Source organism: Silene latifolia, chromosome 9, assembly GCF_048544455.1.
Source record: "Silene latifolia isolate original U9 population chromosome 9, ASM4854445v1, whole genome shotgun sequence".
NCBI lineage: Eukaryota > Viridiplantae > Streptophyta > Magnoliopsida > Caryophyllales > Caryophyllaceae > Silene > Silene latifolia.
This window is the reverse complement of record NC_133534.1, coordinates 44660417-44732505: the sequence shown is the minus strand read 5'-3', so window position 1 is coordinate 44732505 and position 72089 is coordinate 44660417. Positions and strand designations below refer to the sequence as shown.

The window sequence follows — 72089 nt, the reverse complement described above, 5'->3', positions numbered from 1 at the left end:
AAACATGTTTGTATGATCTCCACCATGAATCCCCTATAAACCCATGACACCCTAGTGCCTTAATCAATTGTTTACAAACCCTATTTGTGTACTTTCTTTGTTTTGCTTTTATTTCTTTACATTTCATTGCTAAGTAGTTGAGTTTGCAAACCTCAATCTCAACTCAAATCGTGACACCTTAAGACACAACTCTCTACAACCGATAAATCAATACAATACCCGTCCCTTGGGATCCGACCTTTACTTGTCACTCTACTAAGAGTAGTTAGTTAAGATTATAAATATTTTTTTGATTGGTTAGTTTAGACGACAAAGTTTTAAACCGAATAAAAAATGGCGCCGTTGCCGGGAACGGTGTTCAATTGAATTGTTATCATTTTTTTTAGTTGTGTCTTTCTTAGCCTTGGGGAAGTCAAATTCCTCAAGGTAGTTTTAATTGTTTTCTAGTTGTTTGCTTTTTGCATGTCTAAGAGATCACAAGGTAGACTTTTGCCTATTGATCCCGAGATTGAAAGAACCTTGACCAATATTAGAAGAACCGTTAGAGGGACTTCAACAAGTTTGGGTATTGGAGAACTTGTGGACATTGGTGTTGTCCAATCTTATAGTGTTGAGTTTATCAACCCTTTTGCAAGAGAAGGAGAGGAGAACCCAATCCAAAACCAACCACAAAATCAACCCACAATGCCTAAATTTTCATCTTATTCCATACCAACTGAGGAGAACGTACCAAATGGTACTCCAACACCGCCTCACTTAACCGGTAACTTCATTGCCAAATCCGCATTCATACAATTAGTTGAGAGAAGTCAATTTGGAGGGATGCCTAGTGAAGATCCTCATCTATACATGGAGACTTTTTGTGACTATTGTGATGCAATCTCCCAAACGGGGGTACCTCAAGACCAAATTCGATGGGTGTTGTTTCCTTTTTTCTTGATCGGAGCTTCAAAGCAATGGTTAAAGAACCTAGACAAGGCTACCCTTAGAATTGATTCATGGAAGAAGTTAGCACTTGCCTTCTACAAGAAGTTCTATCCTCCGGAGAAGACTAACATGTTGAGAGCCCAAATCACCAGGTTCAAGCAAAGAGATGAAAAGTCTCTATATGAGGCTTGGGAGAGATTCAAAGATACATGTCTCTCTTCTCCTCATCATGGACTAAGTGAATGGTTCCTTGTTCAACAATTTTGGAATGGCTTATATGAAGACTCAAGGAATGTGCTCAACATTGGTTCTAATGAAAGATTCACCGAGGTTGATGACAACCAAACTTGGGCTAAGATCGAAGAGATGGCGGTTCACAACTCTCAATATAGTAGGCCAAGAAAAGCTACTAGGGGAGGGAGACATGAAGTTGACTTCGTCAAACAATTGAGTGTCCAACTAAGTGCCCATATTGACACAATAAACTTGAAATTTGAGAAAGCCACGACCAAGCTTAATGAAGCTTCTCAATCACCCAAGCAACATGTCAATGCCATGGTGGAAACATCCTCAATCCCAAATGGAGTATGTGAGAATTGTGGAACCTTGGGACATGATCAACAAGAATGTAGGGGAACAAGTAAGCAAGTGAATGCTTTCCAAGCATACAAGAATGACACCCCTTACTCCAACTATTACAATAAAAATACCAAATTCCACCCAAACCTCTCATACAAATGACTAAATGTCCAAAACCCTCATCCCTCAACCCACATACACCCCATCTCCAATGAGAAACCCTACTCAAAGACCATACTTCAACCAAAACCAACCCTCTTACAATCAATCCAATGACCAAGGTTTTGATATTCAAAAAGCAGTCCTCCAAATGCAAAAGAGTCAACAAGATTTCTTTGCTCAAATGCAAAGAGATAGCCAAGCCAAAGACACTACCATCAACAATATCCTTGTTCACACCAAGATGTTGGAGACTCAATTGTCTCAATTGGCTTCTTCAAGTTCCCAAAGACAAAAAGGATAATTACCTCCTCAAGGTAATCCTCCTACAAGACATGAGACCATTAATGCCATCCACTTGAGGAGTGGTTCAAGATATGAGGGAACAAAGATGCCAATTGAAGAGAATATTATTAAGGAGAATGTAAAGCAAAGTGATGTGATTGAACCATTGAGGAGAAATCCTAAAGTGGTAGAGCCAACTACCAATGACCCATCAAAGAAGAGAAATGAAGAGAAGGCCAAAGAAGTTGAGAAAGAGCCTATTGTGACCATTCCCAAGTCGCTAAGCTAAGCTCAAGATTGATGAGCAACTTGGAAAGTGACAGGGCAGTCGTATACCTATCAAAAATAACCAACTGGCTCTAACTAATATAGCTAGGGAAGTCGGGTCGAATCCACAGGGAGATGGGAAAAAGTCAGCTTTGTCTAAGTCCGTCAAGGTAACCAAATTGGGGGGTTTTTAATTGTTTGATTCTAAACTAATGAGAGTAAGGAAGAGAATAAAGTAGAGAAAAAGGAACTAAGCAGATGGAGGAAAACAGCTAAGACAGACGGTTCACCATAATCATTCGGTCAAGTAATCTAGGTCTCAGGTCAATGCAAGTACGGTCTGAGGAGCAGTGAATATCTCCTTTCGGTCTCAATTCGCCCTAAAGCATAAATAGCTTAGCTTTCGCCCTAACTATAATGCCCTATTGTTCGCTACTAGTCTCGCCTTTTCCAACCTTTCGGTCCAGGTCAAGGTTCACTATGATATAAATGCCTAATTGCGTCGACTCAATTAAACAGATACAGATAATTGCAGCAGTTAACAACAAAGATTATACCAGCATTAACCCAATAAATCGATTACTATCCCTTCATAATTATGGATCCCCTTTAGTCTTAGCAGAAGGAAATTAGCTACTCATCATCATTGGATTAACAACAATAACATATAGATAATAAAGAGAATTAAACATGATAACAATACTAACGAAGATTGAATTAGAGTAGAGATGAATTAATAAGGAAAGAATAGCAACGCAATAACAATAATTATGATTAAAGGATGAAGGAAGAATAATAATACCAATCGTAATTCAAATCTGAGTAGCAAAAGTGTAAAGGAAGAACAAATCCAAGAACAGTAGTCAAAGGTAGAGTAAAAAGTGAATGAGAGAGAGAGATTACGCAGTCTATCGTTCTCTCTTAACAACGAAAAATCCTCTTCTAACCTAACCTATGGACTAATTACAAAAGCCCATACGAAAACTAGGCGGAAAAAGGTCTATAGAAGGATAAACCACTCGATCGAGTGGAACTAAACCACTCGATCGAGCAATTATGCATAAAACCTCTCGATCGAGTGGAAATAAACCACTCGATCGAGCACTCCTTGCAAAGTCTTATCTTGTGTATACTTGAACTGCTCGATCGAGCAACTTGGAGTATATAAAGCATTCGATCGAGTAGAAAATCTACTCGATCGAGCTATCTTGGCACGTAAGACCTTAAAGCACCTTCCGAAACCAGCTCACGCGTCTCCAAAATGTTAGATTCCAAGCTCCGGCTCCTTATTCTCCATAAATGCATGCAATTGGGACGAATTAGGCTCGATTTAGTTCCTCTTTGGTTTATTCCTGCAAATTACATAAAACGAACCAAAGTAGAATATTCGGGGGTATTTGTAGCTAGATGCTACATAAATAGTACAGAAATGCGTGTAAAAATGAGGTAAAAACCTTATATAAAATACACGCATCAAATCTCCCCAAACCAAACATTTGCTTGTCCCCAAGCAAAATATGAATGCAACTAAGAATAAACAGTGGAACGGGACCAACGCATCAGCTACAAGTCACCCACCAAAACTAGTTTAATGCAACAACTGACAAAGTGGCAAAAGAGAAGTGCAAACGAGTTAAATCAATGTTTCAAACTTACTGAACCGTCGACCTTGCAAGACTCAAAAGATATCGGACTCTCACGGGTCGCTCATCACTCAAAATTAGGCACAAGGTGAGTATATATGTGAAAGATAGAAAGAAGTAAAGACACTCACCTAACTCGACCTATAAGAGCATGCATGCAGTTAACATGAATAGAGTCTCTACAACCGTACATATGCATTCCAACCATACTAATGACCAAGACACATGCCGAGGACTTACATTTGGGTAAGTGAGGTAATGGGTAAAAAGGGGCTAAGATGAATTTGGATACGTGGGGTTAATAGTCAGGCTAGCAACAACGAATCCAAATATAAACTGCATCCAAACTTCATACTCGATATAGCAAGATAAACGGTGCAAAAACCATGCACTAAACTCACGAAACGCCAAAAACTCGTCAACTCCCCATAAGATATAAGTAAAACATGGGAGTGAAAATCCTTATACAATTTCTCATTTTTCTTCGCACATGATTTTTCTTTCTTTTTCTTATTTCCATCTTTTCCTATTTCGATTTTTTTCGTTCTCTTTTTTTTTTTTTTTTTTTTTTCCTTTTTCACTTCATTTTTCATTTTTTTTTTCATTCAACATTTTTCTGTCATTCCCTTCAATTCTTCCACCATCTCCTGAAATCAGATAAAATAACCATATTGCAATAAAACATTCCAACAACTACTCGTCACTAGCTCGGCTAAGGTAGGAAGTATTATAGAAAGTAGCTGATAGGACAAAAAGGCAATTTGGCTATGTGGGGCTCATGGGTAGAATGAAATAAAGGGAACTGCCTCTCCTAACATGTGTCACCATCCACAAACCGAATGCATACAGGTATTAAGAAGACTAGACTCATGCTTATGCAAATTGATGTTACATGCCTTAAAGAGAGTACTACTCACATCCTAAATGAAACTGGTCATAAATGACACCACTTTATACGGCTCTAAATCCTTAGAAATTATAATGTAGCTTGCCGATATATGAATCAAGTCTATTCGTTCAGATAAGAGAGAAACAAAAACTCGTAGATCATGCACATAATCATGCCAAATAAATGTCAAGAATATGCAAGGCTCAAGTAAGGATTCAATGTAGCGTCAAAGTTCAAACGTTCCGACTCAAATTAAACATGAAATTTTTTGAAAATTATGATTTTTGAATTTTATGATTTTTTGGATTAATTAAAACAACAATGCATGCGAGAATAAATAAACGTGCAAGCAAAAATGCAAGAAAACATGCAGACACAGATATGGATGCATACCTCCCCAAACCAAACCGTACAATGCTCTCATTGTACCAAAAACAGGGAAAGGAATGCAAACTGAAGAGAAAAGGAGGAGTGGAGTCGGAAAACTTACAAAACGTCATAAAGAGGGACCTCCCCAAACCGACCATGAACATGGGAGGTCAAAGAAAGTCAAGCAGTGGCTCCTTAGACGTAAAATAGCAGCTGGAAGACATAACTACTCGATCGAGTAGCTTAGAATTGCTCGATCGAGCAAACTGGTAACATGGAGGATTCGATCGAGTAGAAAACCACTCGATCGAGTAAGCGTGATTTTGCATCTGGTCGATCGAGTAAATATATCACTCGATCGAGTGAATGTTACCCAAAAAGTACTTGATCGAGTAAGAAAACTTCTCGATCGAGTAACTGGACCTGCAAAATACGCGTTAAAAGCAAGGAAAGCATATAGAGTTCGTAAAACAGCGTCTAAAGTTCAACATAAAGCTAAAGAAAAGTAAAATGTTCAACAAAAGTACAATAAAACAGTCCGGGCTGCCTCCCGGAGAGCGCTGGTTTAAGAGGTCCCACACGACCTTTCTGACATCAATTAATCGGCGCGCGTCTAGCTCGTCAAAGTCACAGACTTCAACACGATTATCCCTTCATTTGCCTCGTGATAGTGCTTCACATATTGCCCATTCACTTTGAACCTACTACCTTCGGAATCTTCGAGCTCCACGGATCCAAATTTGGTAACAGCTGTCACCGTATAAGGACCACTCCACCTGGACTTGACTTGCCAGAAACAATCTCAATCGGGCATTAAACAAAAAGACCTTTTGCCCAACATGAAACTCCCGAGGTAGAATTCTCTTGTCATGCCATCTCTTCGTCTTTTCTTTTTATATGCGCGAGCTATCATAGGCATTAAGCCTAAACTCTTCCAACTCATCTAGCTGTAAAAGACGATTCTGACCACACAACTTAGGATCAAAGTTAAGCTCACGAATTTCCCACCAAGCCTTACATTCCAATTCAACAGGTAAGTGACATGATTTCCCATAAACTAACCTATAAGGTGATGCACCAATTGGTGTCTTAAAGGCAGTTCTGTAGGCCCATAATGTGTCCTCTAACTTAAGACTCCAGTCCTTCCGTGATTTAGAAACTACCTTAGACAAGATCTCTTTCAACTCGCGATTAGAGACCTCAACCTGACCACTAGTTTGGGGATGATACCCCAAACCACGCCGGTGTTGGACACCAACTTTAGACAGAATAGAAGTTAGTTTCTTTTCTTTAAAGTGCATTCCCCCATCACTAATGACGACCCTAGGGACACCAAATCGAGGAAATATGACCTTTTTGAACATTTTTATCATGGTCTTGGCATCACAATGAGGTGAGGTAATTGCCTCAACCCATTTCGACACATAATCTACAGCCACTAAGATATACCTGTTACCTTTACTGGATGGGAACGGTCCTTGGAAATCAATGCCCCAGACATCGAAAACCTCAACCTCTAAGATACCATTTTGTGGCATCTCATGTCTCTTTGAAATATTCCCTGATCGTTGGCAAGCATCACAAGCTGAAACAAAAGACTTAGCATCAGCAAACAAAGAAGGCCAAAAAAACCAGATCAAGTACCTTAGCCACGGTGCGCGATGGACCATGGTGACCACCATAGGAAGAGGAGTGACAGACCTTCCAGACTACTTTGGCCTCCCACTGCGGAATACACCGTCTCAGAGACCGTCTGCACATTCCTTAAATAAATAAGGATCATTGCGGAAATCGCGCTAGCGTTATACGAAAAACGCTTCCTCTGGGGATGAGAAAGGTCGGGCGGCGGACTTGCTTGCCACAACGAAGTTAGCTATATTTGCATACCAAGGCTCTTGGTTAACAATAGACGATATAACAACAATTAAAGTCGTCAGGGAAAGAGTCATTAATAGGTAGAGAATCTTCCCCTTCTTGTCGCATCAGTCGCGACAAGTGATCAGCTACAACGTTCTCAGCTCCTTTCTTATCCTTAATCTGCAAATCAAACTCCTGGAGAAGGAGTATCCATCTCAGTAGCCATGGTTTAGCCTCCTTCTTAGCAAGGAGATGCCTCAAAGCTGCATGGTCAGTAAAAACAGTAACTTCTGACCCAACTAAATAAGAACGAAACTTCTCTAAGGCATAAACTACAGCTAGCAGCTCTTTTTCTGTGGTAGTGTACTTCACTTGAGCCTCATCCAGAGTTCGTCTCGCATAGTAGATAGCATTCAAAGCTTTGTCTTTCCTTTGGCCTAGCACCGCTCCTAGTGCATAGTCACTGGCATCACACATTATCTCAAACGGCAAGTCCCAGTCGGGAGGCTATATGATCGGCGCAGAGACCAAAGCCTGCTTTAACCTGTTAAAAGCAGAAAGACATTCATCAGTAAACACAAAAGGGGCGTCCTTAAGTAGCAACTGTGTAAGTGGTTTAACAATTTTTGAGAAGTCCTTGATAAACCGGCGATAAAAGCCGGCGTGGCCAAGGAAACTCCTCACCCCCTTAACATTGACAGGAGGTGGTAATTGCTGAATCACTTCCACCTTTGCTTTATCAACCTCTATTCCCCTATCAGAAACTAAGTGCCCTAAGACAACTCCCTCGTTGACCATGAAGTGACACTTCTCCCAGTTCAGCACAAGATTAACCTCAATACAGCGCTGCAACACTTTCTCAAGGTTAGACAGACAGTTAGAAAAATACTTCCATAGAAAACCTGCAAAACTAATCAAAAACTTTGCAGAAAATGAGATCAGTCTCAAGGAATAAATTCCTTGAGACGAGAGACAAACTTAAATAAAGCAACAAAATTGCGCCACCTCCCCGACAACGGCGCTAAAATTTGACAGGGCAGTCGTATACCTATCAAAAATAACCAACTGGCTCTAACTAATATAGCTAGGGAAGTCGGGTAGAATCCACAGGGAGATGGGAAAAAGTCAGCTTTGTCTAAGTCCGTCAAGGTAACCAAATTGGGGGGTTTTTAATTGTTTGATTCTAAACTAATGAGAGTAAGGAAGAGAATAAAGTAGAGAAAAAGGAACTAAGAGATGGAGGAAAACAGCTAAGACAGACGGTTCACCATAATCATTCGGTCAAGTAATCTAGGTCTCAGGTCAATGCAAGTACGGTCTGAGGAGCAGTGAATATCTCCTTTCGGCCTCAATTCGCCCTAAAGCATAAATAGCTTAGCTTTCGCCCTAACTATAATGCCCTATTGTTCGCTACTAGTCTCGCCTTTTCCAACCTTTCGGTCCAGGTCAAGGTTCACTATGATATAAATGCCTAATTGCGTCGACTCAATTAAATAGATACAGATAATTGCAGCAGTTAACAACAAAGATTATACCAGCATTAACCCAATAAATCGATTACTATCCCTTCATAATTATGGATCCCCTTTAGTCTTAGCAGAAGGAAATTAGCTACTCATCATCATTGGATTAACAACAATAACATATAGATAATAAAGAGAATTAAACATGATAACAATACTAACGAAGATTGAATTAGAGTAGAGATGAATTAATAAGGAAAGAATAGCAACGCAATAACAATAATTATGATTAAAGGATGAAGGAAGAATAATAATACCAATCGTAATTCAAATATGAGTAGCAAAAGTGTAAAGGAAGAACAAATCCAAGAACAGTAGTCAAAGGTAGAGTAAAAAGTGAATGAGAGAGAGAGATTACGCAGTCTATCGTTCTTTCTTAACAACGAAAAATCCTCTCCTAACCTAACCTATGGACTAATTACAAAAGCCCATACAAAAACTAGGCGGAAAAAGGTCTATAGAAGGATAAACCACTCGATCGAGTGGAACTAAACCACTCGATCGAGCAATTATGCATAAAACCTCTCGATCGAGTGGAAATAAACCACTCGATCGAGCACTCCTTGCAAAGTCTTATCTTGTGTATACTTGAACTGCTCGAGCGAGCAACTTGGAGTATATAAAGCATTCGATCGAGTAGAAAATCTACTCGATCGAGCTATCTTGGCACGTAAGACCTTAAAGCACCTTCCGAAACCAGCTCACGCGTCTCCAAAATGTTAGATTCCAAGCTCCGGCTCCTTGTTCTCCATAAATGCATGCAATTGGGACGAATTAGGCTCGATTTAGCCCCTCTTTGGTTTATTCCTGCAAATCACATAAAACGAACCAAAGTAAAATATTCGGGGGTATTTGTAGCTAGATGCTACATAAATAGTACAGAAATGCGTGTAAAAATGAGGTAAAAACCTTATATAAAATACACGCATCAGAAAGTTCATGGAGATTGTGAAGAACTTAGAGATTTTTATAACATTCACGGAGCTAATCAACCATGTTCTGGCCTATGCAAAATACATGAAAGATATCCTTACCAAGAAGAAGTCCATAAGGAAGTTGGAAACCATTGCCTTCACAAAGATAAGTAGTGAAATTCTTCAAGGAAATTCCCCACCTAAGCTCAAGGATCTGAGAAGCTTCTCCATTCCGTGTACCATTGGTGACACCACAATCAACAAGGCACTATGTGATCTAGGTGCGAGTATGAGTGTTATGCCATATTCAGTATGTGAAAGACTAGGAGTGGGAGAGCTCAAGTGCACTAACATGACCTTGCAAATGGCGGACCAGACAACAAAGAAATCACTAGGAGTATGATAAGATGTGCCCGTGAGAGTTGAAAAGTTTTTCATACTAGTGGACTTTGTTATTGTTGACATGGAGGATGATTCCAATATTCCAATAATTCTAGGAAGACCATTCCTACACACCGCCGAAGCGGTGATTGATGTAAAGCACGTGATGCTCACACTTGAAGTGGGTGATGAGACAATTACCTTCAATCTTGATAAGACTATGAGAGCTTCCAACTTGTTTGAGCCATGCTTTATGGTTGATCACTATACTCGAGAAGGTGACAAGAAGAAGATGGAACCTCCATTCAAAGAACAAGTGAAAGATGGAAATCTCAAAGAGAAGGGCAAAGACAAACCGCCTAATTGGAAGAAAGATACTGATGATGTTGAAATGACTCTATTCGGAGAGCATGGAATTGTTCACAATAACAATGAGAGCTTTCAAAGCTCACCCATGACAAGTATAGATAGAGGCCTCATTGGCCATGATAACAAGGAAGGAGAGTTGCTCTTGTCAACTCATGATCCACCCAAGATAGGGAAAGAAGAAAGAGAAGTATGTGGTCTATGGGATGACGAGTTTGAAGGACTTGTTAACCCATACATTGGGAATGCTATGACTCTAGACCAAGGCTATGTAGACCCTTGTCACCTCTTTGACTCAGATTACTAGATTAATAAAGACAACAATGTGCCAAGGTCTATAAAAGATCTTTATCATGACAATGAACAAGCATTCGACTACTTCTTCAAGGCGTTGAGCAACATCAACAACGTCCTTGCTTTACCCCCTTGACACCTCTCAAAAGAAGGAGAGTTTGGTAGAGTCCTCCCTAAACCACCATTTGTAAATATTTTAACCACTTTAACTTACATTTCTTTTAACTTGTACATTACTCAATTTTTGCATTGCATTTTATATGCTTTGTTTGTAGAATGTGTAACATGAGAGCAAGTGGGGGAGGGATTCTAATGTGTTTGGAATGTGTAGTGTTTGATGATCAAGTGTGGGGAAGCAATTGCCTAGGCTAGCCAAACCTTTGTAGTGCAACCTCATAGGAAATGAAGAAGCAAGGATTACGGGAAAGGGATCCCCACGGGCAGACCTGAGCTCGTGGGGGCCAAAGCAAGGAATAAAAGAAATGAAATGAGCTGCAACAAAATCCGCCCGAGCTACCTACAAGACATGCGTCCCAGCTATCGATCCGCTCGAGCCAAGCTCAGGTCGGGCGTCCCCATGGGTTAAGAAAAAATCCTGATTCAAAATCCGCCCGTCCTCATTTGGAGCCGCCCGTCTCAACCTGTTACAAGAGCAAAAACACGGGACCTTTATTCTCTATTCTTCATTTCTTTTTCTTCAAACACAAACACAACAAAATCCCTCACTACAAACATCAACCCGTCATCCAAAAACACTAATTTCTCAACCAAATTCATCCAAATCAGTTGTGAACTTGCTAATAATCAAAACAAATAACTCCTTTGTCAACAAAAACACCTTCTAACATCAAAATCTCCACAAAATCAGTCAAAATTTCTAGGGTTAGGGTGAAATCCGAAAACCCCCAATTTGATTGCAAATTTTATTGAAATTGGAAGAAGAAGGTAGCATTCAAGCATACTCATAGTTTGCTGACATAAATTTAAAGGAGCAATCAACAATGGCAAGGACAAAGGACAACACCAAAGCACTCAAAGCCCCAACTTTATCCAAGAGGCAAAAAGTTCTAGCTTTTAATGCTCTAGTGGTGGTACAACAACCAAGGGTCCAAGCAAGGGAAGTGGTTGAGGCCATGGAAGAAGTTACTACCACTTTAGCGGAGATTGAGCAACTAAAAGATTATTCGGAGGTAACTTTTATTTCTAATAATCATAGAAAAGCTTTTGAATCCCTTTCTAGGAAAAAAATTATCTCCACTAAGTTTGTTTGCCATGATGCCTTAGATAAATTTGGAGTGCTAGACCAAACAAGGGCATTTTTCGGGTCCATGGGGTTAGCTACCCTCTTTGACATGAATGAATTGACATACCCTTATTTGACCTTAGAATTCATTAGTTCTTTGAAGGAGTATAAGATTGAGACCCGGAAATATGTCGAATTCCGTCTTGAGAATAAGAGTAGGAGGATGTTTAAGGGTGAGATCGGAAAGGTTTTTGGAATTGAGGACCTTTATGATTTCGACAAGAAACCCCACAACTTTGATGCCAAGCCACTTTGGAAGGCGATTTCCGTGAGAAAGTTCACTAAATATAGATAATTTAATGCCTTGTATATCCATCATGCGGGTATACGGTATTGGCATAGGTCCATTTCCAACACCTTGATCGCTAGGAAAGAAGCTACACATATGACCGAGCTCGACCTAGCCTACGTAGATTCCAGGATGAATTCCCAAGGGAAGAAAAAGAATAAATACAATATCCTTCAATTATTTATTAAGAGATGGTTAGACCTCAAGGAGGAAGGAAAAGAGATAGCGGGTTTCATTGTGAATGGAGGCTTGCTAACAAGATTGGCAAAGAACTTTAACCCATAATTCAATAAAGACAAAACCTACAAACCGGTTAAAGGTGGAAACCTCCTTGATATGCACACTTTGATCCACAAGTTTCATTGGGTAAAACATGACAATTCGGCCCAAGGATATGAGTGGACGATCAAGGATGTCGATTCTATTATCTTGCCCGGGAAAATTTGTCATCTCAACACCCACCGTTACAACTACTTCCTCCATGTCTCCAAGCAGGCCAAGAGTATCATCAACCAACAACAACAAAGTCCAAATGAAGAAGCCTCCTCCCTAGTGGTACCTCCTTACCCATTTTTCTACAAAGAGTTCACAACAAATGAGCCAAGTATTGTGACGGGCAATGACTATATGGTGCAATTCTTGAAACATATCCATAAGGAAGCTTACAATGATCGGGTGAATGCTTATTACGCCCAATATCCACCACTTTACCACCTTGCTAGGCAAGGACTCCTTGATCCCACGAGTTCTTTGCCGAATTGGGCGGATAGGAAAGTGTTCTTTCCTCAAGCTTCTACAGATGAAGAAGGAGATACTCGAGAGACTAGGGGGATTGAGGAGGTGGTTGATGATGAAGAAGAGGAAGGTAGTATCCATGATGATAATGAAGGGCAAAGTTCAAATGAATAAGAAGAGGATGATGATGATGATGATGATGATGCCTCCGGGTCCATGGAGGGAGTTGATGATGATGAGATGAGTGAAAGTTGATGGTTGACGAAGTATGAAGGAGGACGACAAAAGTCTGGGGGTGATGGCTTATGCTAGCATTTCAACCTATTCCATTGTGAGTCTCCTACCCCTCCTTTTGCTTTGTTTTAATCATGTTTACATAATTTCTTTGACTTGTATAACATTTAGTTTTAGTGCATTTAGAGAGTCATTTTGGACTCTTTGATGGCTAAGAGTTTTGAGTCCTAGTACCACCAAATGACTCACACCTCGGTAACATTGAGGTGACTATCTTTTTGCTCCCGCCATAAAGAATCCAAAATGACAACTTACCTTTCATGCATTGCATTTGCATGCTTGTGAATAAACTTTCCCTCTTTTTACACTAGAAATAGTGTTTGGTTTGGGGAATTTCATTCATAAGCAACTCGAGTTAATTTAAATTAGCTCTCCGAACAATAGAAAGCATGCATCATATAGTTTAGTCTAGTTTGCATCACTTGTATATACTTACCACATGTAAATATTTCACATGTAGTGTGCATTTAGTATAGAATCATGCATCATATCATTGCATTTGCATAATTCCCTATTGTTTTGTCCATTGGGGACAATGTCCATTCTAAGTGTGAGGATGGGGAATTCTAACTCCTTTCTAACACTTATTTCAAAAAATGATAAAAATTCCAAAAATTCCAAAAATCCAAAAACATGTTCTTCCCTTTTGTAGTGTAGAATTGTATATATTGTATATATTTGTTTGTTTGTGTTCACTTCTATCACTTGGGACTGACTATGCCACATTGGAGGCATGAGAAATATGAATACCGCATGGTATGATCTTTCCAAATCTCCCTTTTCCTCTTGTATGTTACTGACAATGTGGCTTCTTTTTGTTTTATGCGGTACAAACCAATGTTATTATAGGAGTTGCATTTAGATTATGTGGCATACTAGTGATATAAGTGTATGCATTAGAGTTATATATATGTTAGTTGCATCATGGCATGTAGTTGCATATTAGGAAAATTTTTGTGAAAATGTCTAATTGGGAAGCTTGGCAAGTGTATATAGGCCCGTGTAGATAATTTTTCTCCTTGAGACTTTGTTTGCTAGAATACCCTCAAGACACCCTAGAATGTGTCATACTAGTATATCTTTTGACCCATGGACTAAGGCCTAGTCAAGAGTACCTTGTCATGTGATAACTCCTTGGATACCGTTTATTCCAAGGTGACCTTTGAAACCATGCAACCGTTCTTTCATTTCTATCATCATGTTTTGCCAACAAAAAGGGAACGGGCACAATAATCTCCAATTTGAGTTCAAAGTACCAAAGTGAAAGTAAAAAAATTTGTAAAAATTTCATCAATGAAAAGAGGAGCAAAAATAGACTCCCATGCTTCAATAAAAGTACCCTTGCTACAAAATAGAGTTACTTTGAAAATGTTCAAAAAGAATGCAAAATTGAAAAGAATTGCCAAGTATCAAATTGCCAAACATCAAAAATGGCAAGAAATGTTCTCAAAAGATAAATGCCACAAGAAATTGGGGAGAAAAACAAATCAAAAGCAAACTACCATTGTGAAACTAAAAGAATATTCATCCCTTTTATCCATTGATCTCATTTTTGTTGCATGGTGGAGAGGGGACGACTCTTCTTCTTGTCTAGGCAAGAGGGGGAATTCCGCGATCCTACAGTATTTCTAACACCATAGGGAGTCTACTCTTGATGAAAGCATTTAGCGATTGTGGACGAAAGTACCCTAGTTTGACACAACTTGGAGGTGATTTGTTGATATCCTTTTAGACTTAGTAACTTAGAGAAATAATATCTACAATGGAATGTGTACCCTTAGATTGCTTCCCCTCTAGATGATTTCCGCCACTTAGATGAGAAAAGTTACTATTATTTTTGTAGATGTATCCCTTACTTGATCTTGTGTGCTTAAATGTTAGGATGCATCGCCATTTTAGCAATCCCCACCTTGCCTTGCAAGAAGGCATCTTACCTAATAGGTGTCTTGTTGTGAGTTAAAAGGGCGAAGTAAAACCAGCTAATTGTCTCACATCGGCTAGTAGTATTAATAAGGGTCATAGTTTTAGTCACCTCTTTACTCGGGACGAGCAAATGTTCGGTTTGGGGATATTTGATGTGACTCATATTTGCACACTTTTAGTCCCCAAACTAATCTCGTTCCTATGCTTTCTTGCATATATTAGGGTCTTTTCTTATCTTTAATTTCCCACTTTGCATATTCTTTGAGGTTTTGTGTCCTTAGTAGAAGAGGAATGCAAGCCTTGCATTTATGGAGCAATTTGGAGCTAAATGGATCGCATCTAACGACCAAGCATCAAAGAGGAGACCGATACTAAAGGCCTAAGTACATAGAACAAGTAGAATGGGCAATGATGAAGACCCCCACGACCCCTCAATGATCCCCACGGATCTTGAGGCAGTCAAAGAAGAGGAAACTATGCTGATCTATGATCCGGGCGTCCCCAGAGGTGCCCGAGCGTCTTGAAGCTCAGACCAGGCGTCTCGAGGCTCAGACCGGGCGTCCCGAGGCTCAACCCGAGCATCCCACAAGCAGGACAAGCGGCTACCTATAGGAAGGTCGTGAGGCTCCTTGAGGACTTGCAAGGAGTTAATCTCCTTCTTAGGGACTTAATCGTCATTTAAGCCCTTAGTTACTCTAATACTTGTACTTAGTATAAATACCTCATTGTGTTAGAGGATTCATCATGAAGTTAATTTACCAATTCCTAATCTATTTAGTAGAGCTTATTAGTTGTAATCACACAATTCAATATTAATCAAATCTTAATCTCTCTTTAATCATTCAAGTGTTCTTAGATTTAGTTGGGTAATTTGAAGACTATTTGGGGTTTATTGAAGAATTGACAACTCTTCATCATTCATCAAGTGTCCTTCTATTATTCTTTGCTTATTGTTTGGATCATCTTTAAGTTGGTATAATCTCTTTTACCCTTTGCTTAATTAATTATTGCTTTACTCATTCACCATGTTTAACCTTGTTAGTATGATTAACACCCTTATTAACATGTTTATGTGGACACGGGCCACCCACGCGTTGTGTATTCGTGGCGGCGACACTTCTCCCATGGAACCTTGGTTAGCCAAAGCATGTCATGGGCCGTTACCGATTTGTGAGGCATTTAAGGTTGAATAAACCTGCATTTGTGGAGTCGCCACCAATTTTTATGGAAAATTGGAACCGTTCGAATACCTCGTGTCATGTCAAGTCACAAAGTAGTGACATGACACTAAGAATTCGTTACCCTTAGCATTCTATGTCTAGAATGACTCTCATGGATGCCAATGAACAAGGATGTTTACAGAGATCTGGAGTAAGGGGTGAGGGTACGTATTAGGAAGTTCTTTTACTGAACACCTAATCCCGCCCGCCTCGATGGCGACCTCTACTAATGATTAGGGAAGTTATTTATATTTGATTTGTTGTCGATTATATGCATGCAATGCAACATTCACAGATTAATCCTAGCATGAGAATTAACTATGTCAGTGAACAAATAATTTAGCAATTAAATATGTCGAAATTGAAATTTAGAATTGATTACATGTGAAAACATGCATAACAACGAATAAATGAATTACAATAATTAAATAACAATTAAATTACAACTCTCATCTGATTTACGTAAAAAATACACTTAAAACGGAATTTCGAGGATGAAAATAGAGGAAAAATAAAAGGTTAGAAATTAAAGTAATAAAATAGGTCAGATTAGGGGCGATACTACGACTATTAGTTAATTAACGTAATTAGAAGCTACGTCCAAGCGAGAAATAAATCAGGGACAGAAACCACCTCAGAACAAGCGCAACATCTGCTGCGTTCTCTGGAAGAGGCGCAGCTCCTCCTGCATCTGTTCTTGAGTTGGGCTCTGTCTGTGAAGTCAGAACCACGGTTTGTTAATGTTCATTGGTAAATTTAAGATCAATTATTGATTGGGAAGTCGAGTAAAAGTGGTTTAGCAGGTTGTATACATCTAGAACCGTCATAAAAGCGACAAAAACAGATTAAAACAATTAAAACAAGTTAGATTTTATTTACGGTGTCAAAATTAATTTATTTACTAAACTTGGATTTAAGACGGTTGGAAAACAAAATAGTACAGGACATGAAAAGTATGTATAAAATACGAATCCCAGAATCTTGATATGGACAAATCGAGTTCCTAAAATCCGAATTTGATTTAGTGACGAAAACCCGCAAATATCGAATTATAAAGGATTTAAGTCTAAATAAAACATTATAACTAAAATGGAATTATTAAAAGGAGTTGATGTACTAAAAGATGAAAGAAAATAAGACGAAAAGGACATAACAACGGAAACTTGAGGAAGAAGAAGAAGAGCAGGAGCAGCAAACAGCTTCTGGAAGAGGCGCAGCTGCTGCTGTGTTTCTTCTCGACGTCAGATCTCCGCTGTTTTGTAAATACGGTTTTGAAAGGTGGTTTTTAAAATCGGTTTTGAATGTACTTTTGACGTAAACCTTACATTAATTGGTACAAAAATAAAGAAAATAAAATAAAAGTGAGATTTACACCCTCAGACTTGTATGTTTGACTAAACGAGATTGACTAAGTTAACGTTAATGATTGCTCGAATCGAATGTATGTAGAAAGTGCCCTCGTTAGAGGATTTTAAATTAGTTGATTGTTTGATGTGTAGTGGTCAAATTGGTCGGTCTATGCAACGTGACTGGTACTCAGAATGATCTGAGCTTACGTGGTCGATTGATCAAGCACGTAGGCGTCAAAAGCTTAGAGCAAGGTCTAGAATGCAAAGAGAGAAGAGAAGGGCGGACACTTGCGCGAAAAATATGGAGACCGGAGGTCTCTATTTATACTAAAATATGTGAAAGAGTTTTGGAATGACACAAACTTTGTGAAGAAATCACGGAAATATTCCTTAAACAGCAAAAAAAGACTGGAGAAGAGGCGCAGCAGCTGCTGCGGTCCTTCCAAGAGGTGTAGCATCTGCTGCGTCATTTCCCCAGAGGTTTCCTCCTCTGGAAGAAAGATTTCCGCGTTTCTGTTATGGAATTGCGGTAGATCTATACTTCCTTATTCCGTAAAATATAATATACGGAAGATATTTTACCAAAAGATATAAAATTTGATTGGGAATAAATATCTAGAATATTCTAGAACATTCCGACTCGACAAAACGATTTCTTAGAATATGAAGCGGTTTTTTACCCGGACTCCAAATAAACTCTAATTACTGTCAAAACGACCGTATCGGTGCGTAGATGATGACCAATGGGTAGACTCGAGTGTTTGAGCTATCACCTGACGATAAACTTACGAACTGTCATAAATCGTTCCATGTACCAAACATGCGGCCCAATCATCACTGGGTGGTTGGCAGAACGTGTAGAAATGCGGTATCTACAGTTTACCATGATCATGAGTGAGTAGTCTTCTAGTTAGGGTTAATGGGGGATTAGGGGAGTTAAACATGGGGGTAGATCCATACTTAATCTAATATGTTTTCATAAGAATGCTTGCTTGTTGTAATTTCAACTTATGCACATGTTAAGCTTGTTGAAATGCGTGATTGACAACCTTGCATGAATCTCTTACCTATTTAACGACTTGTAAGATATAAACTAACTCAAGGCTTGTTAGACCATGCATATAGTTGAATAGGAAGAAACTAAGTTGACTTGTGGTGTTGTACAGTCTTGACCGACTCGGCTCCGGGACCCAAATTTTCCTAGGAATTGTAAGACATAAACTAACTCGATTCCACTACAACAATATTTGCTTGCATCTATGTAAACATGTTTGTATGATCTCCACCATGAATCCCCTATAAATCCATGACACCCTTGTGCCTTAATCAATTGTTTACAAACCCTATTTATTTACTTGATTTATTTTGCTTTTCTTTCTTTACATTTCATTGTTAAGTAATTTAGTTTCCAAACCTCAATCTTAACCCAAATCGTGACATCCTAAGACATAACTCTCTACAACCGATAAATCAATATAATACCCGTCCCTTGGGATCCGACCTTTACTTTCCACTCTACTAAGAGTAGTTAGTTAAGATTATAAATATTGTTTTAATTGGTTAGCTTAGACGACAAAGTTTTAAACCGAATCACTAGGTCTAGTGCTCAGCTGCATTAGGTCTAGTGCTCAGCTACAGAAATCTGGGTTATTACAAACTTCCCCTCTTAAAATGAACTTCGTCCTTGAAGTTCGCATCACTCTCTCTCTTTTGACAGTTATTCCTCAAGCTTCCCTGAAGTCTCATCACCGATTCTCAAGTACTCTCTCAAGGTTCTTACCGTTATCATCACTCCAATTACGGCAATATGTTTCTCATCTCTCTCACCAAGCTCACACAAGCTCGCACGTTTTCCTTTATCGAATACCCTCTCTGCTACTCTTATACATACTGAGCTCAATACTCATAAAGTACTCTCAAAAGACTCATAATCTAATGCTGCAAACCACCACTTCCCGGGTTTACCGACTGCTTCTCTACTCTACAAGTATATAGTCAAATCTCGTATGTTTATAATGCCGTTGATATAACTCTTAATCTATGGGTCTCCCGAAGGACAAAACCCGAAGTCAAACCCGAGGTTTAACGTTCTAACCTCATAACACTACAACGAAAACGCGACATAGTGACGGGCATACCGACGGAAAAAACAAGCCGTCAGAAAACTCGGGATACTGACGGTTATTTGACGGAATTTCCGTTGGTATCAATTCCTGATGGATTTCCCGTCAGTTGTAATTGGCGCGTTGACAAAGTCAATGGCGCTAAAAAACATGTGACGGAATATCCGTCAGTATTTCCAAAAAACTAACGGAATTTCTGTCATTGGCATTCACACGCAACAGTGGGTGACAGCTGTGAGTCATTTGGGATATCTGACGGAAATTCCGTCAGTATTTCCATTTCCTGACGGAAATTCCGTCACTAGCAAGCTACAAACAAAGACGGTTTTCCCGTCAGTGATCCGTTAGTATTTGTGTTTACTGACGGAAATTCCGTCAGGATAGGTATTTTAGTGATGAAATACGCTGACCCTTCCGTCAGGAAATGGAAATACTGACGGAAAAGCCGTTAGTACGGCCTGATTATTTCCCAATTAGTAGATTATACAACCAGTTGTATATGGTTGTATGGTGTAGAATCCGAGCTGTGTACTAAAGTTTTCGAGTTTTGTTAAAAAGAATCTGAGCTATGCTTTAAAGTTTTTGAACTCACACACTTAAACATAAAAAAAAATAAATTTTAGAAAACTCAATAAAATTGCACATAAGCTCGGATTAATGTATATGGTTGTACAGTGCTTATTATACAACTGGTTGTATAGTAGTATTTGTGATTATTTCCGTCAGTATCCTGCGTTTTCGTAGTAGTGTAAGTAACTCCCACTTACGTTGGTGGTACATGTGTGTATGTGTATGTGTCTATATACATATATATATATATATATATATATATATATATATATATATATATATATATATATATATATAGAGAGAGAGAGAGAGAGAGAGAGAGAGAGAGAGAGAGAGAGATGGGATCTCGTGAGTTTTGTTCTTACGGTGAGTTGTGAGTTTGAAAAATCTCAGTCATTGGATGAACAAAAACAAGGGCTGAGATTAGATCTCGTAAGTCGTACTCTGTAATAGGCATCAGACTAAAAAAAATCCCACACCTCTCATCTTCACCCACACAACTAACACCACCCGCCACCACAACTACAACCAGTCGTCGTCACATCCACCATGATGAACTCCGGCGACGTCATCATACCTTCCAGTCACCGACGACGTTGCCAACATCATGAGCTACCATAGGTTTTGTTTCATTGATCTGTAATTTTACGATTTTTGCTATTTTCAATCGATTTTTTTCCAAATCTCTTACTTTTGATTCAATATTTTCCGTTAAAAGAATTTATTTCAATTTGTTGATAATTTTATGATTTTTTGTAGATTGATTTTGAATATTTTAGGTGTAATGACTATTTTCGATTTAGTTGATTATTTTGATTTAATTTAACGTTTAGTTGTCGTTGATTTGCAACCTTGCGATTTCTGTTGTTTTCTATCGTTTTTTTCCAGATCTTTTACTTTTTATTTAAAAAATTTCATTGAAGGAAATTAATTTCGTCTTGTTGAAAATATTTAAGATGATTATATAGTGACTATGGAAATTAAAGGTCCAAGTTATTTACTTAAGATCTATTGCTTGTCATCGGTAAAATTTAATTTCAATTTGTCGATTAATAGCTTAAGTTCAGTATATGTAATCTAAAATCGTGTCTTAGTGTTTATTTAGTTGATTGATGTTCTAAGTACATACTTTCATGATCAAGTGTACAGAATAAAAACTCATCCTATTTTGTTGAGTGGATCCCCAACAATGTGAAATCAAGTGTGTGTGATATCCCGCCAACAGGTCTTAAGATGGCTTCCACATTTGTAGGGAACTCGACATCTATCCAGGAGATGTTCAAGAGGGTGAGCGAACAGTTTACACTTTACAGCAATGTATTAGCGTGATGCCTTTTATGACTCATTTTAAAGCATATATCTTTGAAGAAATGGTGCAAGTCTGCAGGTTTTCAAGGAATTTTAAGAGGGGAGTCGTGTCATAGTTCAAAAGGTAATCATGGAAGCTTAAGAGATGATCTGTCTCAAGGTTCTTCTCTGAATGCTGAAGAGAATAAAAGAGAAGAACCACAAATTAAACGTGGCATTTCTGAAAGAGTTTCTAGTGGCAGCCTAGTTGAAAGTTCAAGTCAAATTTCGTCCAAGGCATCAGCTGAAAAAGATTGGATTATAGGTGATATTGAAAGGGAATTATTAATGAAAGATAGCTCATGCCAAGCAGCTTCATTTTCTGCTGATAATGATCAACAAGACAGGAAAGATGAGAGTGACGTAGCCCTTGAAAGAGAATATATGCAAGGCGTATTGATTAGAGAACGTGTCAGGAAAGTTTCAGGGAAGTCTCTCAAAGTGAAAAGTCATGGAAAATTTAGTTCAAAAGAAGTCAAACCGAGTTCCTGCTTAAAGTTATCCAATAGCAACCAAAATCAAAGTGACACCGGAATAACATCTCAATAACACCATAATAACAATACTACCAGAATAACAGCACAATAACATGCGGTAAAAAATATCGTAAAAAAATCATAGTATAAAAATCAAAGTGACACCGGAATAACATCACAATAACAGCAGAATAACAGTAGAATAACAGCACAATAACACGTGGTAAAAAAAAAGAAAAAAAATCAAAATCGTTAAAAAAATCAAAGTAACAGCAGAATAACATCACAATAACAGCGGAATAACAATAACAGCACAATAACATGTGGTAAAAAAAAGAGAAAAATCAAAGTCGTAAAAAAATCAAAGTAAAAAAAAGCACAATAACAGCATAATAACACGAGGTAAAAAAAATAAGAGTAAAAAACATTCAAGTAAAAACAAATCTGGTACAAAAAGAAAAAGAAAAAAAAGTAACAAAATGAGAAAAATAGAGAAAAACATAAGAGAAAAAAAAAATCAAAGTTGTAAAAAAAAAGCATAATAACACGAGATAAAAAAAATTAAAGTAAAAAAAAAGAATAGCACTAGAAAAAAGAGAAAATAAGTAAATGACAGTGCTTTTATATGACAGGTAAGATTATATCTTGGCCATTCATCTCTAATATAATCCAGTGGTAGGATTTCAAAGCACAAACTCACAACTCACCATAAGAAACCAAACTCACAAGATCCTCTCTCTCTCTCTCTCTCTCTCTCTCTCTCTCTTTCTCTCTCTCTCTCTCTCTCTCTCTCTATATATATATATATATATATATATATATATATATATATATATATATATATATATATATATATATATATATATATATATATATAGGGTCGGGATCCAGTGAGAACCACCCATATAATGAGAACCATGAGAACAACCTTAATCTAATCTAATACAATACGTTGCGCGCGCAAATCAACCACCTGCCCCTAAACATTCTAAAATCCGTCATTTTCCAATTTTCGTTTCCCTCTCATCATTCTTTCTCTCTCCTAGAGTATCACCATCTTCACAACACCATTGATCCTCAACTACTGATCCATTAATCTCTTCAACGATCTGCCTATTCGACGCGTCCTTCATGAATGGAACCTTTTAATTCAAGGTAATATTTCGACATTGCTGATTAATTTGTTTAATTTGAAAATTAGGGTTCGGTAATTTGAGAAATTGTTTAAATTGGTTGAAATCGTGATATTGTTGGCTCAGTTTTATGAATTAGACAGGTTTTACAATCGTCAAATTATTAGCTACGTGCGTCAAATTGTTGCTATGTGCGTCAAATTAGGGTTTATAGTTTGATCTGTTTGTAATTTTTCAATTAATCGATTAAAATTAGGGTTTATAGTTTGATCTGTTTGTAATTTTCAATTAATCGATTAAAATTACGGTTTACAGTTTGATCTGTTTGTAATTTTTCAATTAATCGATTAAAGTTGTTCAATTTGAGCAATTAGGGTTTCGTAATTTGAGAAATTATGGTTCTTTAAAATTAGAAATTGCGTAAATTGGTTGAAATCGTGATATTGTTGGCTCAGTTTTATGAATTAGACAGGTTTTGCAATCGTCAAACTATTAGCTACGTGCATCAAATTATTGATATGTGCATCAAAAATTCTAAATTTAGTTTTAGTAATAATTTCCTGATATGATTTTATTGTCAGTTACTTAATTTTAAGTCGTCGTTATTGCAGCAATGACATTCTTAGTTCAATGGGGTCGCGTAGTTCTTCTAATGTCATTACAAATGACATTACAAATGAAGGACAGATGGTTGAAGTTATTGCATCTCAATCCATATCAGAAATATCTGCCCTTAACATTTATGTTCCTGAAATCGTACAAGGTATAATTCTGTTGAACTGTTGAATGATTAGATACTGTTCTATATAACCGTGCTGTTGTATACTTGAGTTATCCAGTAAATCTAAATCCTAACTCTACTTTAATTTCATCACATTTGCAGATAACGTAGTAGACGAGGCAGAAGTAATAGAGGAGGCAGAGGTAATAGAGGATGCAGAGGAGGAGGAGGAGGAGGAGGAGGAGGAGGCGTCCGGTTCAAGCAACATGAATCGGATTTTTGGTTGTCCTACCCATCTCAAGCCTGTTATTGGTATGGTCTTTGATACACTTGAACTCGGTATTGCCTTTTATGAAGCATATGGAAAAGAATGTGGGTTTGTGACTAGAAAAGGCTCACAAAAAAATAAACAGGGTGTCACTACACATAAAACTTGTTTGTGTAATAAGGCTGGAGAATGTGAAGCGAAAGGCAAAAAACACCGTAGGCAAAGGACTCGGGTAGGTTGCCTTGCTAGGATTAACTTTAAACGAATTGCTAACGGTCAATACCAAATTTATGGTTTTGTTGAAAGGCATAATCATATGCCAGCTACACCATTAACAATGGTACATCTGACGCAAAAACGAGAGAATTGAATATAGCTCATAAAAAATGATAGTTGACAACTCAAAGGTTAACAAAGGTCCATTATGACCTATAGGATGTTTAAGGAGTATGTCGAGGTTATCGAGAATGTGGGTGCTTCATTGGAAGACTTTAAAAACTTTTCAAGGGATATCAAAAAGTTCTTGTAAGAAGGGGATGCTCAAATGCTTATTGAGCATTTTATGAAAATAAAAAGAATGTGTCCATCCTTTTACTTTGACTTTGAGTTAGATGAGAAAGGTAGATTGTCACATGTTTTCTGGGCTGACCTTATTAGTATAAAAAATTATTTGCTATTTGGGGATATGACATCCTTTGACACTGCCTTTAGGAAAAATAAGTATAGAATGATATTCGCCCCTTTCACAGAGGTGGATCATCATAAGAGATGTGTGACCTTTGGGGCTGGGCTTCTTATTAATGAGAGCAAGGAGTCATTTGCTTGGTTATTTACGAAATTCCTAGAAGCTATGGGGGGTCGTTATTCTGTGTGTATAATAACTGACGAAGATTTGGGGATAGAAGGAGGACTTAAGAAAGTCTTTAAAGATAAAGTGCAACATAGATATTGCATGTGGCACATATTGAAGAAGTTGCCAGAGAAGGTAGGGCTTGTTATATGTAGAGAAACTGAGTTTTTGAAAGAGATAAACTCATGTGTTTGGGGCGAAGATGTGGAGCCTGCTGAATTTGAGGAAAGATGGACATCCATTGTGGAAGCTCATGGGTTGTCGGATAATGAGTGGCTTCAAGAAAAGTATGGCATTAGACATTTTTGGATTCCAGCTTACTTTCGTGACTTGTTATTAGGAGGGTTGATGAGAACCACCTCGAGGTCCGAGTCAGAAAATCATTTTTTTAGCAATTTCACTAATCCAAATTTGACCCTTGTTGAATTTTGGATGCGCTTTGAGAGTGCAATGGATACACAACGATGGGCTCAATCAAAACTGATTGCACAATCTAAGTACTCGTTTCCTGACTTGGCTACTCCTCTAGACCTGGAAAAGCATGCAGCAGAAACCTACACTCCGAGAATTTTCGAGGAGTTCAAAGTGGAAATAAAAGCAGCATGCTTTACATGTGCCATTGGGGACAAACAAAAAGATAAGAATCATGCAATTCTCTACATAGATGTAAAGGATCGTGAGAGAAAGAAAGACTATAAGGTGGGTTATAAGACAGCTGAAGTGAAACTAGTATGCAATTGCAAGAAATTTGAACGACATGGAATACTTTGTCGACATATTCTCTGTGTTCTTAAAGATTATGGTTTTGAGAAAATTCCAAGCGAATACCTACTAAATAGGTGGAGCAAACTAGCAACCTGCCAGCCAATGTTCAATTCGATGGGCGGTTGCTTGCGATCACGCAGATCGATCGATGCACAAAAGAACAAACTGATCAATTGTGGTAAGAAATGTTCACTTGTGTCTCACTAGTTGAACAGAGTCCTGTTAATTGTGATGAGTTACTAACCATTTTACGCGAGTTCAAGGAAAGGGTACTTGCAGAAACAACAAGTAGTGTCGCTGATGATGGTGGTAATAGTAGTATTGGAAAGAAAAGGGACAAAAATGCGGAAATTGGAATGCTCTTGGGTACAAGCGTGCCTAGCGAAATTACAATTTTGCCGCCAAGACAATGCAAAAACAAAGGCTCGGGGAAAAGAATGATTTCACAAAGAGAAAGAGCAGGGGAAGTCAATAAGAAACCACTAAGAAGATGCAAGGCTTGTGGGCAGATGGCGAACCACGATAGCAGGAATTGTGACCGACCAAAGGATCATTGACAAATAGTCGAGTAAGTGATGTCTCTTATTAGCGCAAGTTTTCTACTTTTACCCTTTTTGTTTCCCTCTAATTTTTATCTTTGTTGACATTTGCTTTCTTATATGTGAGATTGAAGTTTTTTGCGAGGAATTGGACTGTGCGTGAATTTTTGAGCATCATTTGAGAAGTCAACACTTGTTTTTGAGCATCATTGAAGTTTTTAGGATTATTTTTGAGCATCATTGAAGTTTTTAGGATTATTTTTTAGCATCATTTGAGAAGTCAACAATTGTTTTGTAATAAATGTAACGGGAGGCTTCCGGATTCTTAAATTGTATATTTGAGAAGATGAAATTGTGATTCGGTTTAAGAATAAAAAACATGTGTTTCTCTGAGCAATTATGACATGCACATACAAGCTCATTTTATGCACGTATGAGGTCATTTTATGCACATGTGATAATTGTTTCTCCAAATTTGGTAATAAGAAAGCTGAAACATGTGACCAATTTATGCCAGCAATAAAATGTGATTAGTTGAATCATCATCGTGTATGACAAGTCGTTAAATATCATGCAACTAAAAGGTTATTCCATGCATATAGAAGGCCATTTTATGCACAGATAACCTAAATGGGATAATCCCCATGAGATGGGTTAATTCTCATTACAACACTTGTTTTTAGGATCATTTTAAGTCTCAAGACTTAAATGTGGGTTTTAATTCTCATTTCAAGTCTCGAAACTTAAATGTGAGTGATTATTAAAGAAGTCGGGCGAATCCTATCAAGACTTTAGGCACGGCCCAAAGACGTCACGCTCAAAGTACATTGGTAACTCTAAATAATGCAAGTAATTTTGTTTTGAAAATTTTCATGCATGTAGAAGGTCATTCCATACACATATAACGCCTTCTCATGCATGTAAATATGCAAGTTACTTTGGGATTTTAAAACAACACCCTGACAAATGGGGTAATTCTCATTACAAGTCTCATTAAAAAAGGCCATAATCTAGTGACATAATTGTGCCCCATACAGTTAAAAAGCTGTTCCATTCACATATAACGCCTCCTCAGGCACGCTCAAGTCTCGTTAAACAGACCCGAAAGTCGACAAATTACATGCACGTAGAAAGGTATTGCATACACATACAACGCCTTCTCATACACGTAGGAGGGTCTTCCATACACGCAAAAGTTACTTGGAATACCTACACATCTGCAACCTACAAATTTAGTCCACCTACAAACTAATGCCTGCCCAAATCAAAGAATCAACAAAAGACAATGAGAAGGTTCTCTGCCACTCCCATTTGCTAAGCACACAAACTCTCACCATATTCTTGCAAAAAAACACCTAGGTATAATCCTACAAAAAAAAAGGTAGGGAAATATTGTTACATTTAAAGTCACTTGACATCAATATTGAAAACTGATTGGAAAATAATAGAAACAAAATTAGATAAAGCATTCGGAAGATATTGTTATTACCGTTCTCTTGTTTTCCTCCCATCTGATAAGATCTACAATCATACTCTCACCATATTCATCCAAATTCTGCATATATATTTGACAACAATATTGAAAGTGTTGCAATAAAATATGCCGAATAATATTTGACTAATATAACTTGGTTTAGACATCATTACCTCGTAACAAGTCTGATCGGACCATAATGATTGACAACTCAAGTTTTCTAGAAACTTCAGCAAATAGACTCCGCAAGAATACCTTTTGAAATAAGGAAATTTGTTAAACGCTTTAAAATGGTGTGTATCCCATCGAAAATATTTATCATGAGTAGAGTATAGTTTAAACAAGTAAGGTACCCATTCTTTTGTCGAGGCACATCCACAGTCACAAACGGAAAATTGTTTATTTGCAACAGCTTTTTGTATCCTGGAAAGTCTCTTGCAATAATCCCCAAAGCAGGAAATAACTACAAAAAACCAAAAAAAGATAAACACAATAATATAAAAGCGAAGGAAAACCAACACAAAATTGAGGTAACAAACCCCTAAGGCATACGGATATAATCATACCGTTTCAACTAAAAATTTACATCTTGTGTCGGGGACGCCTAGGCAAGTTTGAGTCAAGTATAAAGTTGGTCTTTTTAACAAAGTCAGACATGCAAGCAAACCAATGTTCACGGTCAACACAGTAAGGGAAGAAAGCCTGCAAAAACGCCCATACGGAAATGAAAAAGTGAGGGGATAATTACCAGTTCGACGGGATAATATACAAACAGGTTAGACAGGATATTTAATAAAGTTCTTTCTTGGGCAAGAACTTAATTAAGTTCTTTCAAAGTAGTAAATTCCGTCGATATAATAAAATTAAAAAGTGACGGGATAATTACCAGTTTAGCTTTGGTTAGACTTTTGGGCAAGTACTGAAGCTTAATGTACTGACTTTGAAAACTGTTTTTAGCGACAACATCCTGAAAGTTGAGAAAATTTGTGAAAAATGTTGGTAATTCCAAGTAGAAACATTAGCGGTTACTAAGGATGAATATGAATACCTTGATTATTGTCGGAAAGTACACAAGATTTGGTCTTTCAAGTGTTAAACGAAGACCAACAAGGTCAATTACCATATCCATGATCCATTTTCCTCCAAACAAAGTCGACATTCCTTCTTGGGTTACTTGCAGCCATGGAGTGTCTACAACAATGTCACTAATAATGCACATATTGTAATTAGATGCACACACAACAACAAAGTGGATAAAAACAACTCAAAAAGATGCTATATGGTCAGTGATAACTTACTCCTTATTTGCCACATTTGTCCTAATAAAATTCATCAAGTGTTCATCTGTATAGGGCAAGTCTCGTGGAACTTCATTCCTGGGGAGAAAAAGGGAAAACACAGAACAATTACATAACCATAGCACACTTTTAATAAACCAGGAGTCATCATATAGTAATGAGAAGCATTGTTGGTAATAGATTTCTGATTACCGAATCACACAGCCATTCTTGTAAGCCTTTGCTTTAGACGTCACTTGATCTTTCACGATGTTGTCTTGCCAAGTCAAAATTTCATTGCAAACCCTCACAATGTAACGCTTCACATCGCCTCGAACAATGATATAAAGTGAAATCAACCGCAGAGCCTACACATCTAATACACATACCTATATATCTAATACACATACCTACATATCTAATACACATACCTACATATCTAATACACATACAAGGCTGATTCATGAAAGAACAAAGCTAATACATGCATGTTGATGGCTTCTGGCGTCTGGAAATATAGAAACACCAACTAAAAATTTGACTTAAATAATGGAGACTTACGTCCTTGAGCAGCTTTAAAGTATACCGACACTTATTCCCATTGTACGTCTCCATATGTCGCATCATGTAAATTCCAGTATCACGCTCGACAGAGAAACTTTTATTCGGAACATACTCTTTGGCTACTACAAAATATGTAGCATGCAGCTTTGGAATCATGGAAGAAAGCTTTGCACTTAACTGTTTCTTCTGTTAGACAGAAGACAATGCCAAGCAAATAAGTTCGCTATATAAGAATTAAATCAGACATTTAACATACTTATTGCCAAACGGTGTGAAAACATACCACATATTGAACACTGACATGAAAATCTACACACCCTGGATCACACGGGTGTATAACTTCATACAAGTTATGATCAATATCAAAACAATGAAGAAGTGGGCTGGGTGCAACAACAGGGAATAAAACCTGTCAAACAATGGTTAGTTGGGTTTGTATATTATTTAATTATGTACTTTTAAAACTTTTAAAATATTGAACAACTTACCAATTTCACGTCTCTATAGTTGATATCCAATGAGGCTATCTCGTTTCAATTAGGTGACCCGTATTAGAGAATAAAAAGGTACAAGTTGATAACTTAGACCAACAAAATTTAAATATCAAACTTACATCGTTGTTTCAAAGAGAAAGAGACGGGAAATTGATCTACGATCTCTTAACCTGTTTCCATTATTCAGATAATCACACCACACATTGATCACGTCGATGTTAACGCTACCACCAAATAGCAAGGTCTTCATATCATATCGTGTAAGAATCTTGCCGCCACGGCCGAAACAGAACCTCGCTACAAAAATAAAACCTTAGTGTTATAGAAAGAAAATATAATACATATACCGAATAAGAAAAAAATAAAAGCAAAATTAATAGACTAATACATACTCTTCATCTAAGTCACGGCAAATGCATAGTCACCCATCGCTTTTCCAGACCGACTCAAGGCATCCATCACGTTCACATTTCGTATGAAGAAAGGTGAACGAAAAACGCCGAGTAACTCAACTTTCCTCTTACACTTCCGAGTCTGGGAGGGGACGGTTGGGGACAGTTCTACAAGCGGAGAAGAAGGCATAATTGGAGATTTATTCAATGACAGGTTGTGACGAGATAACTATTGGTGATGCAGGGGATGGATTGGAAGGTGCAGCTGATGTGCTTGCACGGGGAGGGGAATGAATAGAAGGTGCAGCGGGAGTGCTTCCACGGGGAGGGGATGGGATTGAAGGTGTAGCTGACATTGTTGCACGGGGAGGGGATGGAATGACAGGTGCAGTTGACGTGCTCGCATGGGGAACATCACACATATCACTGACCTCGTGCTTCGCGGAACTCTTGAGATGTATATAACGCATCCTCACCGTGAAAGAGACTGAAAGATGGTCCCTCCATGAGTTCCTTGTCCATCTTTTCCTTCGTAACTTGGTGTTCTTTAAATGCCTCACCAACACGGTTATATGCACTATTCAGAATCCCCTCTAAATCAGCCAAGATGTTGGGATCGTTGTAAAACTCATCAGAGTTCATATAATCCACATACTTCTTCCCCTCCTCCACTTTACTCTCGTCCTTTCTCTCCTCTTCCTCCATTTCATGGTCATCTTTCTCCTTGACCTTCTCAAATTTATCCTCCACTTTACCCTCATCGTTTCTCTCATCTTCCTCCAATTCATGGTCATCTTTCTCCTCGTCCTTTCTTTCCTCTTCTTCCATCTCAGATTCTTCTTTACTTTGCTGCGAAAGTGAAAACCCTTCAAATAACGAATCTGCCAAAGTCGACATTTTGGTAACAGCTTCCATATGAGGAACCACAATCTTTGCTTGCATGACTGCCTTTGAGAATGCACCATAACAACAACAGCAAGAGTAACAACAATCCCGCTAAAAACTTGATACAATCTGTTGTTTTCTTATCAACGAGACCTCCTTCTTCTATATCCTCAACCTTTCCCTTTCCCTTTGTCGTCACTCCAAAGACCCTCAACATTTTCCTTTCCCTGTGTCGTCACTGCATCATCAACCCGTTTGTCAGTTTCAGACACGGGTGGTTTATAAACAAATCTGTCTTCTACACGCCCCTCTCCAAAACCATTTGCGTCATGTTTTTCCATCTTCACCCTCTCTCTGATACGTTCGTCAGACCAATTGGCTAACAAAGGGAAAGATCGAACGACCGTTCTTGTCTTGAAAATGACTCTATCCAAGTAGATAAGACAAAAAATGAGAATTGGTCCCTTAAAGGACGTACCAGGGTCTTTAGTCACGCCTTTTTCCAGAAATGACATTTTCAATCATGTTGACTCGTGCAAACTTGCACCAATTAAATTTAGGTACATCGGAGACAGATCGGACAGGCACTTAATATACGAGTCTTTGGGATAATCACTAGCTACCCCCATCAACGAACAAGAAGTAATATATACAAGAAAATTCCTCTTAAAATCATCTCCGATCCCGCCGCTCAATCATCTTCTCTAGTAAAACCTTCTTGGTAATATCTCGTGGTACTAAATTGGTCCTTAAATCTCCTGGACAGCCTCTAAATAACCCTCTTCTTTACAAGACTTCCCAACTGGATTAATATCTAATGGCCCCATAGGAATTCCCGTGACAAGGTAGACATCCTCATCCGTGATAGTCAAATCCCCATTCATCAACGAACAATCGAATGGATTGAAAGACTCCACAATCCATCTAGCCAAATGGCCATGGATTTCTTCCGACTGAAGTTTTAACAGCTCTCCAAAACCCATGCTCTGAATAGCTTCAATTTGCTTCTCAGACGGGTTCGACTTAATAAAATTAATTATCAAAGAAGGACTCATCCTAGTTACCAGCGTATCATAATCTTTACCACACTTCCTATGTGGACTTCCTTTCCTACTAGCAACGCTGCTAGCATCTTTCTTATCGAATAAATGGACACTCTCCTTTTCTTGGTAGATGGTTCTTCAACATCTTTCGGTAAGACATCCTCATCAACTGGTCTTTTAGTACGAGGACTCACTCGACGCGAACAGTGGTTCTTTTTAGTAGCTTCCTTGTCAGCTGTTTCTAGTTTAGAAGCTTCCTTGTCAACTGTTTCTGTTGTAGTAGCTTCGTTGTCAACTGTTTCTGAGAAGACATCCCCATCATCTGTCAAAATGTTAAACAACATTAATTAGGTGATGTACGTCTGAGTTTTTTAGTGAAGTAATGTTTCAAAGATTTCAAATAAAATGACAAATTTTAGCATTAATGCATCAAATAGCAAAGCAACAAATTTGTTAAATTTTAATGCACATATAGTGCTTTGTCATACATGTAGAAGACTATTTAATGCACATACTATGTTTTTTCATTCATGTACAAGGTTGTTTTAATAAAGACACCGTAGAGGGGTCGAGTGAACACTTGTTTGGGGACGGGATTAAATGTAGAAGGCTAGGTATCCTAAAACGGGACGGGAAAGGGTTGAGGGTTGGATTAGGCGGACCGATACCGCGGATCCACCTAATCCAACGGTCAACCCTTTCCCTTTTTTTTTAATACATGTAGAAAACTATTTAATGCACATACTCTACATTGTCATGCACATACACAATTGTTTAATAAACATATGTTACCGGGTATCCTAAAACGGGACGGGAAAGGGTTGAGGGTTGCATTAGGCGAACCGCTACCGCGGATCCGCCTAATCCAACCCTCAACCCTTTCCCTTCTCACATTATCGGCCGCGAGACCAAAAGACACCCTAGAGGGGATGAGTGAACCCTTTTTTGGGGACGGGATTTAAAGTAGGGGGCCGGGTATCCTAAAACGGGACGGGAAAGGGTTGAGGGTTGGATTAGGCGGACCGCTACCGCGGATCCGCCTAATCCAACCCTCAACCCTTTCCCTTCTCACATTATCGGCCGCGAGACCAAAAGACACCCTAGAGGGGATGAGTGAACCCTTTTTTGGGGTCGGGATTTAAAGTAGGGGGCCGGGTATCCTAAAACGGGACGGGAAAGGGTTGAGGGTTGGATTAGGCGGACCGCTACCGCGGATCCGCCTAATCCAACCCTCAACCCTTTCCCTTCTCACATTATCGGCCGCGAGACAAAAAGACACCCTAGAGGGGATGAGTGAACCCTTTTTTGGGGACGGGATTTAAAGTAAGGGGCCGGGTATCCTAAAACTGGACGGGAAATGGTTGAGGGTTGGATTAGGCGGACCGCTACCGCGGATCCGCCTAATCCAACCCTCAACCCTTTCCCTTCTCACATTATCGGCCGCGAGACAAAAAGACACCCTAGAGGGGATGAGTGAACCCTTTTTTGGGGACGAGATTTAAAGTAGGGGGCCGGGTATCCTAAAACGGAACGAGAAAGGGTTGAGGGTTGGATTAGGCGGACCGCTACCGCGGATCCGCCTAATCCAACCCTCAACCCTTTTCCTTCTCACATTATCGGCCGCGAGACAAAAAGACACCCTAGATGGGATGAGTGAACCCTTTTTTGGGGACGGGATTTAAAGTAGGGGGCCGGGTATCCTAAAACGGGACGGGAAAGGGTTGAGGGTTGGATTAGGCGGACCGCTACCGCGGATCCGCCTAATCCAACCCTCAACCCTTTCCCTTCTCACATTATCGGCCGCGAGACAAAAAGACACCCTAGAGGGGATGAGTGAACCCTTTTTTGGGGACGGGATTTAAAGTAGGGGGCCGGGTATCCTAAAACGGGACGGGAAAGGTTTGAGGGTTGGATTAGCCGGATCCGCTAACCCTCAACCCTTTCCCTTCTCACATTATCGGCCGCGAGACAAAAGGACACCCTAGAGGGGATGAGTGAACCCTTTTTTGGGGACGGGATTTAAAGTAGGGGGCCGGGTATCCTAAAACGGGACGGGAAAGGGTTGAGGGTTGGATTAGGCGGACCGCTACCGCGGATCCGCCTAATCCAACCCTCAACCCTTTCCCTTCTCACATTATCGGCCGCGAGACAAAAAGACACCCTAGAGGGGATGAGTGAACCCTTTTTTGGGGACGGGATTTAAAGTAGGGGTCCGGGTATCCTAAAACGGGACGGGAAAGGGTTGAGGGTTGGATTAGGCGGACCGCTACCGCGGATCCGCCTAATCCAACCCTCAACCCTTTCCCTTATTTTTTATACATGTAGAAGACTATTTAATGCACATACTCTACATTGTCATGCACATACACGGTTGTTTAATAAACATATGTTGTCGGGTATCCTAAAACGGACGGGAAAGGGTTGAGGGTTGGATTAGGCGGACCGTCCCGCCTAATCCAACCTCAACCCTTTCCCTTATTCCTCATTGTAAGGTGAGGTTGCATTTTGTGAGGTCACAAAGTTAATGTTGATTAGTTCATGCATGTGTAGGGTTGTTTAATGTACATATATTTTTCTTCCATGCGTGTGCAACGTTACGTCATGTACTGATAAGGAATTTTGTTTTCATGAATGTGCAAGAGTGAACTAAATTTCTTACTCAAATTGCTTGGTCAACGAGAATTAGTTGTCGCAGCTTTCGATTTTGGTGGAAAATAATCTTTGACTGACCGTCCTCCTTTTAGTAGAACTTTTTTCTTCGATGCAACACTCTTTCGCCCCATATCTATCAATCATTTGAGGGATGTTGTAAAGACAGTTGAAAGACAAACTATTGTACAAATCACATGTTTATAATGAAGGTAGATTGCAGCATTTCACAGTTAATTATGTTGCAAAACAATGGTGAAAAGCATAATACTACTTGATGAATACAGATGAAAACTAAGTAAAATTGGGAAATGAAAGAGCATAAGTTGAAAGTCAAACCAAAAATATAATATATATATATATATATATATATATATATATATATATATATATATATATATATATATATATATATATATATATATATATATATATATATATATATATATATATATATATATATATATATATATATATATGTCAAACCAACATTCATAACAACTTCTACAATCCAAAATGCCAAAACTATTACATAATTATTAGTAAAGCCTGACAAAAAGGAACATTTAAACCTTAACGTTCAATACCCTAAGTGGCCTAAGTACGAATACAGTTCGTTGGCCAGAAAGTTGTACAAACTTATGATAGACCTACGTCAAATCAACGACTTCAACATAAGACAACCTTCGACGAGCTAGTAAAGGTGTTGCTATTGATTTCGCTTCTTCATGTAACAAAGGTGGCATATCCCGTAACATTTCATCAACTTGCTTAATTTGACTGTCATTAAGTGGATTGAGATGTGTGTTCTGAAAAGCATTTCTTCGTTGGTGAACATGCATGATGAATTTGGCTGCCATATTACCCGTCATAAAACACTTGCATCTTTTGGAAATTAGTCTACCACGACTACGCACTATCCTCACGCCATTAATGTCATTAAATCGCAAAGTTTGTAGATAAGCTATCAGCACACCAGGTGAATACGGGAAGAAAAGAAAGAGTTTAGCCCACAATAAGCAGACATTGGCCATGCTTGCCCTATCAGAGCATTTATCAAGGTGATTGAAGATTTGTAACACAAGATTTGGATCAGTTAAGACATCATTTCTTGACTGATTGCGACGATCAGTGAACTCCACTTTGGTAACTTGACCAAGGTAAGGCAGAGACTCAGTTTTCTCTTTGACATAATGTTGGATAAAAAGTTCTTGTTCTACTTCCTCGCGATTGACTACCCAACCTTTGCACCAATTTTCCATTTTTTAATGTTTCTGTATGCAGAATTGAAAAGAAGGAATACTTGTAAATGGAGAAAATATGTAAAAAGTTACTTGACTCAGTGGAATAGTTACTAACGCTAGTAGCTTTACTTAGTATGCATTGTTTGAGCTTGAGATTTAAACAATTTCAGTAGAAAAATCGAGAACAAACATCAACAACATGGGAAATCAGGGTTTGATTATTGCGTAATTACAAACACAGAAACACTGAAACCCTAATTTTGGGTATGGTTTATCAATTGAATTATTAGTCTCTAGTCGTTGTCATTTCCAAGTTTCCCCAATCGAATTCACCAAAACCTTAATTTAACAAACATAATTCATTATTCCGACTGTAACACATTAATGAAGGCGTAAATTCAACTAATATGGTCGACAAATGTAAAAATTACAAACACAGAAACACTGAACCCTAATTTCGCAAAATCAGTTCCTAATTTCATGATTTTAACTAATGTACCTAATTTGACAAACATAATTCATAATTCCGACTATTAAATATTAATGAAAGCTTAAGTTCAACTAATTTAGGCGACATAAAAATTGCAAAGACAGAAACACAGAAACCCTAATTTCGCTAAAAATTAATCATGAATATCGGAAGTTTACCTCCTTGAATTACCAAGATCTGTTGCTGGAAAAAGCGTCGAAGATTTTGATGGACGAGGAAGTTGATCGGAAGATTTGTGATGCTCGAAAATGGAGGAAGGATCTAGAACGATCTTTCGAAGAGAGAGAAAGGGAGATGAGTGAAAAGGGGAAGTTGTAAAATGAAAATGATGGACGGGTTTGGGTGATGGCCGCGTTAATTACAAAGTTTGGTTCAATTATAAGTGCTTCTCATTATCTTGTTGGTTCTCACCGGATCCCAAATCTATATATATATATATATATATATATATATATATATATATATATATACTAGTTGTTGTACGACGCGCTTCGCGCATTGTACCCCAAGGTAGTTATATCAACGTAATTTTATTTATTCCTCAAGTGTAGCAAGGTCATGAAAGTCTTATAAAGCTTCGCATATGTAAGTGGAATTCAGTATGCGGTTAGTTTTTCAAGTAGATGAGAAGCAATATGATATTTTCCAAATACATTTACAACTGTTCAAAATTTGTCAACCATATATAATGGGTTTGAATGAAATCTAGTTCGCTTTTGTTTAATCTCGTTCACTTTTATTTTTTTTGGTTAAATGTAAAATTGTATTAGAAAATCCATGACCAATACAAAATCAAGTTAGGAAAGAGGGCACACTCCCACCCCAATCCGATAACTAGAATAGTATCCCATAAACCCAACCACTTGACAAATGAAAGTTGAAAAACTAATCCACATCATATTGTCTTATGTTAGTCCTCCCGGTGTGTTGCAGCCTGCCTTTCACACTTGCCATGACTTGTTGAACAACTAAATTTGGCTGTTAAACAACATCATTCCTCACCTCCCATGTAAAGTAGTATTGGCCCCATTTTGCTCACTACCTGCACAATATTTGCAACTGAAACCAATTCATTTTGCATTCAAAGGAATAGCCACTAATTTATTTATACAATATGCACTTTAAATACGTTCAAAACAAGATTATTTCACCACCAACTCTAACCTAAAGAGACCGTTACTCGCTAAATTACAACAAAGATGTATAGATAAAGCAAAGTACTCTGTCAGTGGAGTTCATATTTAGTGAGTCTATTTCCAAACCAGTTCCCTAGAACTTGTCTAGTCTTCAAACTCACAGTTGATCAATAGAAAGCAAATCTAAATAGCAAACAATGTCTCCCGATAATGAGCGGTCAAGCATATGCGAAAAAATTATATGCTTAAATGCATCTAATTAACACAAATTGTCTTTCAGATTTATATACAATTAAAAAATGACATTACTTACAACCGACCGACCTACAAGCTCATTTAGCTCACTTAAAACATTTAAACCTACTAATCTTACCTATCCATCCAATTAACAATACCAAGCTATACTTATATAGTTATATTCTCTTTTCTGTCATCAACACATCATGCTACCCTTCCTCTTCCCTCAGTCCACTAAGCTCCTCTCACACCCTCTCCTTCCCTCCCTCCCTCCCTCCCCTTCTTTATCGTCGATCAATGTCATCTTTTTTCTCCTCAGCGGTCACTTGCCCTCCAGTGCCTCCATTGAGCTACCCCTAGTGGCTCCCCTCCATTCCCTCTCCTCCCTCAAAAAACATTAGCAGCATTGGTTCAACATGAATTTGTGGTTTAAAATATCCAATATAACATTAAAGAACGAGAAAACCAACATTACACCCTGCCTCAAGGGCTCCTCCTGCAAACTTTTTATAGCAAAGGCCAAGTTCGAGATCTGAAGCTCCACATAAAATTATTTGAACATCTTTTTAAGTAGTGGACTGGATTATTACTCTGTCATGTGACTTAAAAATCCACTATATAACAGTGTATGTAGTAAAGGCCAGGAACCCATCTCTCCCCCTCTTCCTTCTTTGCCTTCTCTTTTGCCTTCCCTTAATCATAGTACTCCTCCTCCTCCCTCCAATAACACGCTCTATACAAATATGACAAATTTAGATGTCCCAACATACCAAAAACCTATAAAGGTTTGATCTTCATTTAACAACCAAATAGACCTAACATCCTTTCAAACTTACCTAGAGCCTCAAATGTCGGTGATTTCACGCTGTCCTTCATATCCTCCCTCCCCTTCTCTCTATGCCTCTGCCTCTCCTTTTGCTTTTAGTATCTCTAAGCAAAGGCTCCCTGGTTATATAAGAGGTATAAACCAAAAGGAATATCATGGATTTTGTACTCATTAAAATTATTAGTCCACATATCTATACCTTTCTTTTCCCATCTCTCCCTCCCTTTCTCCCCCTCTCATCTTCCTTTCACCTTTTCAGTTGTGTTCAAATATTCAACATATCTCTCTCCCACATCCCTTTTATCCTTGTCCCTCTCCCTCTCCTTCCTATGTCAACAGATTGGGATGGGAAACAAAACGGAATGTACTGGATTACAGGACTCCTATCAGTATTATTTTCTATGTACATGTTCCTGGGTCTTTGTTATACCCTTTTATTTTTATCTAAAACATACCCCCAAGCCATCTTTTATTAACATAATGACATCGAGCCCTTGGTATTTAAAGAGCTTTGCTAAAACTCTTTATATCACTTCAATTATTCTTCCTTGCCCAGCCACGCGAAGGATTGAATCTAGCCGAGGATATGGAGATAATTAACTTCTGAACTAAACCGGGATAAAATACAGACTCGAGAAAGCTAAAGACAAAAGCAAAGCCCCGCAACTCACTAAGTTCATATTAGCATACTCTCCTAAAAAAAGATCAGATCACGAAGCGATGTCTCAACCAGGAGTATTAGTTTTTATTAATACACAGAAGTAGTACTCACCAAAGACAAGGCTGGTGTTGTCAATTCATGAAGAGCTTTTCGACAGGCTTAAAGGAGGTAGATAGTCTGGTTCTCGAGTCGCTTTGCCAACTTTTCAAAATAATACTCCTTTTTAGTTTCTCACCTAGATTCTAAGCTCCAGAGTTCCCTACGTAATTTGATAAAGCTCATCAATCGATGGATAGTCAGCAAAATAATTCAAGCCCATCACTTGATGATGAATTACCTATCACTTTCTCTTAGAAGGGTATGAAGAGTACCTCCATGGCAGCTGCATTGCACGGAAGCGGCATCAGGAGGAGTTGGCGTTGTTTTTGAATGACAGGGAGAATAGCAGCTTCAGCTGAATACACGCATTTACATTAAGTTAACCAATGCAGCATTAACAGAAACTCTTATCCACCATAACCAAAACAAGCCATAATAAATTCATCGTAAGCAAACTCCCAAATTATACGAGTAATTGCTTTAATTAAAAACTCTCTTGTTTTTTGGTTACTTAATCAACATTCAACAATATGTCGCCACATACATTATTTACTCAAGGTCATTAGTATAATAATCATATTATACAGATGACATAAGCATAAGACATTCTCATCCTCACCAAGTTCTCTTACAGATGAAACTGAAACTCTCAAGCTTCAAAATTACCTTCCCATTAGTAAACTTTTATCAAAATTATTGTGCATTGACGGTCATAACTTTTCAGTGAGACATAGGGAACCCTAATGTTAGTACCTTAAGCCTAATTTAAAGAAACAAACTATTTATTCAGAATCCGCAACCAAAAAAACCTAATGACATAAGAGCGGTGAAGCAAAAAGTAAAGAGTCCAGAACAAAAGACAATGGTGGTAACCTACGTTATTTCCAGCCAATCTATTACCCGCCTTTCGATCCCTATGGAAGCCCATCTACAACAAAAGTACCAATTTATCTACCTTATTCTCAAATAAAAAAAAAATCGTTTAGATTAGGCGAGTGCGGCAGCGCGACACCATAATTCCAATTTCAAGTATGATTGACAGAAAAGGGAGAAATTTTCATTATAAGCTTGCTCTGTTAATACATAAACAAAGCCTATTTATATACATAAACAACTCCGCCGGTGAGTGTTTTCGGGCATTCGCTGCCGGTCCCAAGCCCGGATAAAGGAGGAGGGTTGCGGTAGGTCTGTGGCAGCCAGCATAAAAACTTAGTCACATTTTATGGACATGAATCGGAATTTGAACATCGTTGGGGCGTCTCCTCAGAAGCGACGCGCTGCACTTCTTAGACCCGGGTGTAGTGAAAAGTATGTGAGGGTTGCTAGGTCGTCGCCCGGAAGCGACGCGCCATCTTTACATCTGGGGGTGGTGTCAAATAGACAAGGGTGCGCTACATCTTCTAGACCCGGGTGTAGTGAAAAATATGCAAGGGTTGTTAGGTCGTCGCCCGAAAGCGGCGCGCCACCTCGAAGTATGGGTGTGGTGTCAAATAGGTTTGGATCTAGGAAGCATGGTCAAGAGCGGGTAAAGAAATCAGGACATGACTTTAGGAAGGGTAGTAGGTTACGGTTTGGTACTTGGAATGTTGGCTCTTTGACAGGGAGATTAGCTGAGGTAGGGGAGGTTATGAAAAGGAGGAGAGTGCTTATAATGTGTTTACAAGAGACAAAGTGGGTCGGAGATAAAGCAAGGGTGATAGCGCCTTGGGGTTATAAGCTTTGGTACACGGGTAAAGACAAAAGTCGTAATGGAGTGGGTATTGTCATTGATAAAGATTACATTGATGATGTGGTAGAAGTATCGAGAAAGAGTGATAGGATTATGAGTATTAAGCTTGTAGTCGGGGATGAGGTGGTGACGGTTATAAGTGCTTACGCACCTCAAGTAGGTTTGGATGCTTCTTTACGACGAGCCTTCTGGGAAGATTTGGAAGAGGTTGTAGAACGAGTCCCTATTGGGGAGAAATTGATCATTGGTGGTGACCTCAATGGGCATGTGGGTACTAGTAGAGTTGGCTTTGAGAACATTCATGGGGGTTTTGGGTTCGGGGAGAGAAATGAAGCAGGAAGTGACATATTAGATTTTGCTTTGGCATATGACTTGGGTATAATGAACACTTGGTTCGAGAAAAGACATTCTCATTTGGTGACTTATAGAAGTGGAGGTAATGCTAGTCAAATTGACTTCCTTTTGGTAAGGAATGTGTGGAGGAAAGAGTACACCGATTGCAAGGTCATACCCGGGGAAAGTGCCGCAACACAACATAGACTAGTGGTTCTTGATTTTCGGGGTAAGAGAGACTTGAGGAAGAGAAAGATAATCGGTGAGGCACGGATCAAGTGGTGGAAGCTACAAGGGGGAAACCAACAAGCGTTCTTGGATAAGGTTGGAAGTAGCGATATTTGGTCGGATTGCGAAGAGAAAGATATTGATGCAACGTGGGATAAATTGGAGCATGTTGTAAAGGATTTGGCGAGGGAGGTGTTAGGGGAATCTAAAGGGAATAGACCATCAAGTAAGGACACATCTTGGTGGAAAGATGTGAGACAAGCGATAAAGACTAAACGTGAATGCTATAAGGTTCTGGGGAAATGCATGAGTGATGAGAACTTTGAAAAGTACAAGGAGGCTAGACGAGCCGCTAAAAAGGCCGTACGGGATGCGAGGGCAAAAGTTAACCAAGAAGTGTATGCGAGGTTGGACACGAGAGAAGGAGAGAAGGATATCTATAAACTGGCTCGCATAAGAGACCGAAAGACGAGAGATATTGGGAGAGTTAGGTGTGTGAAAGATATGGACGACAAGGTTACGTTCGGGATAACGAGATAAAGGCTAGATGGAGTTCTTACTTTGATAATTTATTCAATGGACATCAGGAACAAGGTTTTGGGGATGTAGAGGTAACACCGAGCATGGTTAATCGGGAATTTGTGCGTAGAATACAAAAGAGTGAAGTTAGAAAGGCGTTAAGGAAGATAGGGTCAAAGAAAGCAGAGGGACCGGATGGTATACCCATAGAAGTCTGGAGGTGCTTCGGGGAGAAAGGGATTGAATGGGTAACCATGCTCTTCAACAAGATTTGGAGGAGCAACAAGATGCCATCGGCTTGGAGGAAAAGCACTCTTGTCCCTTTGTACAAGAACAAAGGTGATGTCCAAGAGTGTTCCAATTATCAGGGAATTAAACTTATGAGTCATACAATGAAGTTGTGGGAGCGGGTAATCGAGCAAAGACTTAGGAGATATGTAGACATCTCGGAAAACCAATTTGGATTTATGCCCGGGAGATCGACTACGGATGCGATTTTTATCATGAGACAGTTGATGGAATACCATCGGGACAAGAAGAAGGATTTGCATATGGTTTTTATTGACTTGGAAAAGGCATATGATAGGGTACCAAGAGAAGTACTTTGGTGGGCTTTGGCGAGAAAGGGTGTGTCGCGAAAATATATTGAACTCATAAAGGACATGTATGAGGGGGCTAGTGCAAGTGTTCGCACTAATGTTGGGAGAACGGAAGAATTTCCTATTACCATTGGGGTGCATCAAGGTTCCGCACTTAGTCCTTTTCTCTTTGCTATAGTTATGGATGAGTTGACAAGGGATATTCAGGACGACATCCCTTGGTGTATGATGTTTGCTGATGATATTGTGTTGATTGATGAGACAAAAGAGGGGGTGGAGAGAAAGTTGGAATTGTGGAGGCAGACTTTAGAGACTCGTGGGTTCAGGCTAAGCAGGAGTAAGACTGAGTATTTGAGGGGTCAGTTCACTAAGGTGGCGGGGTTGAGATCGACAGAGGCGGGGAGTATTATTTTCGATGGGAATGTTGTTGAGGGTTTGGATTTCTTCAGATATCTTGGATCTATTATTCAAAAAGATGGGGAGTTAGACGGAGATGTGGCTCACAGAATTAAAGCGGGATGGTTGAAATGGAAGAGTGCTTCAGGGTTTCTATGCGATAAAGATATGCCCCAAAGATTAAATGGAAAATTTTATCGCACGACAATTAGGCTCCCCTTACTTTACGGTTCCGAGTGTTGGGCGTGAAACATTGTCACATTCAAAAGATGAGTGTGGCGGAGATGCGCATGTTGAGGTGGATGTGCGGACATACAAGGAAAGATCGGTTAAGGAATGAGGTGATTAGGGAAAAGGTAAAAGTGGCGCCAATAGAAGACAAGATGATGGAAAACCGACTAAGATGGTTTGGCCATGTGAGAAGGAGACCTATGGACGCACCAGTTAGGAGGCTGGAGACTTGGAGAACAGAAAAGGTCCCTAGAGGCAGAGGAAGACCGAGACAGACATGGTTGAGAGTGATAGAGCACGATATGAGAGTCCTGGGGCTTGAGGAGAGTATGGTGACAGAGAGGGCACAATGGAGGGAAATGATACATGTGGATTTTTAGTATTTGATATTTTTTTGACAGACTTAGTGTTTTTTTATTTATTCGATTTAAAGAAATTAATTTATTTATTTTTCTCTCCTTTATTACACACTTTTTCAACAACCACTTTCTTATAGATTTTACCTGGTTCATTCCGGATCCTTAACTCTATTTCGGTTTTTAACAATCGTTTTAATCTTTTCTCTCGATTTAAATTTTAAGTTTTTATAAAAGAAAGACGGAATTCGATCTTAAAACCCCTTAGTTCACCTTGACTTTACATTACATTTTCGTTCTCCCTTTTTGTTTTTCATCTCCCCTTTTTATTCGCATTTTGAGGCGTGCGTTCACCCATGGACGGTTCGAAAGGATGATTCATGTCAGCCGACCCCAAATCATTTTGGGATTAAGGCTCTGATGTTGTTGTTGTTGTTGTTGTAATGGGCAAACCACAACTCACACAACTGCCAATTATCTAACACATCTTAAGCATTGTTATTAGATTTAATTAACCCACTACCTAAATGTCCACATTAATATTATTATAGTCTCTAATTAACAAAATAATAAGAAGCTAACTCTAACTAATTTTGGAGCATAACTCCAACAGAGACCATGTCATATAAATCTAATTGTTTTTATACTTCTAATGTAGTCCTCTTGCAAACTAAACCTAATCATAGTTTGTTGGCCTTCTTATTTCAAAAGTAAAGTACCTGATCAATCTCGTCCAGGAATGTAGTGAGCTCCTCTAACAACAGGGATTTGCAAGCTTCAATTAATGCTCCTGTATTGGCTACCGTACTGAGAGTCTGAACTGCTCTCTATTCATCAACCATTTGACTCATTTGGTGCAAATCTTTGATCATATGTATTTTAGCAGCATTATCTTATACCAGAGACGTACCTGTGAGCAATCAGGCATTCCCACAACATCCAAAGCTTTTTCAATTCTAGCTTGGACTTCGTGATAAGTCAGGTCAAATTTACCAAGACCAAATGCAACCTCAGCCTCCACGGTCAGCATCACTACCAATCACATTCACACATCAGCAAGTCTTGTTTGAGACGGTGTCGCATTTAAGACCAACCCCTATACTTACGCACCTCTCAACTAATTACCTGGTTACTTGATTCGTCTCATAATTTCAGTCTCACATATGACTGTACCATATGAAGTTTTGTGCTTAAACATTTTACAAGAGTCAAAAAGTACGGTATATACCATACAAGCATTGAAAATCAAGTATGTTGCCTATTGTGCCTTTTCATTTCCTCTTTTACAGCCCGGCAGCTACCTTTTCAAAGGTTTAGGATTTAACCTGAGAGACTCTTGTTAATAAACCATGGTCATTTCACCCTCACCAACATCAATCAACATGTGTGGGTTGTGAAGTTAAAAGCTACATTTTCTTGTTTATATCATTAATACACTTTCGTATCTTCTTTATTGAAGAATGACTAATGTTATCGGTTAATGGCTACTTCTTTATTGACTATAAGATTTTAAGTGCAAAGTCTCAAATCTTCAACAGATGAAAATTAGGAGCAATAGAACACAAATCAGGATGTGAAGCATGTCATTAAATTCTTTAAATTTAGCTCTAAGGATTCACATTTGATCAATTCTATACAGACATCTTTATAACCATTTATATAACTCACAAGCAATGTGGATAAGGAAATTTGAAAATGCATAAAATAAAAAAATATCAACTACCTCAATACACAACTCAGATCCTTGATGCCCTCAAAGCTCCAAAATGTATAAATGTTGTCCGAAGAGTCCCTCTTGAACCTTTGTCTGAGGTACTAATATGTGAACTTGCCTCCCTAATCCCTAGTGTGTACCTAAATAAGCATGAAAGATCATTGTAATAAGAGTCTGTTTGTGTTTGAGCCTTTGTCCGGGGTACTAATATGTGAATTTGCCTCCCTAATCCCTAGCCTCCAATCATCATCCGAAACAAGCATTTCGCTTAAACTGTCTTTTACAAATGAGACCAACTCACTACCCACATACAGTAAATTAGGTATACTTACAGATTTGGGTTGGTCCACACCCGATACCGTCTTGGACCAGACTCGCTACACTCATCCATGATGATGAGGATATTGCAAGCCATCCCAATGACCTATTATGAAGTAAACAACGAAAAATTTACCAATCAGTATAATGGGTATTACATTCCTTGGAATAAAAATCAATATTCTCAACCGAACCCTTAAAGAGAATGATAATTAACATAAAGCTCTTTTGTAACTAAACCCCCAAATAATAATACGTTTCAACAAACATAGATGAAAAAAAAGTAACCTTTTCCATTCGATTCGATCTGGGTTTAGAGTAAAAGGTGAGTTTTGTAAAAAATACAATCAATGATCTGGCGCCTTCTTTCCGTTTCCATTTTTGTAGACATCGTTGAAAGATGAAAATTAGAGAGAAACTCATTTGATATTGTAGAGAGAGTGATTGTGGAGAGAGTTCTAGAGATATGGAAATAGAAAGTAGAAAAGATGAGAGATTGAGAGGTGAGAGATCGATGTTAATGCAGGAGATTTTGAGAGTGAGAATAATTGAGGGGAGAGGAGGTAAGCACGAATGAGAGGGATCAAAACGCTGAGCTTTGAAGGAGAAATGAGCAAAGTGATGTGCATAGTTACAATTCACTAGGAATAGTAACTTGCCTTACCCATATTTTAGTAAGGTATATATATATATATATATGTATATATATATATATATATATATATATATGTATATATATATATATATATATATATATATATATATGTATATATATATATATATATATATATATATATATATATATATATATATATATATATATATATATATATATATATATATATATATATATATATATATAATTAGGATCACATGAGTCCTACCTAATTATTTGAGTCCATGAGTCCATCGAAAATATCACACATGAGTCATAACAATACTGCTTTATATCAAGCTATTAGTAAGGGTATTTTCGTAATTTCCTAAAGTTGTTATATAAACCCTATTATCAGCTCAAATTCACCATTTGAATTCATTTACTTTCTCTCTCTTCTCTCTCTCTTCCGCAATCACACTCTTCATTCTCACGCCAATCAATTTTTCGCGCGTAGTTGTCTTCTTCGCTCTCGCCATCATCTTCACCGTGTTCATCATCATCCGTGATTGATTTCCAAATGATTTCTTCAAAATTCGTCTCGATTGCTTATTCTCCTTCACTTTTTCTTCATCATTCGTCTTCATCTATTTTTTCTTCAGTTTTAACATATTCAATGTCAGGTAATTCATCGTTTTATGCTTCTTTATTTTTATGTTTTAATTTTTTCATTCTGTTTTCCTGTTTTATTGCACGATGTTTAATTGTTATTGTATCTTCGACTGAATTCGTTGTATAATTACTGGTTTTTTGTTATAATTGATGTTATAATTCATCAACATCAGTCACGTATTCATCCATTCGTGCTATTTTATGTATTAAAATCATGTACTGGTTATATACTTTATTCAACATGTAGTTTTTGCTATTTTTGTTGCGTTAAAATTTAATCTCTGTTTTTTTCATCTTCTAATTGACGTATAACAAATAATGTACTCATTGTCTGTTTTGTTAATCATCAAGTTTATTTTGCATTCACTGCTTGTGTTTACTTCACGTTTAAATCGTTATTTAACAGTTTCCTTTTGTATCACTTTTTATTCAGTACAGTATCATAACTAATTCTGAAAAGTATCACATTTTGTAGTTTTTGTTTGCCTGATTACTGCTCATTAGAATCAGTTTCCCTTATACAATATCACATTGAGTCCTTTACAATATCATAGGCTTTAGTACATGACTCGCAACTACTTTTTGTGCATTAGTATCACATGTTATGCTTCAGAATATCACATTGAGTCCTTTACAATATCATATGTTGCAGTACATGACTTGTAATCAGTTTCTATGCATTTGTATCACATGTTATGCTTCAGAATATCATATGTATTCCTTCAAAGTATCATAGGCTGCAATACGGTTGCGTATTTGTTTTATATTCATCAGTATCACATTTTATGTTGCACAATATCACATGCATTCCTTCACAATATCATAGTTTGTTATGATCTAGTTATATTTGTTATATTTGTATCACATGTTATGCTCCAGAATATCACATGTATTCCGTCACAGTATCATAGGCTACAATACAGTTGCGTATTTATTTTATATTCATCAGTATCACGTTTTATGTTGCACAATATCACATGCATTCCTTCACAATATCATAGTCTTGTTATAATCTAGTTATATTTGTTATAATTTGTTTACTCAACTTCTCTTACTGTAGAAAATACTTTTGTTGTCCTTGTGGTACCTGTTCCTTCTCCACAATGCATAGACGTTGATGAGGTGCATGCTGGGAATCGTCTTTCTTTGATGGTGACGCCTGGAGGTTCTGAAGAGTGGGTCAAAAATATTGCAACTGAATTTACACCTACAATAGGACAAACTTTTGCTACGTTAGACGAGGGTATACAGTTTTATGAGACTTATGCAATAGCATGTGGTTTTGAACCAAGGAAATCTTCAACGAAAAGGTTTCGTAGTAGTGGAGATATTAGGACAAAATTGATTGTGTGTCACCGGGAAGGATTTAGGGATTCTAAGCCGACAATATTACCCATTACTGGTGAGGAGGAGGAGCCAATGGTCAAGGCCTCTAATCTGAAGAAGACTAAGGTTACTAGGATTGGTTGTAAAGCTAGGATTTTCTTTAGATTTGTTATTAAAGAAATTGACCAAGTTCAAGTGCCATTCTTTGTTGTTGATCAGTTTCATGCTTCCCATAACCACCGTCTCTCTCCACTCAAGTATAGAGAATTTCAGAAAAAATGTAGGAACCTTGCTTTGCAACATAAACAAACCATCGTTGATAATTGCAAGGTTAATATTGGCCCAACCTCTACTTTCAGGTCCGTCAAGGAATATGTTGATGGCTATGAAAATATTGGAGCTTCTTTGACTGAGTTTAAGAATTTTGGAAGGGAAATCAAGTGTTTTATAGGTCTTAAGGATGCTCAAATGTTTGTAGACCAGTTGAACACCTTCATGAAACCCGGAAGGTTTTTATTTTGCTTATGATATTGATCGAGAATAAGTGTTTGTTTCGTGTATTTTGGGTGATGCGAAAGACGTCGTAATTACGCTTTATACGGTGAGGCGGTGACTTTTGACCCAACCTATTCAACTAATAAGTACGACATGATCTTTGCTCCCTTTACTGGTGTTGATCATCACAAGAAGTCCGTCACTTTTGGCGCTTCGCTTATGTCTAGGGAGAATGACCAGAATTTTAAATGGATTTTCACAAAATTTTTAGATTGTATGGGTGGGAAGGAACCCCATTGCTTTTTTACCGATCAATGTCCTGCTATGAAAATTGCAGTCCCTGCCGCTTTTTTTCGATTGCGCCGCCCATCGCTATTGCATGTGGCATATTATGAAGAAATTACCGAAAAGGTAGGCACGACATTGACCAAAGAGATCGACTTCGTCACTCGTCCAGTTCTCGTTGTTTGGGATTCGAGTTAGAGCCTTCGACTTCAAGAGAGGGGGTGTTCGTTGATCAGTGAGTTTCAATTGGAAGATAATACATGGTTGCAATATCTGTTTTCCAGGCGGCAACGTTGGATTCCGGCGTATTATCGTGATATTTCTCTTGGTTGTCTTTTAAGAACAACGCAACGCTCTGAGAGCGCAAACAGCTTCTTTAAGCGATTTGAGAATCCTCATGGCACACTTGTTGAGTTTTGGATGCGCTTTCAAAGTGCTATGGATCAGCAACGCTACACCCAAACATCTCTTGACAGAGATAGTGATCACTCCCTACCTCAAACCAAAACCCTTCTTAGCCTTGAGGTTCATGCATCGACTGTTTATACGCACGCTCTCTTTTATGAATTCCAACAGCAGTGCGTTGATTATCTAAACTCATGTAGTACTGGTGATTCTTCAAGGGAGGGCAGTACAAGGTTCCTAGAAGTTGAAGATTCTATCTTCAATAAGACTTACACATCGCATTTAATCCTTCAACATTTGATGCAACATGTTCCCGCAAGCTCGTTTGAGAGGAAGGGCTACATATGTAAACACATCATCCGGATATTATCGGTAAAGGGATCAAAAAGATACCCGATAAGTATCTTCTCGAGGGTGGACAAAGAACACTAAAAAAATGCCCTTGTATGATGCTCACGGTCAATAGTTGGATGATTTTACTTCGTCGGATGTCACTAAGCTTCAGATTTCGACTGTCTGGTCTGAATTCTACTCAACATTAACACTGCTCAAATCTCTGCCTGAAAATCACATAAATGAACTGACTTCATTATCAAGACATTTAGACAAAATTTCAAGTCTCAGTGCTTTGAAAAATTGACTAAACAAAGAAGAGTTGGAGATGCTCCTTGGGGTTAAGTCTTCATCTGAGGTCCGTATACTACCTCCTGTTCAATCATAAAACAAGGGTACTGGCAAGAGGTTGATGTCCAAGAAAGATCATCTTTGCAAAGGCACAAAAGCCGAAAAGATTTTGCAATAATTGTAAACAAATGGCACATCATGATAAGCGGAATTGCTCTAATCCAAATTGTTGATACATCACAACACTCGTTTGATCATGAATCCGATGTAAGTAATTTGTCTTACACCTTTTATTATACCAGTTTTACGTTTGCTATACCACGATTCTTTGAAGTGTGACCCGATAAACAATATCGAGTCCACACTAAAAATATCACATTCCATGGTAAATAATATCGATTACCTTGTTAACCACTATCAGAATATACACTTGATTGTAGACAATATCATCCAAATATTAAAAGGTGTCTACTTTGAAACAATATCACAATAATTTAATAACAATATCACTTGTCACTTGCAACATTTATCAATTTTAAATCCCTATCTATTTTCAGAATCAACCAAACAATATCAACACGTGTATTCAAAAATATCACAAAGATGTACCCCAACAATATCAAACAACAAAAGGTTTTTTATATCCTTAGCCACTCGTTGTTGTTCCCGAGTATTAATATCACAACAACTAAAACATAATATCATTCAACCCTTGAAACAATATCACAGTTACTTGAAGTTGATAAAAAAGAAGTTATACTTTGTCAAACTTCTTACTAACGTTATGTTCTTTTTTTTGTCTTTGTTTTGCGATTTCTTCACTTGTTGATAGTGATTAAGGGCTTCTGCATGCTGAGGAAGTTTATTTAACATCATCAACTTTCAGAATCGAACTTTCATTGTTTATACTATTTAATTTTTTCTTGTATGTCATTCCAAATGGCATCAATTTTGTATTCTTTCCATTTTGAGTATCAACGTTATAAAAACCGCATAATTACTAATGTCGTTTTGTTTCCATTATTAAATACTATCCCACCTCATTTGAAGGTTTATCACAGTTGATACAAAAACAATATCATCATAATAGTTAAACAATATCACAACATTACACTTGCTTGTATACGTATTTTATTATATTGTATTATATTGTACAATACTTCTAAGGAATATCACATTTCAAGTGAAACAATATCACCAGTATTCATAAATATTACCACTACAATTGGATGTTTTTAGGAAACAATATTACAAAAATATGATTGAAATATCACAGTACAAACTAGACAATATCAACCACTGAGTGCAATAATATCACAATTTTCAAACAAAAAGAAGTTATACTTTGTCAAACCCTTGAAATATCACAGTACATACTAGACAATATCAACCAGTGAGTGCAATAATATCAACCAGTGAGTGCAATAATATCACAACTTATCCAACTAAAAAGGAATTTTCAAACCCTACCCCCTGATTTATTTTAGAGAATAAATACAACAATATCAACATGTTTACGAAACAATATCACACTGGGTACCAAAACAATATCAAAGAGAAAAATATTTTAAGAACCTTGACTGCTGTTATTATTACTGAGAACTAATATCACAACAACTTAAGCAAAGTATCACCCAACTCCTGAAACAATATCACAGTTTACTAAGAGTTGATAAAAAAAAAAGTTCTATTTCCTACCATTGTATCTACAACAATATCACACAACTCCTGGAACAATATCACATGTCTGCCCTACCAGCATTACATTCCTAGCCCTACTTTTGTCCTCTTCCTCTACCTCTACCTCTCCCTCTTCCTCTATTATTAGGGTTTGCGTTGTCTTGATCGTTTGTCTTTGGATTGTGGGTGTTTCGCATCATCTTCACCATCTTGTTTGGATTCGTAGCCTTGTAAAAATGAAATGCCATGTTATGGTTCTATGTGAAATTTTTACCTTTGTGTCTGTTTCAAATAAAAGCAGAAACGTAATGCTATGATTGTATATCAGAAATATAAAAGTCGGGTTTTTGGTTTTTACCTTCTGATTGGAGATTTGCGAAGAATGGGTATTTCTGTGTTAATTGTTGGCATTCTAGTAGCATCCTCCTTGGCTTTTGTTTGAACATTGGGCTTCTCTTTTGGCGGACCTTCTGCCTTTGTTATTTCTTGTTCCACAGTATTGTCCTTCTCAACAACATTATCCTTGGCTTTTATCTTATTGCCCTTGCCTTTTGCATCTTCGTTATTCTTCCTCATTTCCTTCAATCTATTTAAAAGCTCTCCCTTTCCCGCTGTAATTTCTTTAACTTTCCCAATCAGCGCTGTCCTCATGTTATTTATGTCAGCTAAAAGTAATGCCGCTGCTATTTCTAACCAAAGAGTAGCGCCTCTCGCACTTTTGATCGCAAATCGCCTTCAAACAACTGCCCCTCATAGCGAATCATGTGCATCATTAAGAAGTTTCCCGATTCAGTATTGTTTGCTTCTTTCTTTTGCCAATTGAAACTCGTGTTGACAACATCAAAATCTATTACGTTATGCGCTCTGTCAACATTTTTCCTCGCTAGAAATCACTCATGTGATAGGCCTACAATAATTAGTTATACTATTAGGCATTATTTTGTCAAAGAATCATATTCATTTACTGTATACACTCAACCTATCCTAGCCACAATTTCAGACAATTGTATGACATGTCACTAGCAAGAATATCAATAAATCATACCACCGAATCTGCAGCCTTGTATATTTCAGTCTGCTCCCAGTTGTCGTACTCTGTATTGTCTAACACTTCAATCGTCTCGGTTTTGAAATTTACACAAACACAGAAGTAGTGTTCTTGCAACACCATTGGAATAAAAACCAAATCTGCTTCCATGTTACATGGAACTGTGTTTCTTCTTATGAATTTGTCCCATTCTTCGAATATCTTTTCCCTCTTCGCTTCTTTGCCTTTAGTAACATCTACTATTGATTCCTGTAGTGTATATATATGTATATATATAAGTTAAGAAATCTTTTACATTTAAGATTTACTACATTCTAATCAAAACGTGAATATGTATAAATAATATCACTTTTACGTTTGCTATATCACAGTTCCTGAAGTGTGACCTTGATAAACAATATCACAGTGCATACTAAAAAAATATCACAGTCCATGGTAAATAATATCAGTAAGGATGTGAACGAATATCAGAACATTATACTTGATTGTAGACAATATCATCCCAATACTAAAAAATATCACTTATTTAAAAGGTGTGTACTTTGAAACAATATCACAATCATTTAAAAACAATATCACTTGTCGCCAACATTTATCAATTTTAAATCCCTATCTAATTTCAAAGATCAATTAAACAATATCAATTTGTGTATGCAATAATATCACACTATGTACCCCAACAATATCACCTTTTAAATAAGTGATATTTTTAATCAAAGCGTGAATATTTATAAATCAAAACAGAATGTCAGCTTACCATGTGTCGAATTCCAAAAAACAATAAACTTGTTTCACAGGATTCTGTGTGCTCAATGTGATTCAGAATTAGTGACCAACATTCAATCACATTGTTGTTGACATGTACAGTTGGAAGCAACGACAATATATCCTGTCTTGCAAGGTATTGATCATCACCGAACTTGGCAACAACCTCACTTTGCTCAAAACATTAACACCAATGTTCAAAAATTGTCGATTAATCGTGACATTGATAACCAATATCAAAATTAAACAATATCACATATTTAAAAGGTGATCTTGATAAAAATATCACAGTCCACACTAAATAATATCACAGTCCACGCTAAATAATATCGTGCCCTTCTCAACCACTATCGAACATCATACTTGATTGTAGACAATATCACCCCAATACTAGAAAATATCACTTATTTAAAAGGTGTCTAATTTAAAACAATATCACAATCATTTAAAAAAAATATCACATGTCACTGGCAACATTTATAAATTTAAAAGCCCTACTTATTTTTCAGAATCAATTTAACAATATCATACTGTGTATGTAACAATATCACACTATGTACCACAACAATATCAAAAATAAGTGAACAAAAATCGAAACAACATCTTTCTTTTATGTGACACTTGATTATATACAATATCATGCTTTTATACCGCTTTCTACTCTAAAACAATATCAAACCCATTAACGTACAATATCACATGACACTAGCAACAATATCACCTTTTGTAATTCTTTTGTCAAACTTAGATATCATTGCAAATATTATCGACCATTAATAAAAAAAGTTGCGAAAAAATATATGTTTTGAAGTACCTTTTATTTTTGATAGCGGGGTCCTCCAATAGGCAGTAGTCAATCACTTCTTTCCTCGTAGTCAACATGTTTGCACACAGCGACTTGTTTAACTTCATAAATCTTGAGACGAACTCAAATTTAGGATCAGCCACACCACAATTCAACGTGCATCCAAGGCCATCGGATTTCCCCCTTTTACCGCTACCAACGACAATCGGCGTAACCATCTTCTCCCGTAGCTAGAAACGTTTAATATTACAGTATTTAATATATATTTTGTATTTATAATAATAAAAAAAAATTTCAATGTAGAAGTCAGTGTTTAAAAATATAACCTTTTATCTTTGATAGCGGGGTCTGAACCTTGTTTTTCCCACCTTTTTCTCTCTTGCTTTGTTTTTTCCTCTTTGTCTTTTTGCCAAAGAACTTAGTTAACAAAGATACCTTTTGTGGCGTAAAGGTCGTAACTCTCTTCCGGACACTGACTCATATCTTTATTCAAATCACTCAATACGAGCGTTGCTGCCACCTCTCCCCTGTATAACTGTCTCATGTTTGCATCGCTTAGTTCACAATCGAAAGGCTCACCAACAAAGAACATCATGTGAAACATCATGAATAGTCCACAGTCCAGGTTCAACTCTTTCGATTGCCAATGAAACTTCACATTATTCATTTCGTAGTCCTTCACCTTTAGCCCACTTTCAATACCTTTCGTGTTGAGGTAGTCACCATAAAGAGTCGCCTGTATATGATTAATGTAAACAACTTTTCAATTTCAAGCTTATCGAACAAAACCATTATACCATTAGTTCTTTGTTTTCAATATTGTACTTACAGCCATATGAGCCATGTGTACGTGCTCCTCGTCTTGGAATTCATCATACTCTCTGTTGTCCAAATAGAACATTTTCTGCCTCTTCAAATCAACACAGATACAGACGTAGTGCTCTTCGTAGACCAAAGGTATGAACACCTTTAGATGAAAATAATATTAGGAAACAATTTAACAAAAATCTGAATAAAAATATCACAGTACATACTAGACAATATCATTCTTAATAATATTTTTTGTCCCTCTGAAGTTTTTTTGTATGTTGTAAAATAATATCAACCAGTGTACCCAACAATATCAAAGTCTGTACCAAAACAATATCAATGTTAACAGACTTTTACATCCCTATCGATTGTTGTTATTTTTAAGAAGCTATAAAACAATGTCAACCATTGTACATAATAATATCACACTGTCAAATATTAGTGAAAAAAAAAGTGATTCATTTTCATTTTTGGGAGACAATATCACAATTAAGAAGTAACAATATCACACAATAGTATGCACAATATCACAGTTGAATTTAAGAATTGTTTTTAAGAACAATATCATTAGTAACTGCTAACAATATCATACATAATACATAACAATATCACTGATAAAAGTAGAAAGTCTCACCATATCTGAATTCAAATTCAGCGGCTCCTTAAAAAAAGCTGACCACATGTCCTATGTGTCATATACTGTTTGCTTAAGTTTTGCCAATTCATCAATGTTATCTTCATCGAATTTTAAGATTTTTTCTATATCACCCTGTTGTTCATAAGGGTATCTTATTAGTCTCCATAAAACACATTCTACAATACCTAATTTAAAAGATGATAAATGTGTGTGTGTTTCCATACCGAGTGGGCAATGCCATAGAAAATTCTTGTCAATTTGTCGTTTCCCTTTTGAGCAATTTGGAACTCATTGAGCAATATTGCCCATCCTTCAATTACCACTGCTTCTATCTTCGTGTTAGGCAACAAGGACTCAATATCTTCCCTTTGTATACAATGGAAAGTTCCAAAGTTGCAGACAATTTCTCTATTCTATTTAGCAAAAATATTAGCATATTAGTTATTTTTTTAAAGTACTAATATGGTGCAAATTAAGTCATGTCTTACATTTAAAAAATTGTTTAAAGAGTGACTTACAAATTGCTGAATGTATGGTCCGTAAGGAAGCAATAATCCATGACGTCCTTCCGATTCTTCAAGACAGTTCAAATAAATTGCGCTTCAACATCGATTCGATACAAGGATATCATCTTTGACTGGCAAACCACATTGAAAAGTACACCCAAATTGTGAGGTACCATATCGGTGAAGCGGTACTGTCACGTGGCCGAGTGCAACAAATATTCAATGATACTTCCTTCCCTGCTGCATCTAAACCAAAGATTTGTTACAACTTCCTTTAATTTAGTCACCACATTACTATCCTCATTCATTTTATCAACCACAACAACTGTTTTAACAGGCTCCTTATCAATCACAACATCTTTTTCAACTCCCTTCCCCGAATTGAACGATTAACGGCTCGTCCAATTGAGTCGCCACTTCTTGAACCTCATTGGCCTTCTCTTTCTCGGCCTCTTTTTCAACACAATGCTGATATGTTGTATCATGATGAACGTCTTCTTTTGTTTTGTCTTCAACAGGCTGTGTTACTCCAAAATCAACATTTGGAAGAACCTCCTCCAATTGAGTCACAACATTTGTAACCTGTTTGTCCTTCTCCTTCTCTGCTTTTTCCCCTGTAGCAATCTCTACCTCCTTATTGATAACCTCATCTTCAACATTCTCGTTTTTTTTCCAGCCTCTCTATCAATGTCCTCCTGATTTGTTGAACCATTATTACCCACCTCATTGTGTGCCTCTTGGACTGTCTTCATAACTCCCAAACCTTCATTTGTTTCCAAATTAACGTTTTCATTCAACCGAGTCAACACATTTGTCTCTTCATTAATGGTTTCATTATCTGTTTTCCGTGCTTTGGCTCTAGGAGTTGTAACACGATTCATATCCTCACTAGCCCGTCCTCCTCCGAAAACAATATTGTCTACTATGTCATTCAAATTTGAATACATATCATAATCCTCATCATCTTTTTTTTCATCATCAGCACTATTCAAGTTTGTAATATCAATAATTTCTTCACCTTCTTCCTCGTGATCACTGCTGATTTGAAGATCTTCATCTGTACATCCTCCATATTTTTTGTTCAATTCCGCGTACTGAATTTTTAACATGTCAGTTAGTACATCAAACGAGGGAAGCCCTTCTCTAGCTTTCGCCCTTTCATAAGACCTTGCTATCAACCCATCCATAAAGGCATGATATCCAATATCTTTCATGAAAGGCAAAGTTTGTGTATTGGGAGTATCTTGTTCTTGCTTCTCTGATGTATCACAATTATCGTTGTTTTCTTCAAGCAGCTTCTTTTTCGTTTCAACATCTTTACTACGATCTTTTGTGGCAGCAGTTTGGGTAGAAGTAGTTCTTTCATCTATTGAATTGCTGGGTTTCGTTTTGATGAACTTCTTCATGTTATGTACAAATCTTGAAAAGAACAACTCGTTGTCCCTCTTTATACGCAGATAAGCTTCATGAGCACTCTGCCAAATGACATAATAAAAATATTAAACAAGAGTATTAAATATTTAATCACAGCAATATCATAATTTATTGAAAAAATATCACCATTATTCTTTAATAATATCACAACATAACACTTGCTTGTAGATGTTAGGGAAAAAAAGTGATTCATTTTCATTTTTTGGGAGACAATATCACAATTAAGAAGTAACAATATCAGACAATAGTATGCACAATATCACAGTTGAATTTAAGAATTGTTTTTAAGAACAATATCAATAGTAAATGCTAACAATATCATACATAACACATAACAATATCAATGATAAAAGTAGAAATGTCTCACCATATCTGAATTCAAATTCAGTGGCTCCTTAAAACAATATCACACTTTATGTGACACAATATCACTCTATTTGTCTTACTGTGAATCAATATCATAAGCATTACAATTGGTTGCTATTTGTGATATTTATGAAAAAATATCACAAATAACCACCATAAATATCACAGTTCGTAATGAACAATATCACAGTTTGATAAAATATCATTATCATTAACAAAATTTAGTCTCCCTGGCAGTTTTTAGATTATGGTAAAACAATATCAACTTGGGTAAACAAAAGTATCACAATGTGTTCAAAACAATATCAAAGTAAGAAGAAAGGGAATAGATGTAACTGTAAGGACAACAAAAAGACATTAGTACTTACATCCATTGCTCTTGCTTTGATTTCTTTATCAGTTTCAACTCCTTTAGGCAGCTTAATCATGATGTAGCCCTCTTTTGCTTCAGGTTCAGCTTCATCATCATCTTTCTCACGGGTTTGTGTAAGTCTCATCTCCGGTTCTTCTGAAAAATTAATCATCTCTTGTTAGCAACTGAAATTTTATATTCATCAAAGACTCAAAGAAACATACTGTAACAGCTTGAGTACATAATCATAAATATACATAGGAATGTTGTATTGTCTCCTGACCTTGATGTGATAAACAGATTGGGTACTCAATTTTCGAAATTGGTGCATTCCCCAATATTGCTGTTTGTTTATCATCTTCAACTCTTGATGCCAGACTCTGATCATCCCAATGTTGGATTAGCGGTAGAGTGTATTTCATAGCGTTGCCCTTAAAATTGAACCTATGGAAGTAGGCTAGCATAATCACTAGTAGGCAACCGGTGATATTCGACTTCTTTTTTTCTTTCCATCCCTTAATACTTGCAGTCATCTCTTCAAAGACATAATCACACCAATCATAGTCTCTAATTTTATTCACATCCGCAACAGACTTAACAAGTTTTAAATCTAGGGTTTTATTTGTATTTGGCGCTAGGAAAATGGACATGCTATACATAACAAACATTCTCTTAAACTCATCACCAGTCTCAGTACACGCCATCAATCTATCATGCACATTCTTCACATTAATTGGAGCAGAAGTACCTTTCACACCAAACTTCATCCTCCAATCATTTTTCATTTTGGTGTCAATCAGAGTAGTGGCATTCCCCCTTTTTGTGGTGGTTACTTTATCACCTGTCCTAGGTAGTAGAAACATGTCATGGACATCATGCTTTGAAAGCAGAAAATCCAACTTTTTTGTTCTAAACATATTGCTAGAACAGTCATATGCTTTCAAGACCCGATTCAGGATTCCATGTGGTAGTTGAGTTACCTTTAACTTTAACAAACCTCCAAATCCAATATCCCTTACAACGTTCTGTTGTTCTTCATTTAAGTTCTTAATCAACTCAACCAACTTTTTTGGCCTACACTTAGTCTGAAATTCTGTTCCCTTCTTTTTGTGTAGTTTAGGCTTCTCAACTTCTTGAATTGCGACTTCTTTGTTCGTTTTTTGTTCTACCAGCTCCATAGTATTGTTTTCTTTGTTATTCTTTGTTTTCCTACGCTTATACTGCTTTAATGTTGTTTCTTCAACATTATGAATTGCTGCTATTGGCCTCTTTTCGCTAATGGTTATGTGATGTTCATCTGTAACTGCCAGTTCCATTTTCTTGCTAGTAACAATCTGCATTTAAAATTTTATTAGTATCACATTCTGTGCTTAATAGTATTAGATCATATAAACAACAATATCAAGTTACGAGATAGTATCACTACCAATTCTTAACGATGTCACACCTCATCATGTCATGACAAGATCATCCTTTGGTTAAAGAAATGTTTCTCAATTGACCTAAACTATCAAAATTAAATAGTATCACTACCTACTCTTAATAGTATCACACTTAATAGTATCAACAGAGAACGAGACTTTCCTCATTAACAAGTCCAAATTTACTGGTTAACACTAGATTTCACATTGAACAATAGTATCACTACCTACTCTTAATAGTATCACTACCTACTCTTAATAGTATCAACAGAAAACGAGACATTCCTATTTTTCGCAATTGAAACAAACAAAACAACTAATAATCATCTACAACTATCAAATTTAAATAGTATCACTACCTACTCTTAATAGTATCAACGAAAAATGAGACATTCCTCATTAACAAGTCCAAATTCTTGGTTAACACTAAATTTCACATTGAACAATAGCTAACCCTATTTTTCGCGATTGAAACAAACAAAACAACTAATAATCATCTACAACTACAATCGATCATAGTTTTTTGTTCAATGTATCCATGTTATCGATGGAATACTGTTTAAGCTCATTAACAACTAAGACATTGTATAAATATACAACAACAACTTGAAAGTAAGCATTTAAACTCATTAACAAGTCGAAAATTAGTGCTTAAATGCTATTTTTATCATATAATTGAACTCAATTTGCAGTAATTAAGAACAAAATCAATATGTATAATCAAATTAAAACTGGAAAAGATGAACAAAAATCGCAAAAATATAATAGAAATTGATTAGAGCGTACCTCGACGATTTTTCAACCTAATTTCGAAATTCAACTGATATTATGCAAAGGATTGAACGACTGAATCTATATTATTGATATCAAGTTGATATCGTCTTTGAATTTTTAGATTTTTGCGGATTTTTAGTGAGATTTTTGAGGGAGTATTTGTTTTTGTGTGATTTTTAGAGAGAGAATCAGTTTTAAAAAAAGTGAACGGTTTTGTTTTGTTTTAGAAGTTTAAGCGCCATTTTTCTGTCAATATTCAGCGTGATATTCTTTTGCCTTATGCGTGATATTGTGGATGGACTCATGGACTCAAATATAGGTGGACTCACCGGATCCCGCCTCTCTCTCTCTCTCTATATATATATATATATATATATATATATATAGAGAGAGAGAGAGAGAGAGAGAGAAGAGATCAACTAAGGTCCTTAGATATATTAAGTCCATAAGTCCTATTGTGAGCCATTGGATGGAGGGAGATGGATGGCCAAGATCAACCTCCAAAAGTGTGTTTATGGACTAATATCACTCATTCTCTCCTCCTTCACTAATCCTTCTAATTAATCACTAATTCACTATAACTTCTTTTCCTCTCATCCACTTCTCTCACATATCACACAACTCATCTTCTCTCTAAAACCCAAAAAAATAAAAACCCAAAAAATCCAAATAAATAAAAAACCCAAAACCCAAATAAATAAATAAAACCCAAAAAATCCAATTAAATCAAAAAACCCAAAAACTCCAATTAAATCAAAAAACCCAAATAAATCATTCATTCTTCTCTTCCTCATTCACCACCACCCACCACTATCCCACCCGACACCAACTCACCACCCACCACCGCCGCCACCACACCGCCGCCACCTTTTTTTTTTTTTTTTTTTTTTTTTTTTTTTTTTTTTTTTTTTTTTTTTTTTTTTTTTTTTCGTTTGGTGTTTATTTTCATGTTTTGAGTTTTTTTTTCCATTCATTTTTTGTTGTTGTCTTTTATTTTCTTTTATTTTGTTACTTCTCCTTTTTTATTCATTTTCTCAAATCTCTTTTTGTTATACTTTTTTTTAAGATTTCGGGTTTTAAATCTCGTTTTTTTTTATGAGATACTTTTTTTTCATCTAAGATCTACTAAATTATTTTTCATAAAATTTGTTGTTTTAATCTTAGCCATATAAAATTTTTTATAATTTGTTGATTTTAATCTTATAATTGACTAAAGTTATACAAAAATGGACTAAAGTTATACAAAAAAAGTATGAAGTTATACAAAAATTGACTAAAGTTATACAAAGAATGGACTAAAGTTATACAAAAATGGACAAAAGTTATACAAATATGGACTAAAGTTATACAAAAATGAACCAAAGTTATACAAAAATGAACCAAAGTTATACAGAAATAGACTAAAGTTATACAAATATAGATTAAAGTTATACAAATATGGGCTAAAGTTATACAAATAAGGACTAAAGTTATACAAAAATGGACCAAAGTTATACAAAAATGAACCAAAGTTATAAAAAAATGGACTAAAGTTATACAAACATAAACCAAAGTTATACAAAAATAGACCAAAGTTATACAAAAAAAGACCAGAGTTATACAAAAATGCAGCAAAGTTATACAAAAAATTGGACTAAAGTTATACAAAAATTGGACTAAAGTTATACAAAAATGAACAAAAGTTATACAAAAATGAACTAAAGTTAGTCCATTTTTGTATAACTTTGGTTCATTTTTGTATAACTTTGGTTCATTTTTGTATAACTTTGGTTCATTTTCGTATAACTTTAGTCCAATTTTTTGTATAACTTTAGTCCATTTTTTGTATAACTTTGGTGCATTTTTGTATAACTCTGGTCTATTTTTGTATAACTTTGGTTCATTTTTGTATAACTTTGGTCTATTTTTGTTTAACTTTAGTCCATTGTTGTATGACTTTAGTCCAATTTTTGTATAACTTTAGTCTTTTTTTGTATAACTTTGGCTCATGTTTGTATAAGTTTAGTCCATTTTTGTATAACTTTAGTCCAATTTTTGTATAACTTTAGTCTTTTTTTGTATAACTTTGGTCTATTTTTGTATAACTTTGGTTCATTTTTGTATAACTTTAGTCCATTTTTGTATAACTTTAGTCCAATTTTTTGTATAACTTTAATCCTTATTTGTATAACTTTAGTCCTTATTTGTATAACTTCAGTCCAAATTTGTGTAATTTTAGTCCAAAATTGTATAACTTTATTCCATAAGAGTACAACTTCAGTCCAAAATTGTATAACTTTAGTCCAAAATTGTATAACTTTAATGCACGCAGTGTATAACTTTAATAGACAAGATGTATAACTTTAATGCACCCAGTGTATAACTTTAATGTTTTAAGTGTATAACTTTAGTCGTAAATAGTATAACTTTTATAAAAACCAAATAAATATGAAAAATCGTAATTAATCAACAAATATTAAATCTGAAAAAAAATTAAATAATAACAAAAACCAAAAAAACTCATAATAACAAAAACAAAAAACCAAATAACAATAATAAAACCAAAAAACCAACAACCCAACCCAACCCGAAATCTGAAATAAACCAAATAACAATAAAAAAAAACCAAATTTAAATATTGTGTGTATAACTCTATTGCACGCAGTGTATAACTTTAATAGACAAGATGTATAACTTTAGTCCAAAAAATCAAATAACAATAACAACCAAATAAAAAAATAACAACCAAATAAAACCAAATAACAATAACAAAATAAAGTAAATATGACAAAAACACAAAAAAACCAATAGATCTAAAAAAAACAACACCAAATGTATAACTTTAGTCATAAATAGTATAACTTTAATGTTTTAAGTGTATAACCAACAAAAAATTAACAACCAACAAAAATTAAAAACCAAATAACAATAACAAAATAAAGTAAATATGACAAAAACACAAAAAAAAAACAAAATAACAAAAACCAAAAAACAAAATAAAGTAAATCTGAAAAATTAAAAAAATGGACAATGAAAATAAAACAAAACCCATACAAAAACCCATACAAAATAAAACAAACCCATATAAAACAAAACCCATAAAAAAAAACAAAAAAAAAACAAAAAACCAAAGAAACAGAAACTGAAAGGAGAACGATGGATTGAAAAAAAAAAAGAGAAAGGAAGAGGAAAAGGGGAGGAAGGAAGCACGGGAGGAAGAGGTGGTGCGAGGCAGTGGTGGTGCGGTGTGGTGATGCGGTGGTGGTGCGGGTTATGGTGGTGGTTGGAGGAGAAAGGAGGTGAAAAATGTTGGTGGTGGAGTCGGGATCTGGGTCACCGGCGGGTAAGGAGGGTACTCGTGAGGTGGTGTGTCAGGGGAGGGAAGAAGGAGATGTAGATGGTGGTGGGAGGTCAGGAGAGGGGCGGCAGGAGGATGGTTGTCGGGAGATGTAGATGGTGGTGGTGTTGTTGGCGGGTTGTTGTTGTTGTTGGTGGTGCGTGGTGGGAGGCGTTTATGGGGGGAGGATGACGGTGGTGGGCGTAGTGTGGTGGTGTAGTGGAAAGAGGTCGGGGAGGAGGTGGGTGGTTTTGTCGGGTGAGGGTGGTGGTGGGAGATGAGAGGTTTATTTTATTGGTTTTTTGTTTGTGTTTTGGTTTTTTTTTAGTTTGTGTTTTATTTGGGTTTTTTGTTTTGTTTTGAGAGAATGAGAGGAAAAATGAGAGAGAAAGAAGGATGAGAGAAGTGTAAGAGAGTGAATAATGAGTGAGTGAGTTGGGAGAATTAGAATGAGGATGGAGTTATACAAATTAGGATGGAGTTGTACAAGATTAGTGAGGGAGATTAGTGAGGGAGATTTATGGCCCTCCATCAAGATGAAATCTCATCCCTCCATCCCTTCCATCCAAAGGCCCTTATAAGGACTTAGGGACTCAATGGATGTAAGGACCTTAGAAGAACCACTCTATATATATATATATATATATAGAAATAGGATCATGTGCGAACCTAAAGTTCGGTGCGAACTTACGAACCAAACATATACCATTAGATACAATTAATCAACGACCACGATTGAGAGATCTCTCACTCACACAAACACAACCCCCGACATTCAGCCCATAACCCATTCTCTGTCATCTCCACCCACTACCCTTCCTCCACCTCCCACAACCACACCCTTTGACGCCGGCCAACTCGACTGAACACCGACGACGGGTATTCTAGCCCTGACGCCAACGACTCTGCTTTTTTTTCTTCTCCATTATTGTCTTATTTCTCTTCGTGGTATCACTTGCGCATCGCTTGTGCTCCCGCCACCATTTCCTTTCTCCGACAACTTACTCCATCAATCTATCACCGTCCATTTGTCGATTAGTCAGCGCATCTCCGTTCTCCAACGAGTTGGTTATTTTAAATCCTAAAAAAATACGATTTTTAATTAAAAATCTACTGAAAACAACGTAGATATTCGAGAAAAAAAGTTTTAATTGTGGCTTAATCAGAATGTTTATACTCAGGAAATGTCTTCATCAGCCAATTATGAGTCCGCTGGGATTGGCGAACGGAGAACGACGATGATGATGTGTTTTCGGGTGGTAAGGAGTGGTTAGGGTCGAATTGGCGGATCTGGTGGCTGGTTGTGACGGTGCTTGGGGTCGAGTGGTGTGCTTGTGTTTGTGTTTGGGTCGACGGAAATAAAATAGTAGCTCTGATGTTCCGGTGCTAATATTGGGTCGACAGTTTATTAGTGATCACAGTGATGTTACAATCTTCACCATAGTTGACTAGGCTTGCCGGAGTATTCGTCTGAGATGGATCGGTGATGTCACTGTTGGCGGCGGCGGTGGGCTCATGGTTGAGGGTCGAAATGTTGGATACACAAATTACCACCCCGGATACATATGGTATTACTAGCAGATACACAAATCGATACATGTGTATCGGAGATAGAATATGGGTAGTAATACACAAATCAGGATCTTGTGTCAATTACTACCGCTTCTTCTCTTCCCTTATCGACTATCGTTGCTCCATTTCGTGGGTTACCAAATCTACGGGTTTCCCAACGACGTCAACACTAGACGCAGGGCAAAGATAGTGAGGTGTAGTGGTTTTTCGTAGGGCAAAGATGGGGCTGGTAAACTAGTAAAAGTATGGCAAACTAGTAAACAACGAGTTAACGAATTACAAGGGATGTATAACTTGTAATTACCAGGATAGATAAAGTCGGATTAAGCTCAATCGCAATTGGGATTATTACAGGTCTTTTGGGTATTACCTTCCTGCAAAACGTCATGTACAAATGAATCCTGTGTATTGTAGTGTTCCTGAATATTATCAATATCAAATCTACTGATGTTTTTAATTATTCTCTAATGTTGTTCCCAACTGTACAGTCTTTTTGTTGAATGTTGCATCCTGTCTTTAATTTATGATCCAATTGCTGCTTTACTATCATTCAATTTTGATTGTTACAAACTCAAACATTAGATGTAAAATTAATCTTTTTATAGGCCTTTTTGCAACTGGTATATAAAATTTTGCAACAGGACATTTTACACCCCTGAATAACAAAAGGCAATGTTCTATTCCTGATACTGCAAATGCTGTTATACCCACATGCTCCGCTGTCTAAATCACCTCCTTATGATTCTATCCTCGTACATAGGTTATCGAAATTCAGTGTTACTCTCTGATAATAACCAGTCGCTTCATCCCTGGTATTCAGAACAAGGTTTCCATCCTGAAGAAAGCGGAGCTGAAACCTCCTTTTTATGAAATTAACGTCTGATACGCAACAATCCACTTCTCCTCCCGCTTCCAAGACCTGCGTCGGCAGCAAGGTGTTTGTCTGTTGGATGATCAAAGGTTTGCCATACTGCAGCATTACTACTGACGCCACTCAAAAACTGATCTGTAGTGTTCCAAAAGTTGAGTTGGTTCCTTGGGGATCAGTGAGGACTAGACCATCATCAGCTGTATTTTGTATTTTGTTTCACTTTATTAGGATGATGGAAACAATCAGTAGTTGAATAAATGGGCTAATTCAATCAAATAGCCAGAGGGCTCTTGTATTTTGTTTTAATTCTGATTATGATTATGATATTGGGCTAATCTCTTATTGACTCGTCCTATGCTATATATGACGGTCCTATTTATTATTAATTCAAAAGAGTGACTTGTCTCTATGAATATATGACGGTCCTATTGACTCGTCCTATCTTTGTATTTTGTATTTTGTTTCACTTTATTAGTATTTTGTTTTAATTCTTTTTGCCTTGTAGATACACTCCTTTGATGCTGGATACACTCATTTACCTTGTTAGATACACATCTTTGACAAGCTAGATACACTTTTTTACCTTGATAGATACACTCATTTGACAAGCTAGATACACTCTTTTACCTTGCTAGATACACAACTTTGCCAAGCTAGATACAGTCCTTTACCTTACTAGATACACTTCTTCTTTACCTTGTTAGATACGCATCTTAGGCAAGCTAGTTACACTCCTTTATCAAAACTAGATACGCTTCTTTACTTTGCTAAATACACTCATGTACCTTGCTAGATACGCATCTTAGGCAAGCTAGATACACTCTTTTATAAAACTAGATACACTCCTTTATTTTGCTAAATACACTCATGTACCTTGCTAGATACATTTGACTCACCTACAAAATCATTGCTTATAATAAAACACTAGATTTTGTGCCCGTACGTTGTACGGGTTATAATATTGACCCGCCTCTAATTGTATCGTCGCAATTGAGAAGTTATGTTTTTACAACCCAAATATAATGCAATCAATCCATTATTTCTCAACACAATAATGAACGAAAGAACTTAATCATTAATGTGTAAGCAACCCAAATATAATGCAATCAATCCATTGTCTATCAACACAATAATTGTGCCGCATAGAAAATTATGTCTTAATAGCTAAGTTAAACAAAGCAAAATTGAATGAACTAAGGCCTTGTACAATTGTACGTAAATGGAGTGTGCATATACAATAAGCTCGCTAACTTGCCCAATACACATACACTTTTGCTTCTTTCAAACACTAAACAACATGTGCCCTAACATGAACTACCATCGCTATTAGCGAAGATACAATTAGAGGCGGGTCAATATTATAACCCGTACAACATACGGGTACAAAATCTTTGAAGAATCTTTCACTTACAGAAAGAGTTACTCTGGTGAAGTCTACTTTATCCACCATTCTTCCTTTTGGCATGCAAACTGCAAAATTACCTCGCACATTTTCTGAGTTAGACATGAAAATAGGGAAATTCCATGGAGGAGGTTCGAATGGATATCTTAGCAGACTTGGGCACCCTAACGGGTACTATTCCTTTGGCTTTTACTTCATGCCGGAAATCACCAAATTGAGACACATAATGTAACTTTACAGCAATCACTGAATTGCGACAACATATTTTACATGGAGAATCTTCGCAACTTGATGCCAAAATGATAGTGATCTGGAAAAATCACACCCCAAAAAAACATCTGCACTTGGACCTTTGTCTCTGTAGGATGATACTATCCTTCTACTTGACCATTGAAGAGTCTATGCCTGCACAAGGATGCGGCGCCAAATGATTGAAATTTTCTCAATTAATTAACATAAGAACAAAAGGCTTATCAAATGGAGATGGTTAACACAATTATACATTTTAAATGAAGGAATATTTGATCTTCTGAAAACAAAAGCATACACTGTGTGTTGCAATGTTAGACAATTATTACTGCAAAAAGAATGTCATGCTTTTAACCCAGACTAAAGTGTCGAAATAGATAACCCGTGTTTGTAAAATTTTCAGGTGAGCTTTAAGATTTTGAAATAAAAATTTAACCTAAAACTTATTCTTAGAACTCAAAAGCATGCAAATGACATGCCTATTGTCTTACTGATACCAGTTAGGAAAAAATTCATGCGATAAGTGAGTTGTTTAAGATTGCGGAAGGATAATCGTTGTGGACGTGTGATAGAATGGAATGATGTTATGACTTAAAAAATTGCAATGATGCATCTTTGATACGGCTTAAAACTTACTTTGCAAACTCAAGTTTCTGAATAACAATTCCATTCAGAAGCAGCTCAGGGTCATAAGCTGTTGTACCTGTAATTACTTATATCAGAACTTACCACATTACATCAAATCTTACATAAATAAAGCATTGTTTATTATATTAGTAAGTTACATAAATAAAGCACATGAAAATCAAATGGAATTTTAAAAAAAGTTCCCGATTTCTTTAGGTATTTAATAGGAAGAAAGATTGAAGACTAACCTTTTCGGGTGAAAGGGATGCAATAAGCTTGATCTTCATCACAAGAGAGAATAAGCAAATCGTCAATTTATCTCCATGATCTCATTCACGACCTGAAATGAACAGATCACTAATCGGCTCTAGAAATAGAATAAAAGATGGAAAAATAGAGATTATTACCAGGTTTTGCTGCAGGTGTCCCCGACGGGCATGGGATATAACCCCAATCGGGTATGTACATGGGCAGCCTGTTCTTGCCTCTCTTCTTCACGCAACACCAATGCTGGCCACCAGGCCGTGGAGAACCTCCTTGCTAGGGCCGTGGCTGCTCCTTACACCACCACGCACAACCACCAGGTTGGGCTGCTACATTCTTACACGCACAAACGCAGCACCATTCAAGCATTGAACCCGTCGTCGTTCGGTCATAAAGCATGGTCCTGCCATCTTTGCTGCACATTATAAGAGTAAAATTCCGTCTTAAATACAGCATTGAAACTCGCCTTTATTTGAGCTTAAAACACGACATGGTTCCGACGAGTAAAATTCCGTCTTAAAGCACTTCTACAAGGATGTCCTAAATAATACAGGATGCCCAAAGGCCAAAACTAAATACCAGAGTGCAATAGCACAAATTATATGCCATCATGGTAGATTGATATAGTGATGCAAAATCCAGTGTTGCGATAGGATTCTCGTAAAACCCTGCTCGCGCATCCAACACCTACGCCACATAGCCCAGGGAAAAGAAGATATTATGAAAAGAACAGGCACAAAAAAAGTTTTAAAGGCGGTCTGACTTGTCAGCCAATAGGCATGGCTATTAGCCTATTACTCATGACTTATGACAGACCATTCATTTAGCAATGGTTGAAAGCAGGGCATAGGGTATGCCCTCTTAGATACACTCCTTTACCCTCTTAGATACACTCCTTTACTTTGCTAGATACATGTCTTTACCTTGCTAGATACACTTATTTATCTTGCTAAATACACTTATTTATCTTGCTAGATACACTTATTTATCTTCCTAGATACACTCTTTTACCATGCTAGATACACTCTTTTACCATGCTAGATACACTCTTTTTTACCATGCTAGATACACTCCTTTACCTAGTTAGATACATATCTCTGGCTAGCTAGATACACTTTTTTAGATTGGTAGATACATGCCTTTACCTAGCTAGACACTCATTTACCTTATTAGATACACATTTCTGGCAAATTAGATACACTCCTTTAAAGTGCTAGATACACTTCATTGTGACTTAACCACCCCCTACCTTCTCTAGTTGAATAACGACTGATACGATAGTAGGAATACTTTAGAGCCAAACTTCAATTATGAGTATTAAAAGAAAGGTACCTGATTGCATAAAAATGATCCCCAAATAATGAAGAGCAATACAATTGCTCCAGCAGCATTGTGATATCTTCCATGAAAAGCATCATACAGTATCTAAGCGGGCACGAATGATCCTGCTGTCTCGTTATTCAAATCATACAGATAGTTGAAATCCTGAATATAATTTCAGAAATGATACTGCATTGTTAGAAAAAACTGATACTCGTATATCTGTAAATATTCACAAAGTAGAAAAAGCATCATACAGTACTTGAATGCTGAAGGTGAGCGCCAGGATGTACGCCCATCCAAAAACGGAAATGATTCCTAAACTAGAAAGAATTGCGATTGGACCATTCTTGTCAGCGCCTTTAGTCTCTTCAGTAAGATGTGCTGCAGCATCATATCCATATAGTGAATTTGCTGCAGCATCATATCCATATATCCACCCCCTACCTTCTCTAGTTGTTCGAGTATAACATGGGAGTAGTATGTACCTCTACATATACATGGGATACACAAAACCAACCGGAAATACTTTTTTGCAAACTTCAATCGAAATGCGTCGGAAAATTTAGAGCCAAAAACTGCAATTCATGGGAGTTGTCGGAAAATCAGTAACTTATATGACCAATTTTTATAAACCCTAATTTTTAATTAGAATTCATACCTAAAGATCAATTTTTTTTTATTATAATCTTATGTTTTCTCATAAAACTACTTGATTCTTTACAATTGAATAGATTCAAATTACTAAACAATTCAAAGATTAAAATAAGAATTGAAGCTAACCTTTTTCTCTATAATAGACTGAAATCCGTTCCGCGGAAGGGTGGTGGAAGCGGCGGTGGAAGTGGTGGCCGGCGGTGAAAGAGGCGATGGATGAGTGAGAGGTGATGGAGGTTGAGTGTTTATGGTGGGAGGGGGTTGAATTGTTTCATCAGTTGGGTAGAAAAATAAGGAGCGCGATTGAGAATGGCTTTATTTGGTTAGTTCGTACGGTTCGCACCGTACTTTAGTTCGCACCTGACCCCGACCCTATATATATATATATATATATAGAGAGAGAGAGAGAGAGAGAGAGAGAGATAGAGAGAGAGAGGCGGGATCTCGTGAGTTTGGTTCTTACGGTGAGTTGTGAATTTAGAAAATCTGGGCCATTAGATTACGAAAAATACACGGCTTAGATTAACTGAAAAAACAAATAAAAACTCAGCCATAAAAC

At 37.1% G+C, this 72089-nt stretch overlaps 4 protein-coding genes and 3 long non-coding RNA genes across 8 annotated transcripts; 3 read left to right on the top strand and 4 right to left on the bottom strand.

Annotated features, from left to right (window-relative positions):
• The first annotated feature begins 20635 nt into the window (after positions 1 to 20635).
• Positions 20636 to 22103, top strand: LOC141599678 (uncharacterized). Its single transcript, XR_012523885.1, has 2 exons — positions 20636 to 20880; positions 21512 to 22103. It is a non-coding gene; the product is annotated as an uncharacterized LOC141599678 (long non-coding RNA).
• Positions 22104 to 23845: 1742 nt separating this feature from the next.
• LOC141600958 (protein FAR1-RELATED SEQUENCE 5-like) lies at positions 23846 to 26376 on the top strand. Its single transcript, XM_074421215.1, has 4 exons — positions 23846 to 23978; positions 24099 to 24312; positions 24916 to 25940; positions 26027 to 26376. Exons 1-4 carry the CDS (start codon positions 23846 to 23848, stop codon positions 26374 to 26376), a joined length of 1722 nt encoding a protein of 573 aa, XP_074277316.1.
• A 1472-nt stretch (positions 26377 to 27848) lies between these two features.
• On the bottom strand, positions 27849 to 28274 carry LOC141602645 (uncharacterized). The gene is made up of 3 exons (XR_012524580.1): positions 28186 to 28274; positions 28006 to 28087; positions 27849 to 27913 (listed from the first exon to the last, which is right to left on the bottom strand). It is a non-coding gene; the product is annotated as an uncharacterized LOC141602645 (long non-coding RNA).
• Positions 28275 to 28414: 140 nt separating this feature from the next.
• Positions 28415 to 29829, bottom strand: LOC141600957 (uncharacterized). The gene is made up of 6 exons (XM_074421214.1): positions 29671 to 29829; positions 29323 to 29477; positions 29131 to 29208; positions 28881 to 29037; positions 28719 to 28799; positions 28415 to 28534 (listed from the first exon to the last, which is right to left on the bottom strand). The coding sequence occupies exons 1-6, from the start codon at positions 29827 to 29829 to the stop codon at positions 28415 to 28417; spliced, it is 750 nt and encodes a 249-aa protein (XP_074277315.1).
• An 8030-nt stretch (positions 29830 to 37859) lies between these two features.
• LOC141599676 (ABC transporter I family member 10-like) lies at positions 37860 to 46871 on the bottom strand. Of its 2 annotated transcripts, XM_074419770.1 has the most exons (7): positions 46541 to 46871; positions 46267 to 46358; positions 45131 to 46074; positions 44940 to 45047; positions 40068 to 40184; positions 39842 to 39989; positions 37860 to 37929 (listed from the first exon to the last, which is right to left on the bottom strand). In XM_074419770.1, the coding sequence occupies exons 3-5, from the start codon at positions 45248 to 45250 to the stop codon at positions 40134 to 40136; spliced, it is 279 nt and encodes a 92-aa protein (XP_074275871.1). In that variant the 5' UTR covers positions 45251 to 46074; positions 46267 to 46358; positions 46541 to 46871; the 3' UTR covers positions 37860 to 37929; positions 39842 to 39989; positions 40068 to 40133. The 2 variants fall into 2 exon arrangements, 1 of the variants encoding a protein (XP_074275871.1); XR_012523884.1 differs by having other exon boundaries at positions 37860 to 37912; positions 44940 to 46074.
• Positions 46872 to 47523: 652 nt separating this feature from the next.
• Positions 47524 to 50462, top strand: LOC141600956 (uncharacterized). Its single transcript, XM_074421213.1, has 3 exons — positions 47524 to 47530; positions 48580 to 49354; positions 49910 to 50462. Exons 1-3 carry the CDS (start codon positions 47524 to 47526, stop codon positions 50460 to 50462), a joined length of 1335 nt encoding a protein of 444 aa, XP_074277314.1.
• A 19425-nt stretch (positions 50463 to 69887) lies between these two features.
• Positions 69888 to 71849, bottom strand: LOC141602644 (uncharacterized). Its single transcript, XR_012524579.1, has 4 exons — positions 71657 to 71849; positions 71136 to 71451; positions 70886 to 71038; positions 69888 to 70240 (listed from the first exon to the last, which is right to left on the bottom strand). It is a non-coding gene; the product is annotated as an uncharacterized LOC141602644 (long non-coding RNA).
• Positions 71850 to 72089: the final 240 nt, after the last annotated feature.

Excerpts from the sequence above, each read along its gene's own strand:
- LOC141599676 (XM_074419770.1), bottom strand. The coding sequence starts at position 45,250 with ATGCTGACCGTGGAGGCTGAGGTTGCATTTGGTCTTGGTAAATTTGAC. Across the intron at positions 45,048-45,130 it reads GAATGCCTGATTGCTCACAG|AGAGCAGTTCAGACTCTCAG; the intron begins GTACGTCTCTGG and ends GTTGATGAATAG. Across the intron at positions 40,185-44,939 it reads TCCTGGACGAGATTGATCAG|CTGAAGCTGCTATTCTCCCT; the intron begins GTACTTTACTTT and ends GCGTGTATTCAG.
- LOC141600957 (XM_074421214.1), bottom strand. The coding sequence starts at position 29,829 with ATGATTCCAAAGCTGCATGCTACATATTTTGTAGTAGCCAAAGAGTAT. Across the intron at positions 29,478-29,670 it reads CTTTAAAGCTGCTCAAGGAC|GCTCTGCGGTTGATTTCACT; the intron begins GTAAGTCTCCAT and ends TTAGATGTGTAG. Across the intron at positions 28,535-28,718 it reads GTCTAACCAAAGCTAAACTG|GCTTTCTTCCCTTACTGTGT; the intron begins GTAATTATCCCG and ends GCGTTTTTGCAG.
- LOC141600956 (XM_074421213.1), top strand. Across the intron at positions 49,355-49,909 it reads ACCTTCATGAAACCCGGAAG|GCGGCAACGTTGGATTCCGG; the intron begins GTTTTTATTTTG and ends TCTGTTTTCCAG.
- LOC141600958 (XM_074421215.1), top strand. The coding sequence starts at position 23,846 with ATGGGGTCGCGTAGTTCTTCTAATGTCATTACAAATGACATTACAAAT. Across the intron at positions 24,313-24,915 it reads GCATATGGAAAAGAATGTGG|GAAAAATAAGTATAGAATGA; the intron begins GTTTGTGACTAG and ends CACTGCCTTTAG. Across the intron at positions 25,941-26,026 it reads AATGTTCAATTCGATGGGCG|TTGAACAGAGTCCTGTTAAT; the intron begins GTTGCTTGCGAT and ends GTGTCTCACTAG.